This window comes from Neltuma alba, unplaced genomic scaffold (assembly GCF_004799145.2).
Source record: "Neltuma alba isolate B1F8T4 unplaced genomic scaffold, ASM479914v2 tig00011245_pilon, whole genome shotgun sequence".
In the NCBI taxonomy this organism is placed as follows: domain Eukaryota; kingdom Viridiplantae; phylum Streptophyta; class Magnoliopsida; order Fabales; family Fabaceae; genus Neltuma; species Neltuma alba.
In genome coordinates this window covers 290,616-344,970 of record NW_021635962.1, presented here as the reverse complement: position 1 = coordinate 344,970, position 54,355 = coordinate 290,616, and the positions used below count along the sequence as shown (strand labels likewise).

Sequence of the window (54,355 nt, the reverse complement as noted above, 5' to 3'; positions counted from 1 at the left end):
TTTCATTTTTTCAGCAGCATATTTACTTTACTTCATAAAAGCTAAAGCTCCTTTTCACTCGATTTTGGATCTCATCTGCTGTGCAATGTAAGGCAATGCTACGTAATAGAATTTTAATCATTATGGATCTTAATGAGTATGTTTGGTAATGAAGATTGATACGGTGGGGGACAGAATCACAGGGTGCAGGATTTTGAATGGGGGCAATCGATGGCCAGCCACTGGGGGTGGGAGCTTCTAGGCATAACCCCAAAAGATATCAAGAGATGGAAATGGCGAGTCGTTTAAATAGAAAATGTCTTAACCAAGGATTCGTTCGGAATTCGGATTAACAATGATTCTGAAAACAATAAGAATTTATAATTTGAAAGATCAAATTAATTTTGATAAATTTAAATTTAATATATTGAATCAGCTGATTTTTAATTGAATAATCAGGCTAGAAATTAAATTATTAGTTTTTTAACTCTAAAATTTTTTTCCAAAAATGATAATATTAAAATCTTAAATGTTGATAAAATATTCTTAAATACTAACATATTAAGTTTAATTTTCAAAACATCCATGATTGTTACCAAAAATCATCATTAAAACCTAATGATTTTAGGGTTAAAGGACTAAATATATGTTTTTTAAAGTTAATGGATCAAATTGAAACATTGTACAAAGTTAAAGGACCAGATGTATACTTTAGCTAATAGTATTAAATATCTCGTCAGTTATAAATTTGCATTTATGTAAATAGTAAATACTCCTAATTCAACTAATAAATTTGTGTCATATGTAGATATGATGTAAATTTGATGAGGTTCATAATAATGACAGAAAAAAAGAGTGGTTCTTGGATCCAATCCCGGAAAATATATAATGTAATCCTAAGTCTATTGATCGCACAACATTTACATGGAAATGCTTATTGCTAATCGAAGACTAAGCACACTTGTTGCATATGTTAGATAGAATGACTAGTTAATAAAATGATCACACCGTTTTCACACAACAAAGAAAAAAAAATATATATAATGACATGGTAAGAAGCACTGAGAAGGAAAATTTAAAATATTCAGATTTGCTTCGTCTTTTTGGCTAGAAAGCGGCACTGTCCCGTGATCCCAAGATATTTGTACGCATTCCCTCTAGTACTAAGCATAAAATTTAACATACCTTTTCTTTTAAGTTTATAATTTTTTTTCTTGAACTATCCTTATTATGACACATATTAAAGGAAAATTTTTGTCAATAAGATATTTTTCAATCCAATAGCTATTGACCATATCACAACCCCCCCATTAGTTGCTCTTTTTACCAATAGGTTTAAAATTTTATTACAAGTTCATCAAAATCTAAAAAATTATTTAAACTAGTTATCTATAAAAAAATTTGCGTTATTTTTTTAAAAATGTCTTTTTAATAATTTTATTGAAAATATCTTATTGGCAAAAATTTCCTTAACGATTATTTTGGTCAGAAATATAAGATCTTAATCTACTTTATCTCTAATATTTATACATTTTTCTAAAGTAATCCTTTTAATAATGACAGTTCTAGCCAATATACTGGATTAGCAAGGATATTTGAGAAAAGATAACACCTATTTATTACAAATAACTAACTTAACTTATTTTCTTAATTTTCTCAAATTAATCAACTAACTTTTATAATTATAGTAATTAATAGTGTTAATAACTTAATATGTTATGCTCAGTAGCTATTATATTGTGCTTCATACCTAACCTATGGTTATGGTCAAAGTTTGCAATTATCTTTTATACTATTTTGTGCTATTTTATTGAAAAATTTTAGCGACTTAATAGTTTTATACTCCTCTGGTCTTAAATATAAGACCATTATACTAAAGGTCTTATATTTAAGACCGGAGGAGTATATATTTTGGTGAGGTTATATATTTTTTAGAAACTAAAATGATGGGATCAAAGCCTGCATTTATTGACCTCTGTCGCAAATTGCCTAGCCGCCATTGGTGGCAGCCCTGCTGATGGGCGAGGCTGTTTTTTTTTTCTTGCCCTCAAAGAGAGGCAATATGGTCATTTTATTCAATTTATGAAATGAGATTTTAATGATTGAAATTTTCTGAAAATTTGTCCTTTTTTTTGGGTTGTGACTGTTTTAATTTTTAAGTGTATTTTATTGCCCCCCAGTATAACCTTAAGCTATCCATTCATTAATCAAAGTTGAAGTATGTCAATAATGATATTGTTTAGAGGAAGAGGTAGGAAGACCACAGTTTTCTAAATTAGTAGACTGAACAATTTCTTTGACATGAGGTCTTTGGGTGGAGATCAGACTTCTAACGTTTTTAGTGACACGATTAGTATGGTGGTAAGGACTATTCAACAATTTTTAGGGATTATTAATTATCTTAGGGATTTTATCCCTCATATGTCTAATCACACCAGCAAGCTATCCAAACTTCTCAGTGGGGGACAGAGCAGATCTCAGCTGTCAAAACTCTCAAAAGAATTGCACAGCAACCACTTTCTTTAAAGATCCCTGACAAAGGACTACGGATCCTCCAAACTAATGCCAGTGATGACTCTCAAGATTTGTATCATACCTAGCAAGCTGCAAGTCAATCCATGCGTCAAATTTATGAAGTCTGTCTCTCTATTGTTCTGGAGGAAGGTCATCAAAAGTGAACCATAGACCCATAGTAGGTTTGTAGTCTGTCCTTCTAGGCTTAGACGTATGAAGGACAAATGGTTCTTCATCAAAAAGATTTTCAACTGTAGAATCTGGTTAGCAAGGATCTCCTTGTAGTTAGCATGATAATGCTTTTCTAGCTCCTTGAATTGTCTGCTTGCATATCCACAGTAGAATCTCTTTCCATTTATTTCTTCAATAAGGATAGCTCCCCAAAACTGTGGTTTTCCTGCCTCTTCCTCTGAACATTATGTCACTATTGACATACTTCAACCTTTGATTAATGAATGGATAGCTCAAGGTTATACCCATCTCTATATAGGTGCTGTATACCTTATTATTACACTCCATGGGAGAAAAGGATTTCCACCCACTGCTAAAGTTGCTCTAGTTGATATTACCTATACTTTCTATAGTAATGCTTTGTGGGTTGATCTTCTGAGTGGATACCCAATTGCCAAAAACCAGCTTTAAGATCAAACTGGAAAAGATTTTTGCATGTCTAAGATGAACTGTAAGTGAACTCGGCTTTGGTAAAAGGAATTTGTCGTCTTGGAGGAAAATATTGAGAGGTTTATAGTCAATGACTAACCTTTTCTAACACTTCCAGATTGTTTTAATGATCAATGGAGATGAAAATATTGAATCTGTCATCGAAGAACAAGATACTCAGGATAAAAAAACACAATATGTTCTTCCTTTCTTTAAAGATAAAGAAACTGATTTTGAATCTTTATTCCAAGAAGATGATGATCCTCAAGGGACAACGAGCCACGTTATGACTCTTAACTTTGAATATCAGATCTAGGATCACTGAAAAGATTGTCACTAAAACACTCATTCATGGATCGTGGTCAGATTCTATTTTGATACACCGGATCCTCTAAAACAGCCAAGTGTTAATGATTTGGAAATCACCAATGAATTCCTTGTGAATGAGTCCCAGAAAAGTTCTTGTATTATCAACTCTGGCTGCTATTATCTTCTGTTAATCACTAAGACTTTGAAACCTTCTCTTAATGTTACAGTTACTGCTGATTCAAAAACATTCAAGATGGAATGGATTACTCAAAAGAGGATTGATATTCAATTCTTTTTATTCTATGGATGAAAGCTTTATTTTCCTTATTATCTGTCTTTTTCTCCGGGCAATAGCACATTGTAATCGCCTGAGTATTATCTTTGAATACTTAAATACATTTGTCTGCTTTTTTATTGATAAAGACGCGTGACAGAAAGTTGACGAAGGAATAAAATATTCCAATGTCTATAAAATAAAATGGTACAATTAAAAATATACCACCACAATTTACCTCAAATTTCGCAAACAGTAAACCTCTTTTATGCCTTATCATGTAACCAAATTCCGACCCGGAATTAGATACCGAAGCGTCTTCCAGACTTCCCCATTTTAACTTGAAATTTGGCAAATTTCACTACTCTGATTTCTGTCTACTCTCCATTAGTGAGCTGCGAGTATACCCATTTGGGCATACGACAATTGTAAGATTTGCGAAACCATTGCAGAATAAGATTCAATGGAAGACGTCCAACTGTATGAAAAGATTTGGCTGAAACGCAGGTTTCAGAGAGTTATGGATAGCTTCATCTTCCTTCTCCTTCTCTTGCTTCTTGCTCACAGGCTTATCGCCTTCTCCACCTACTTCACTCTCCCCTTGCTTTCTCGCCTTCCTATGCGAATCATGGTTCACCTTCACCTGGTTTATTATCCTGAGCACCAAATGGACTCCTGCACGCGTCAATACGTTCCTCCACTCCCTCTCTCAACGGTATACATGGATTAGCTCGCTCACTTCATTTAGCTGATTCTTGTTTTCTATTTGTCAAGTTCTTCTCCTGTGAATAGCGTACCCAGGGAGGATCTGCCGGCGGTGGACCTGTTGGCGACAACGGCGGACCCAGTGCTGGAGCCACCCATCATCACGGCGAACACAGTGTGTGTCTCTGTTGGCACTTGATTACCCATCTCACAAGCTAGCTTGTTACGTTTCCGATGATGGGTGTTCCACTGTTACATTCTTTGCACTTGCCGAAGCCGCCCGATTTGCTAAGCTGTGGGTACCTTTCTGTAAGAAATACAATGTCCAACTCAGGGCTCCTCTTAAGTTCTTTTCTGATGAGCCCACTGGTGCCAATAGCCAGCAACACTCTCCAGAATTCACACAAGATTTTTTACAAATGAAGGTAGGGTGCTAAAATGATGTTAAACAGAAACACAGGGCGGTGAACATCAGGTCTCTATCACTCTCTCTGTATGATTGCACAGAATTGCTTACTGATGATCGATCGTACTTGAACAATCCCATAATTTGAGTCAATTAAGTGTTGGAAAAGTATTGAATAATGGTTTCTTGTGTTCGGTTTTGCAGAAAGAGTATGAAAAACTACCCGTAAAATTGAAGATGTGAGCAGGAAACCAGAGCAGATTAAGTTTGAGGGAGAGTATGCAGCTTTCATGAACGCAGAGCGGAGAAATCACGGAGCCATAATTAAAGTATCTAAACTTGTATCATCGAGTAAAGCATCTAATATACATGAATCATTTTCTCTGCTCTTTCCATTTTATTTATGAATCGATCGGTAGGTTATATGGGAGAGAAGGGAAGGCCAATCTGATGGATTGCCCAGCTTAATCTACGTATCAAGAGAGAAGAGACCACAGCATCCTCATCATCACAAAGCTGGTGCCTTGAATGTTTTGGTAACATCTTTTCTTTGGTCTTTTAATACCTCGGCCTTTTTGTTTTGTCTTATAAAACATCCTCAAACTTGGGTTTCTCCTGATGATAAACTATTATAATGTGTAGACGAGAGTGTCAGGGTTGATAAGCAATGCTCCCTACATGCTGAACGTAGACTGTGACATGATGGTGAACAATCCACAGATTGTTCAGCACGCCATGTGCATATTCTTGGATCCCAAGGGCCACAAAGAAGTCGCATTTGTCCAATGTTTTCAGCAATTTGATGATGGCTTAAAAGATGATCCTTTTGGAAACCAGTGGGCTGCCGCTTCTTCGGTGAGTTTAAATTCAACTGCACTCTTTCATTAAAGAAACAAACCCCCCTTAATTTCTGTCTTTTTAGAGGCATGCACTATTGCCGGTTAAAATGAGCAAGTTTAAGAACTGAAGAGGCTTATAGAAAGCTTAGGGCTCCTTTGGGTTGGCAATTATATGAGCACGTTTCATATAAGCATGTAAGCCAAGATAAAACTTATCTCACATATTTATCCTATATTTCATAAATCATAATTGAAAAACTGCTTATAAGTTATTTTAAGTGGACCTGTATTGTTTCTTGTTTTGTGAAGTGCAGTACATATTAGTTGGATATGCAGGCCTTCAGGGACCCTTTTACTGCGGAAGCGGATGCTTCCATAGAAGAAAAGTTATTTACGGGCGTTACCCTGATCACACTCCGCATGAAAATCAAGGTCTGATTTGAACTCTTGTACACACACACACACACACACACCACTTACAGATTCACTATATATCTTCATCAGGTTTGCAGAAGATCGTAATTATTTGTTCCCTACAGGCTTCTAACCAAGAAACTTCATAATGCTTATCATTTGGCATCTTTTGTAGAGGAATTGTCAGACGAGGAACTGGAACCAAAATTTGGAACTTCGACTGAATTTATTAAACTAGCAGCTCAAGCCTGGAAAGACAAGACACATTTTAGTAGCAGTAATATTATTTCTCCTTCTACGTGCTTGGAGGCTGCTATTTATGTTTCTAGTTGTGAATATGAATATGGCGCAGCCTGGGGGGAACAGGTCAGCATCAATTCAATCAATTTCACATCAAAGCTAGCCTACTTAAGAAGCTTTCCATCTCGGCATAATCATATACGCTATCTTGGTTTATTACTATTTTTATTAAATTATTATATGGAAGTTTAGGTTGGATGGCTATATGGATCAGTGGCCGAGGATCAACAACTTGGATTGAGCATTCATAGTAGAGGTTGGAGGTCAGAGTGTTGCACGCCCGACCCAATTGCTTTCATAGGCCGGGCCCCTGGAGGTTTTACATCCGCAATGATCCAACAAAAGAGATGGGCTTCTGGCCTGCTTAGAGTCTTGTTGGGTCCCCAAAGCCCCTATTTGGGCTTCCTCTTCGGTGAGCTGCATTTCAGACAGTGTCTGGCCTATCTATGGCTCATCCACTGGGGCTTATATGCCTTCCCTGAAACAACCTATGCTGCTTTGCCTGCATATTGCCTGATAACCAACTCCACTTTCTTACCCAAGGTCAGTTTTTCAACACTAACTACCAAACATTTCAGTATCCCTCAATTTCAAGGAATAATTAAGGAGATTCATATGGAATTTTCAGGAACCTTGGCTATGGATTTTTGTGTCAGTTTTCGTGATATACAACATCTACAGTCTAATAGAATACTTGGCAATCGGGTTATCAGTCCGAGCATGGTGGAACAATCAGAGAATGAGAAGAATAATGGCCTTGGGTCCTTGGTTTGTGGGTTCTCTAAGTGCTATAGTTGAGATGTTGAGGGCTTCTGAAACAGTGTTTGATATAACACAGAAGGAGGCACCAGCTTGTTCTGGTTCTGATACAAACGCTGGAAGATTCATCTTTGACGAGTCTGCAATGTTTGTTCCAGGAACCACTATGTTAGTGGTTCAACTCAGTGGTCTGGTGATGAAATTATGGAGGCTGGGTCCAGCAGCAGAGAAGAGCGGGAGCGGGGGTGGGAGTGGGAGTGGGGTTGGGGAGGCGTTATGCAGTGTGTACTTGGTGGTTTGCTTGTGGCCTTTCTTGAAAGGGCTGTTTGGGAGGGCACAATATGGGATTCCCATGTCGACGATTTTCAAGTCAGCAGTTCTGGCTTTTCTCTTCGTGCACTGTTCTAGAACTAGCATTGCCACCATCACTTGATGTCCTGCTCCATTAACGTTCTCTTCTATCCTGCTTCCTCATTGCATATCAAGTGTTTTGAAATCACTATACCCGAACGTGTCCCGGGGGGATGGGGAGACAATTCTTAATGTATTATAAATAACTCGGGAAAATTCATGCAATATTTGCCCAATGCGTATTTTTGTTTTTCAAAGTTTGCGTCAACGAGTGTGTGTGTGTGATTCAGCATCCAGTTAGAAAAAGGTAAAAAATCATAACATTATGTCCCAAAATCAAAACTAACACAAATGACATTGTCTCTCGGTCAGCAATATGTTGCATCTTTTAATTCAAATCAATAGATATATACTACCTGGTAATTAAAAATTAGTTGACTAATTTGAATAGATTAAAAAGATTAATTAAGTTAGTTACTTATAATAAATAGATGTTATCTTTATTAAAATATTTTTATTAATAAAGTGTATTAATTAAAACTATTATTATTATAAGGATTACTATAAAAAAAATAGAAAATATAAGAGACAAAATAGATTGAGATTTTATATTTAGAATAAAAATAAAATTCAAACTAGCTTAGCAGTATATTTTCTATGGAAGTGTGATCTTTTCCTGTGATCTCTCTCCTACCGTCACTATGCTTGATATGCTTAGCTCATGAAACTAATGTGGGTCTTGTGAGTTCGATAAATAAGAATAATAAGACCTGTTTAAAAAGATGACATTTTCCTGCTATTACTCTCTCATTGTCTTGAATCATTTGTCGCTACTAAAGAAACTCATGAGAGCGCATATTTTTAACCTATACCAAAGCTTAATATTCAAATGCTCATAGATATGGGTAGAATTTGGAAAAAAGGTTCCAATGCAAAGTATTTATTAAAAAAACCGCTACGTCAACAGCGAATTCAAGATTAGTTGTCTTTATTTTTTTTTCTTTTTAAAGTATTACAATTGTTTCCTTCATTGTTGATTTACGCAAATTTTTTTTTATCATGAATTGTTGATAAATCTCAGGAAATTATAGAATAAAATTTACGGATAATTACCTATCAATTAGTTTAGTCAACGAAGTCATGATGAACTATGACGTACGAGATAAATATAAAAGTCACCGTATTAATTGCATTTGTAACAGAGATTGAAATTGTTGGCTGGAAAGTGAGACCCAAGTCGGAGACGGGGTCAATTCCACTGCGTGTCTCTCTTCGTATAAATAAATAATAGATTAACTAGTGGGCTAGAGTCAGAGATGGACATAAATTGAGGGAGATCGTGGGGGAAGCAAACGAAGGGGAGGCAAGTAGCTTCTGGGGTGGTGAAAACTGCACGCGGCTCCCTGCAATAGCATCGATTTCAGTTCAATTTTCACACTCCGAACTATTATTTTCTTCTTTGTATTTTTTTCCCATCTCAAAGAGGAGGGGAGTGTGTGAATCAGATAGATGGCTATGAATCAATCACGGGTATCTTGTAGTCCAGTTCTGTTGAAGATGGGTTTAGGGGTGGTGGCGCTTTGCATCGCCGGCTACATTCTGGGTCCTCCTCTGTACTGGCATTTCATGGAAGGTGTTGCTGCACTGAAGCACTCCTCTTCCACTTGTGCGCCCTGCGTCTGCGATTGCTCCTCTGAACCCGCCCTCTCCATACCCCAAGGTAATTTTATTCCATGGTATATTATCCTTGCTTTCTTGGTTCTGGATCTGGTCAGATCTCTTGTCGATATGGGGTTCTGTGTCTTGCTGGAGTTAATTTTGAATCCTAGCCTTGTTAACTATCTCTCGACAGTTTGAGTTTACATAAAGTTACGTTTCCTGATTATGTATATGCTCTCGTAACTTTCTTGTCTGCTGGATAAACCATCATGGGGCAGATTGAAGATCTCAGTCATACATTAGGGCACACATTGGTAATTCAATTCTGTGCTGTTTTGATCGAATTCAGGAGTGTTAAAAAATAAAATTTATGAGATCTAGCGTTAAGGGACTTCTATATAATTATGGGCATAAAGTCTCCTTATTTGGATGCGTGCTTCAATTGATCGAGATTCCTTTGACTTGGGCAGATCTAGTTGCACGACCAGTTTAAACTTTCACTTTGGGACTACAATTGAAATAATCATTTTTGGGTCTTCCGAACTATCGTGCCTCTCTTTAGCTTAAACTTATGCTGTCTAATGCCGTCTGTCTCACTTCTTTAAGTGATAACCTAATGCTCATCCCCACTGCGCCACGGGTCCCGTCATGTAATCCTTGACAGAGTATGAGTAATCGTGGGGGAAAATCTGTTATATGTACCCTTGTCTTCTGCAAGCTTAGTCATGCATAATCGGCAATGTAGCCACTGTAATTTAACATCCCCGTTTGAATATGCAATATCCAGCACTTAAAGAATTTATGAGTTAAGCGAAAAGCTGTCAAGTGCGCAACGGTTTCAATCATGTGTCATCATGCAAGAGTGTAAGGCTGGTGTCTTTTTTTTTTTTGGGCCAAAAAGTAAGGCTGTATCCAGAAGAATCTATTTAGTATTTGAAGAGTATGCTGATGACTTTGCTAACTGCTCGCTTCTCTATGTTATACGGATCAGAAAAATACGGCCTTTTTCAGTGAGATTTGATCTGTTCAAAGTTTCATACTTCACGCGAATAGTTTGAGGAGACTGGTTGGCATAGCTTAGAACTATGATATTAATGAAAGAGAAAATACTTAATGAAGTGCCGAGAAACATTTTTGTGTCCAAAACGATTACCAACCAGTTACTTTCCCAATTGTGATTACTTTGAAATATTAACCTAAAATCCCTGACCTATCAATTTTCATTTCTGATTCGTTGCTTCTCAATAATTATAATTGCAAATCAATGACACCTTAAATTATAGCTTCCTTTTTTTTTTTTGGCTATTAATGCAAGTTGTGGTATGCTGTAATGCTGCTAATTGAACTTGTACTTATTTCTTTCTCGTTGTCTGTTAATTGTGCAGGGCTTAGCAATGCTTCATTTGGAGGTTGGTTTCTTTTTCCTTTATAAACTCCACTTAAGTTTCTCAAACTGATACAGTGTACAATGTGCATAAACAACTCAATCGGTACTGTTGAAACTTTTCTGTTTGACTCACCCATGCATGATGGAAGGAGCACAAGTAACATAGTTCCTCTAACTTTATGGTGTAAGATGGTGTGCTAGTTCTTCTCCAGCTGGGCTTGGACCATCTTTTAGGATCATAAATCTCCCATTTTTACTGATGGTTTTCCTTTTAAAACATAGCTACAAATAATCATGCTTCATTTGTTGATCACACAGTGCCTGTAGCCCAGTAGCTCTGTCTGTCAATCAGGTACTCATGTAACAAGCTAAACAATATTTTGGTGCTAAACGACTGACCCAAAAGTTTCTCTGTGAGACGTAAATCATCTAATGTGGGGGGGGGGGGAATGAAGGTATCAGACCAGCAAGGATTTCTGTATCATTTAGAAGTTGAATTAGACTTGCTCAGATTACACATTGCTTCACAGTGAGTTTGTCCTAATGCACATAATATACAGAAATTTTAGACTTTAGAAATTTACTGATTACAGTCTCCTGAAATTTGACACAAAAGATCGAGCATTTCTCATTTTGGCTTTATTGGTATTCTCTTGATCCAACTCCCTTTACCAAGTACTGTTTCCTGTTTTTGCGTGATTGGAAATGTTCAGATTGTGCAAAGCATGATCCAGAGGTGAGTGGAGACACGGAAAAGAACTTTGCGGAGTTATTGTCAGAAGAGCTAAAATTACGAGAAACTGAAGCTCTGGAAAGTCACCGACGTGCTGACATGGCTCTGCTTGAGGCTAAGAAAATTACATCTCAATATCAAAAAGAAGCAGACAAGTGTAATTCAGGGATGGAGACATGCGAGGATGCCAGGGAGAAAGCTGAGGCAGCATTAGCGGCACAAAAGAAGTTGACAGTGTTGTGGGAACTGAGGGCTCGTCAGAAGGGATGGAAAGAAGGGATCTCCAAGTCTAACGACCAGTCTCAGGGAAAAGTACAGACTGCTTAGAAACATTACATGGTCTTCAATGGAATGATTGTTGCATACTAGCTTTTCCGCTACGAGATTAGTTACAAGTCTTGATAGATTCCATATACAAGCAAGCTCCTCGTAAATGTCAAGTGTGAGAAGCTTGTGCTGATGTTTTTCGGTTACTTCTGCTCCTCTGGATGTTGTGAGCTGGAAATTGTTAAAAGGTGGGATGAAAGGGTACTACGTCGTAAGTATACTTATAAGTTATTATAACTTCTTTTTTATTTCTGAAGTCCCCTTTATTGGCTACTGGTTCAAATAAGTAAATAACCGTGTACTCATTCATTCAAGAATAGGAAATTGAAGCTGGTTTTGAAACTGCAATATTATTTTGTCTTCCAAGCCTCAAATCTCTCGTTCGTATTAATCACTCAATCCCTTGTCAAATATGTACTCTTCCTGTCCTTAATATAAGATCCATTTAACTAATTTGATTAGATTAAGGAAGTTAGGTAAGTTAGTTAATTATAAGAAAAGTAATATATTTTTCCTAAAATACCATAGTTATCTTTCTTAATACCCTTCCTTTCTCTTATACTTAATTATGGTTGAAGGAGTATCCATAGGGGTAATTTAGAAAAAATTGATAGATATGAGGAATGAATCTTATATTTAGGATCAAAACTAACTCAAGATTGGACCTTATATTAAAGACCGGAGGAGTATTACATTATACTCGTCCATTTTTAGAGGGAAAAGAAATACTCAGAAACTTTATTTCTTATTAAGCGGGTAATATACAGGGCTGGAGCTCGAGCAACCGTCTTTCCATAAAAGGATGCCTTCTATCAAAGGCCTTTAATGATATTTCACCTCATTTATAATAATCTGATATTGCAAGTATAGCCAATGCAACCATTATAAAGAATACATATGCTTGTAAAATTCGCAGTAACCGCTATAATTGAGAACAAGCAGCCAGCGCCTGATCTCTTGACCATCAGCATCTCGGACGTCATCACACTAACCCCAAACCAACAAATCCTGACCCTTCATCATTTGGCCTTCTGGACGGCCGTGATTGAAGTTGCATTCCCCTTTATGGAATCGTATCTGCGAAACATGTGGGCCACAATGAAGGACGCAGTGAGGGTGACCACATCTTTACCGGCACACTGTTTGTTGGACTCGCTGGGCGACCCGGATTGAGGCCCGTTCGACCAATACAAGTAGTCTAACAACTGCACGCCCCCTCCTGTGAACCGGTCCGGTCTGAAGCTCTCCGGGTCATCGAACACAACCGGGTCCCGCATAACCAGCTTCTGGTACCCACAGAGCAGCTCGCCCTTCTTGATCTCAAACGCCGAGTCATGCGAGCACAGCCGGAAATCCTTCCTGGCTCGGCCGTATTGAAGCGGAACGGGCGGGTTTAGCCGGAGAGTTTCGTACACTACGGATTGAATGAGATGCATCTCTTTGACCGAGTCGAGGCTCAGGGTGGGCCCGCCCTTCTCCCTCGCTTCGGTCCTCAGCTTCTCCTCTAACCCGGTTTCGTCACTTGCTATTGTGTCTATCAAACCGGGTAGGAAAACCGAAAACCCACCAAACGCATTGAAACCCAGCACGAACAGCAAGTTGTGAATCACTTCGTCTTGACTCAACCCGAACTCAGTCTCACCCCTTGTGATCACTTCTTTACCTGTTTCTCGTGTTCCATAAACACACCATCAGCATAGGACAATCAATCAAAGCATGCTTTCGTTTGGCTCAGAAATCAAGTTGAAAATGGTGTTCTGGATATTTGATGCGAAGTTACCTTCTTTTTTGATGAATTGGTAGAGTTTATTGTAGTCCCCGCTAACAAGGAAGAAAGGATAGGCAAAAGAGTGGAGGAAAATCTCTTCTAAAGGTTGAAGAACGCCGATAGGGACGGTGGGGAGGATCTGGAGGGCGAGCCACCGGTCGAGCATTGCGTGACCGGACTTGGCGATATCGGGGTCGCATGAAGCATCGGCGCCGGCGAGCACTTTGCAGAGGAAAGCGAAGAGGCACCGCTGAAGTGGGAAGATGTAACCGGCGGAGCTGGATTTGGAGACCGTTGATTCAATGTCATCCCACATCACGTCAAGATTGGATGCCAGTTCGGTTGCCCATATGCCGGAGCTCCGTTTCAGGACATCCATGATGAACTTCTTCACCTGCACGAATTCACCTCAGACACAGATCACACGTGGCACCATATCATTGGCTGGCTGCGGAGTAAAACTTAGTCCGTAAATACTACTCCTCCGATCTTTAATATAACACCCATTTAATTAATTTGATTAGATTAAGAAAGTTAAATAAGTTAGTTAATTATAAGAAAAGTGACACATTTTTCCTAAAAACCATAATCATCTTTCTTAATACCTCCTCTCTTCTTCTACTTGATTATAGTTGAGGAGTATCCATAGAGGTAATTTGGAGAAAATTAATAAATATGAAAAATGAGTCTTATATTTAAAACCAAGACCAATCCAAAAATTAGGTCCTATATTAAAAACCGGAGGAGTAATTACCTTACTTAACCGCGTAGGATCAATTTTTCAAGGAGGTCAACAGTTCATTTACCCATCACACGACAACCCCAGATTTCTCTGAATTTTGATCACCGTCAAATATTTATCAACTTCTCCACTTCCCAGAAGTTACGAGCACGTCATTCCGCTAATGGGAAATGTCGAGCTCCCACAAGAGTGGACCGTAAGACACACGCTAAACTGATGTTCATTTATTAAAAATTTTAAATCATTGGCCTTTTTTCAAAAAAATAATTTTATTTGTTGTGAAAATAAAATCTAGGCTAGACTGGGAGATGATAATTTTGTATCATTGTTTTCGTGGTCCTCATCAAGCAAACACGATGGTCCAGACCTGACACGTGACTACTTTCCATTTCATATTATTGTCAGTTGTCACCCATCACAGCAGTGTCTTTACTAGAACTCACCCTCTGCAGTACCAAGTTTAGCTTCCTGCGTCCATTAAATATCCATTAATTACATTGGATTTACGGAAACGACTACTGTTCTGTTCTTAGGGCCAAAGTGTTATGCCTATTTTGCCCTTTTCTGCATTCTAAGCTCCACATCATGATAATTCCTTTGATTCCCCTGATCCTTGCCAGCACTACACGCTCTGTACTGTGATGGATTTACTCTTCAGTAATCATGCCTACTAAACTAGAAAATTTTACATCGTTGGAATTTAAGCCTTTATGATCAGTTAATGGATTGAACTCTGAAGTAAATTCTGCGAGTTGCATGCCAAAAAGGGAAAATTGTAGTTTGGAACGAAAAATTGGGACAGTGGAGTAAGAAAGATGATGCGAACCTTGGGGTGTTGAGGCTCAGAAGTGTCCTGATAAACGCCGACCCTCATGTTGCCGGTGAAAGCGACGCTGGGCATGAAATCTCCGATGAGGACGTTCTTCTTGTCAATCAGGTCCACGTCGAAGAGATGAGCGAAGGATTTGCAGTCGAGCAAAGCGACGACGCTTGGGTTGACGTTGGTAAAGAAAGGGAAGGAGGGAGGGACATTGGTACGGAACACGGTGCTCTTGTACTTTTCGATCCGCTTCCTGAAGAAGGCTTCCGGCTTCTGGAACCAGAAGTAGTCTAAACGGTCGCTGAAAGGGCCGAGCAGCGGCCAGCCATAACTTCCGGGAACGGGCCGCACCGGCAAGTCGATGGATGAGGGCGGCGACGGAGCAACCACCGACGGCGATGACGGGGGTAGTGACATGGCTGGGGACATACCCATGCGGAAGGAAGGCATGTTATTGGGTCGGAAGTAGAGTCTGGGAATTTGGGAGAATGAGATTGTTGAATGCGATATGGGGAATCAGGAGTTCTATCCAGAAAAAACAATTTAACAGGGAAAAAAAAAAGATTGAATTTTGTAAATCTAAATTTCGATGATGTTCGAAAATGGAACGAGGTTGTGGGGCAGTCTCTTGTATAATTTCGAACTGATTCTAAAAGTAAATGTGACAGTGTTCAGACGGAAATTCAAGATGCTACGTGCTCATGTGATTTGGAAGCGCCGAAAGTAGGGCTGTGAAGGAGCCAACAACCCGAATAGTAACTCGACTGGACCCATCGGTAAATGATTTGATCCAACTCCAGAAAAAGCCCAAGAAAATAAAACACGGCCATCTCTCTCTCTTGACAAATGGTTCAAAATTTATCCAATAACTGATATGTTGCATTCCCGTGTCCTACTTATATTTATACAATTCAGATTTTTCTGACTAATTAAAATTTTAAATAGAGATTTTTTTACCAATTTTTTATAATTTTATGGCATGTACGATATAAGTATGTGGAAAAAAAAAAGTTATCTCAATTTATATAAAATTATTTTTTAAAATGCTTTTTAAGGTTCAAAGGAAAAGAACAACGTTGCGTCTTGTGTAATGAACAGTATCCACTACAGTTAGTCCTTATTTTATCTTTCATTTTGTAATCTACATTCTTGATTGTTTTTAATTAGAAATATGTATTATTACTTTTGGTCTTTAATACTAGTATAAAAGTTAGTTGACTAATTTGATTAGATTAAAAAAATTAGTTTAACTAGTTATTTGTAATAAATAGATTTTGTCTTGTCTAAAATACTTTCACTAATCATATGTAGTAGATATAACTAACATTTAATATATGTAACTACTGCACTGATTGTTTTATCGAAAATATGAACAAATATGAGGGACAAAATATATTAAATTCTTATATTTAGAACTAATTTAAATGTCAAACTAGTCATTATATTAAAAACTGGATGTAGTACTAACCTAATCTCAAATTATAAAAAAATGAAAACGTACGGAAAATTCATAAAAGTGTAATTGCTATGTTCATACTTCTTCCCCAGATTTGTAGTTATATTTTTCTTGGAGGAAGCAATTGATTTTTTTTTGAAGGGACTAAATGAAGTTTTCACTTTTCAAACCGCTATGTGTAATTTCATTTTGTCTTGTGGGCAATTGCCCCATAAGTCATTCAAATACAAAAAGAACAGTTTTTCACTTCAATGTTCCATTTTTTTAATTAAATTCTATCACCTCTTTTTTATTTTTTTCATTTTGTTTCTGTCCCTACTTTCCAAACGCTAATGACATAAAACAGAACAATCATTGACATAAAATAGTAGAATGGAGTGACGCAATAGAGTCTGGTAAAAAAAAAATAACTATAAAATTTTTTTAATAACAAGTAAAATTGTTATTATAAAATTTATTATTATAAGCTGTTGCTATTGAGATTTTATACTACCTCCGGTCCTTATTATAAGATCCCGTTTGACTTTTTATTTGGTCCTAATTATAAGACCCCAATCCATTTTGTCTCTTATATTTATGCATTTTTTCCAAGATAATCCTTCTAATAATGATAGTTTTACCCAATATATTTAATTAGCAAGGATATTTTAGGAATGACAACACTTATTTATTACAAATAACCAACTTAACTTACTTTCTTAATCTCCTCAAATAAATCAATTGGGTGTTATAATTAGAATCGGAAGTAGTAATAATTAGTCTTTTTTAAAAGAAATTTATTGCAATTCTCTTTAAAAAAATTGTAAGTGGGACCAACACGAGAGGACTCGGGAGGAAGCTGGGCCTCATGTATGTCAGTAAATATCTGTACGTTCTAAGGCTCATACGTAATATGTAAAACGTTCCTCGCACGTTTCTCATGCCATTCAATAATGTCCCAAGTTCCCCAAAAAACGAAATGTCTCAAGGGGCCCACCCCCAGAGATTCCTCTCATGGGATACACAAGATTAAAATGGGCTGGACTGTGACGGGTCTAAAGACTTACAGTTTGGTCTTTTTTGGATCGTCTTTTGGTAGGTTGAGATTTTTTCAACCCACCCGGTAGGCTAACCCACCAACCCACTAATTTTTATTTAATTTTTTCTTTTATTAAAATTTACTCAAATTCTGAAATATCTAAAATAAAACATGCAAATATAGAAATTATAAGAAATAAGGCATAAAATACAAAGTTTAAACTTTCAAATATCTCAAAATATTAAACATGATTACATAATCCATCCATCCAAAATGATTTAATAAACATCCAAATTAAAACATAAATCCAAATTAAAAACGGTACAATACTACAAAGTCATAAACATAATGTATCAAGTGCTCAATCATGACTCATAACTCCTGCATGGTGCGTTCCATTCAAAAGGAAAATAAAAAAAAAAAAAAAAGTAAAACGGGTTGACCTGCTAACCTTACGGGTTAACTCGTCGCGGTTACGAGCTCAAAAAATCTGTTTTAAAACGGTCCCAATTTTTATCAAACCAACCCGCCATATTATTGGCTCAACACAAGATGAGTGCCTTTTAAAAACATTTTTACATGAATCGAAATAAATATTTTTTATATAAATATTTTTATATTATAAAATTATTTTTTAAATCATAATTTTATTTTTATCAAGCAATCCCAAAATCACACTCAAGTGAGTTTATTATTTTTATGTTTCCAACTTATAAAACCGAATTGATTCACTCTTAAATTTTAAACTAGCTGTAAACTAGTAAAATTTATAAGTTTACTATCCAAATTTGTCAATTTTTGTTTTAACTTACAAATTTGTATCACCAACTTCATTTGTTATGAAAGTTGATTAATTTAATTTCAATTATTTAGATTTGAAATATATTTAAATCAAATTATTGTATTTTTTTTAATTAGACAATCGAGAACCCTCTCTCTAGGGGAGGGGACCTACACGCCACTTTGGCTTTGGTCGGTGCAAAACACAACTTCTTTCTTAAGAGGAGATATGGAGCGCCCTTAAACCAAATGGTCCTTGACTCTATTTTAATTATTCAAGGATATGATTAGGTCCAGTGTTTTAGGTCCATTAGATCCAGTAAACCAATAAGATGTTGCCAGCTAGATTATTTTTGCATATCAGCACTTAACCCCCAAAGACCACTGTTAGCCTAATTAAACTCCTTTTCTGATGGCCAAAGAAAAAAAAAAAGAAGAGAAACTCTTTTTCTCCTCATCTTCTTCTACCGCCGTGGAAAAGAAATTCCTAGAGTTCATCCATGGCGGCATGCCTCTTCCTCACCGTCGGAATGCCACCAACACTCTTCTCCCTTGGATTATTCTCTAACCTGCTACCTTTCAGACTGGATGCTCTTCAGAAACTCTTGGCTGCCGAAGACGGCGTCATAATTGCGGGCTTCCAGTTGTCCTCCGTAATGACGTCGCTCAGAAATTTGGCACGGTCTGACTGTCCGAGCAAGAACAGAGTACCCTCTCCGCCCACCATTTGAACGGCTTGTACTATTCCTTTAGGTTCCAACCTAGACAAAAATACTCTTCCACAACGCCTTCACATCCGGCTAGGCGTCTACTACACCGATATGTGAGTTCACATCCTGCTCCTGCATCAGAGCCTCCATCAACTGTTTCAAAGACTCTGCAATAAATGGCGGTTTTGTGATCCATGATGACTTCACAGCGATGGCCTCAATGCAAACTAATTGAACAACGGAGTTGGAATCGTGGAGCCTTTTGATGACAATAGAGATCATCTTAGAGAGGTGAGGAGAGAGAGCATCACTATGGAAGAGGAGAGAACTGTCAGCAGACGCACTCATGGTCGCTGTTGTGAATGTAGCTGAGGAAGAGAGAGAATGAGTCATGAACTATCACAAGTTTATCATATAGTCAATAGTAAAACTGTAAAAGTAAACTTTTATCAATTTATATATTTGAGTTGGTAATTCAAGTACTATCACAAGTTTCCTTAAACCTGAATTTGACAATATTGATTTGTGTGTGTGTGAGTTCGTTCTTACTTCTCAGGCAGGATGTTGAAGAACTGTCCCCCAACTCCCTTTTTTTGTTTCATTTTTTCCCCCGCGGGGGTTACAGCTTACCGAATAGGCTTAAACCTCAAAAAAAAAAAAACATTTACTCGTATTAAGTAAATACATATATTCATTTATGGAAACTAGTGTATAATGTGGGATGTAACATCCTTAGTCACGGATTACTATATAATTCCTTGAAATAAAAAAAATATAATAAAATATATCGATGTTCGCATATAAACCATCTAGGCACTATGTATGATAAATATATCAACGTCCACAGTCAATGGCATCCATATACGCAGGACTCTTCATTACATTCCGCTCCGGGTTCCCGAAATCAACATTCCCATCACCCTGCCAAAGCTTTGGTAGAATATCTTAAATATACCACATTAAACTATAATAAATAACTACTTTGTATGAATGCCAATATTATGATGTATATTTCTCAAATTCAATGAATTTTGATATATAATCCTTTGGTTTTAAATATAAAACTTATTTTATAGTGTAATTTATACTATAATAAAATAAATTTTATATTTAAGACTAGAAAAATATATATATTATTTGTGAATGTTCCTGCATTAATTTGTCTGGCAAGAAAAAAATAAATAAGTTGACTTGATTCATGAATGGGATAGGATTTAAAATGAATGATTCATGAAAGTAATTATGAGTTTGTATTTATGACATCAATAATTAGGTTGTTTGAATATATGTCTTCTATATATCAACGCACACACTTACCACCATATATGGCCTCGTTCGTTCTATCTCATTTTGACCAGCACCCTCCTTCGTTCAAACCTCCACCAATTCTTAATTACCGTCACCTTCCCCGCTTCCAAACACAGCAATGGCTGCGCAGAACATAGAGATTCCTCGAGTCAAGCTTGGAAGCCAGGGCCTCGAGGTATAATTCCCATAATTCTCACAACAATGATTGCTTCACTTGCGAATCAATCACTCTTCATTTTCTTATCTCTTCATTCCAATAGTTCAATCTCGTCCCTATGTTATCAACGCTGCTTTGTGAGTATGATGATTGAACACGACCCTTCTCTGTTCAGGTTTCCAAGTTAGGATTTGGTTGTATGGGACTCACTGGAATCTATAATGCTCCTGTCCCTGATGAGGTTGGAGTATCAATTATCAAGGATGCTTTCAGCAACGGTATCACATTCTTTGATACATCAGATGTTTATGGACCCCACACTAATGAAGTTTTGTTAGGAAAGGTAAGTCAAGATTTTTCTTTATAATTGTGTCCTGTTCCATTACAATCTTTACATTGTGGAATGACTGTCAAAAAAGGCTATCATCACCGTTTCAATTAAACTATACAATATTCCCCCCTTCTTTTTGCCAAAGTTACCTCAACTGTAGGTAAGTTTCAACTTGGGAAGGAAACTGTACCATTTAGAACAAATGAACTTCATATTACAGAAGAATAAATAAAAATACTTCTCAATTGATTTTGATGAATTGTTGTTTCATGAAATGATGACTTCAATGCCTGAAACTCTCAGGCACTAAAGGAACTACCCAGAGAAAAAGTTCAGGTTGCAACAAAATTTGGGATTGTCAAATTTGAAGCTGGCAATGCCATAATAAAGGGGACGCCAGAATATGTTCGTTCCTGTTGTGAGAGTAGCCTCCGGCGCCTCGGTGTGGAATACATAGATCTCTATTATCAGCACCGTGTTGACACAACAGTTCCTATTGAAGTCACAGTAAGCGGCATATAAGATTTGAATCTTTCTTCTTTGTCCTTTGATAAGGCTTAGTGCATTATGAAGAATCTTTCTGTTTGTGTTTATTTTGAATGGCCAGATGGGAGAATTGAAGAAGTTGGTGGAAGAGGGAAAAATAAAGTACATTGGATTATCTGAGGCTAGCCCGGACACTATTAGAAGGGCTCATGCGATTCATCCAATCACTGCAGTACAATTTGAGTGGTCCATCTGGACTCGTTACATTGAAGAAGAAATTGTTCCACTTTGCAGGTAAATTCTGTTGTTAACAACAATCATCAATAAACCCGTTTCTGTTTGAGAAACTTATGTCTAGGCCGAAGTTCTTCTATTTAAAATATCCTGGCTTGTTCATCTTTTTTATGTAGTTGTAGTAACAACTATTATAAGTGAGCCTATTTTTTATGACCCTTCAATTTACCAAAAACGATTTCCTCAAATACCAACGAACTTAGCTCCTTTTACATCACTTGCTTGAACACTAGGCAAACCTTTGTATTTCAATATGAGAATTGTAGTTATGAAACCAGGTTAATTGTTTTGCTGACTTACTGTCTTCTGCACCACTGGTGAATCTTTCTTATGGGGTGACAACACCTTCAGGGAACTTGGAATTGGAATAGTATCATACTGCCCCCTTGGCCGTGGATTTTTTGGTGGCAAGACAGTGATAGAAACCGTACCTGCTGAAAGTGCCCTGGTAAGGCTTAATAATTTGGCCATGAGCTTCATTTCTCTTCTGTTTTCATCAGACCAGTGATCCAAAAAAGGCACAATTATCTGTGATGTGACATGCCTTTCCAATGGTCTGTGTTTTCTTCTGTCAGTCAAAAGACCTCAGGTTTAAAGGAGAAAACTTTGAGAAGAACAAGAACATATACTTTAAGATAGAGAGATTGGCTCAGAAGCATGCATGTACAGTATCACAAATTGCTCTTGCATGGATTCTTCATCAAGGAGATGACGTGGTGCCAATCCCTGGTCAGTGATTATTTTCTATTTTGTCACCTTCATGACTTAACTGTGTTTTTATGGCTTAATCTATAAAATGGTCCTAAAGAAGGGTGTTTCATGTCCTAGTCAGAGTCTCTTCTGACAAAGTAAAATGTGAAACTGCCCAGGAAACTAGCACTTGTACAAAGATCTTCTTGCTACATGACATGGTTTTGAATAAATGATTCTGGGCCAGGAAATTGCATTCTTATTGAATCTCTCATGTATTGTAGGAACGACCAAAACAAAAAATATGAACACCAATATTGGTTCGTTTAAAGTGAAGTTGAACGAGGATGATTTGAAGGAGATTTCAGATGCGGTCCCAGATAGTGAGGTAGCAGGGGATAGAACAATTCACTGTTCATGGAAGTTTGCTAATACCCCGCCCAGGACAAAAAATTAGCTTATTTATTATGCACAAGACTTTTCTTATTTTCCTCCCCCCAGGAAAAAAATAATAATATCACATCATCTGACTTATGTTTCATTCTTATTTGTTATGTGAGTTAATTTTGAAATCATTAAAAAGGTTATCTGGTGAGCCTTATTTTGCTTCTGCAATACATACTAGGCTTTCAAAAAAGAATGGTGAAGTAATACAACCAAATTTGTCTTTGCCTTTAACAATATATAAATATGTATTTATAGCTACATGTTCACTAAATTAAATGTTATCTTAGCAAAGTTTTTTCCCCACTTTGACGATGGTATTCAACATGTATTCTTATTTATTTTTCACACTGTAGATGAAATCAATCAAAGTCAATTAATTTGACTGAAAAATTGGTAAGTCTGCAACGAACTCAATTTATTTATTTTGTAAAACCAACCAAAATTTTTTTAAAAAATTATTATGACGCGAATTGTCACCAACAAGCCAAATTTTGCCGGCAAAGAATAATTATCCTTACTTGAAAATGTTATGTTTTTCAATAAGATGGAATGATTAATAAGACCTTTTTTTTGGGGTTTTTTCCTTAACTGATTGAGACCATTATTAACCTCCGACATCCTTGGCCTCTGAACTATTGGGTTATTTTTCAGGATTGATTGAGACCACTATTAATTTTAAGAATAAAATTGCACTCAACTATCAAGGTAAAATTGCATTAAAAAAAGATTATAGGTCAAATTACATCTGAAACAGAGAAAAAATTACACCATTAATAGATTATGAACAAAATTGCACTTAAAAAAATTAAAATCAGGCAACTTTGACCAAAAAAAAAAAAAGAAGATGGAGTCTGCATGCACACTTTTAGGAAAGTTGGGGTATGTAAATCAAACGCGTGGCTGCTACATCACTGCTTTTCAATCTTTTTTCTGTTTTAATTTCTTTGGTTATTCACCTTTTTTCTTTTTCTTTTTATTTTAGCTCATATTTAGAATAAAAAACAATCTTTTTACTATAAAACTAATAGAAATATAAATAATTTGACAAGAGCGAGAGAATATTTAGGAAACCATACGTTAGGTAGGTGGTGAGGCATTGAACCATCGTTTTTGGCTCTGTTCAACGGTCTAGATCATGCGTTTCCACTGTCAACGCACCCACCTACCCCATAGCCTCGTTCGCTGATTCTTTCTCATTTAGACTCGCAGCCTCCTCTTTCAAACCTCCACCGATTCTTAATTACCATCATCTTCCCCAGTTCATCCTTTAGCTCGGCCGAAGATACGGGAAGAGTTTTTCCGGAAAGAGGTGTGAAAATTGAATACTCACACAAACACAGCAATGGCTGTACAGGGCGTAGAGATTCCTCGAGTCAAACTGGAAGCCAGGGTCTGGAGGTATAATTCTTCAACAATAATTGCTTTACTTGCGAATCAATCACTATTTAATTCCTGCATTTTTTATCTCCTCATTCCAATAGTTCAATCTTGTTCCTCTGTTGGCAACCTTGCGTCGAGTGTATGATGATTGAGCCCGACCCTTCCCTGATCAGGTTTCCAAGTTAGGATTTGGCTGTATGGGACTAACTGGAGTCTATAACGCTCCTGTCCCTGATGAGGTTGGAGTATCAATTATCAAGGATGCTTTCAGCAAAGGGATCACATTCTTTGATACATCAGATGTTTATGGACCCCACACTAATGAAGTTTTGGTAGGAAAGGTATATAAAGATCTATCTTTATGATGTGTCCTGTTGCATTGCCCATCTTTACAATGCGAAATGACCGTTAAACAAGGCTATCATCACCATTTCAATTAAATTGTACAATATTCCCTTCTTCTTCTTGCTAAAGTTACCTCAACAAGTAAGTTTCAACTCGGGAAAGAAACTGTACCACCTGGAACAAATGACCTTCATATTACAGTAGAGTTAATGAAAATACTTCTCAGTTGATTTCGATGATTTGTTGTTTCATGGAATAATGACTTCATTCCCTGAAACTCATAGGCGCTAAAGGAACTGCCCAGAGAAAAAGTTCAGGTTGCAACAAAATTTGGGATTGTCAAAATTGAAGCTGGCAATGTCATAGTAAAAGGGACGCCAGAATATGTTCGGTCCTGTTGTGAGAGTAGCCTTCAGCGCCTTGGTGTGGAATACATCGATCTCTATTATCAGCACCGTGTTGATACAACAGTTCCTATTGAAGTCACAGTAAGTGGCATATAAGATTTGAATCTTTCTTCTTTGTCTTTCATAGAATTTAATGCATTATGAAGAACCTTTTTGCTTGGGTTTATTTTGAATGACTAGATGGGAGAACTGAAGAAGTTGGTGGAAGAGGGGAAAATAAAGTACGTAGGATTATCTGAAGCTAGCCCTGACACCATTAGAAGGGCTCATGCGATTCATCCAATCACAGCAGTGCAGTTGGAGTGGTCCCTCTGGACTCGTGAAATTGAAGAAGAAATTGTTCCACTTTGCAAGTAAATTCTTGTGTTAATAAGAATCATCAATAAACACATTTCTGTTCATCCTTTTACTTAAAAATATCTTATGCCCATATCAAATGTCTTCGACTTACAAATGTCTTGGCCTGTTCATCCTTTTATATAGTCGTAGTAACAACTATTATAAGTGAAACCTAATTTTTGATGAACCTTTAATTTATCCGAGAACTATGGTTGCTTCCCTCAAATACCGACGAAATTAGCTCCTTTTAGATCACTTGTTTGAACAGCTCCCTTTCAATTTGAATTTGAGAATTGTAGTCATGAAATTGGATTGATTGTTTTGTTGACTTACTGTTTTTCTGCATCACTCATCAAATCTTTCGTATGGGGTGACAACACCTACAGGGAACTGGGAATTGGAATAGTACCATACAGCCCCCTTGGCCGTGGATTCTTTGGTGGCAAGGCAGTGATAGAAAGCATACCTGCACAAAGTTTTCTGGTATGGCTTAACAATTTGGCTATGAGCTTCAATTTCTCTTATGTTTTCTTCAAACCAAGGATCACGAAAACCTTGCTTATCTAGGATTGTTACGAATTTGTGTTTTCTCCGTTTTTTGTTATGTGGCATGCCCTTTCCAATGGTCTGTGTTTTCTTCTGTCAGTCAATGCAGCCCAGGTTGAAAGGAGAAAACTTTGAGAAAAACAAGAACATATATTTTAAGATAGAGAAATTGGCTCAAAAGCATGGATGTACTCCATCACAAGTTGCTCTTGCATGGATTCTTCATCAAGGAGATGATGTGATTCCAATCCCTGGTCAGTGATTCTTTTCCACTCTGACACTTGCATGACTTAATTGTGTTTTTATGGCTTATCTATAAATGGGTCCTTAAGAAGGGTATTTCATTTCCTAGTCAGAGTCTCTTCTGACAAAGTAAAATGGGAAACTTCCCTGGAAACTAGTATTTGTGCAAAGACTTTCTTGCTACATGACATGCTTTTGAACAAATGGTCCTGTGCCAGGAAATAGCATTCTTACTGAGTCTCTCATGTATTGTAGGAACGACCAAAACCAAAAATCTGGACACAAATATTGGTTCGTTAAAAGTGAAGTTGAGCAAGGATGACTTGAAGGAGATTTCAGATGCGGTGCCGGATAGTGAGGTAGCAGGGGACAGAACAACCGATGCTTTTGTTCGCTGTTCATGGAAGTTCGCTAATACCCCACCCATGACACAACATTAACTTATTTATTATGCACAAGACTCGTCTTGTTTTCCTTACTCTCTCTGTGTCTCCCCATAACATCAAATCGTTTTTCACTTGTGTTTTATTCTTATTTGTTATGCCACGGGTGCTTTAATTTTTAAATCATAAAAAGGTTGTCTGGGGAGCTCCATGTTCAATAAATTGACTGTTATCTTGCCAATGTTTTCCCCCCTTTGATTATAATATTTAACATATATTTCTATTACTTATTTTACACATTGTAGATGAAATCAATTAAATCCAATTAATTTGGCTGAAAAAGGGATAAATTGGCAAAGAACTTAATTTATTTCCTTTGTAAAACCAGCCAAAGAAAAGTTATTATAAGGTGAATCAACAATAATACACGTCTTTTTATAAAAGTTAATACTGACTCGCATAAAGCAAAAATATGTGACATAAAAGCTAAATTAAGATAATCATACTTTTACACATGACATATTATTTTTGCAAAAGCTGAAGGCACATGACGCAGTAGGACAGACATACTTTTCATATAGGCAACTGAGTAAAATTCAAAGTGTCAGCAATCTAGAGTATCAGCAACTAGCCCTTGCTAGTTTAATTTATAGATGGGTTCTTAGTCATAGGATATGTTGGAGCACCTCTTTGTGTTTTCCATATAAGAGGGAATGATTAATTAGACCAATTTTTTAGGTATTTTTCTGGGTTGAATGATACCATTTATTAACTGTTCCCGTCCTTAATCTTTAAACTAATGTTGAGTCGCTTACTTCCTTATTACAGCCCCAAACACCACAGAAAAAGTACAAGTACAGAACATTTAGTCAATAGAATATAATACATCGGTAGTTAATGTGTATTTCCTTCACTCATTGACGGCCTTTTTCCCTTTTTCGGGCAAACCACTCTGCGATGGTTAAATTCCATGCATCTATCTCTTTTTTCGTTGGCAAAAGAATCTCATCCATTTTCAAGTGTCAAATATGCATCCAACAACTCTTGACACTGCGAATTCACAAGACTTGCGATTGTCAGACTTGATGCTTCCTTGGACTTTGTTTCATCATTTAGTGAAATCCACAATCATAAGTCTCAATTTGCAAATTTTATTCCTAGAACTCAAATGCGTGATCAAGTCCCTAGACTATCCCACTTCTAGCTGCGGCCACACGAGGAAGGCATATGCCAAGATCATCCAAATTCGGGCTGCTCTGAATGCTTAGCCCATTCTCATTTGCCAAATGCAATAGACATATGAAACACAAATGAGGAGAGATCTCATTAATAGTCGCAGCAGCTTTGCAATCGTCAGGAAAATTTGCCAGTATTTCCCTGAAAGATACCACTTCCTTCTGATCCTTTGGAGGGAAGAAGGGGACCAAAAACAAATAAAAGGCTAAAATTAGGATTCATCCTCGAAGGAAAAAAATGTTGATTATCTAGTAAGAGTCAGAACAGAACTATTAAGGCCGACAAAATAGAGCACTAGGCTACAGATTCGCATAGGATACGTGTACAGAAAATGAACAAGAATGTTGAAATAAGCACGACATTTCGTGAACAAAACGTAATGCAGGGAGCATTTCATGCTGGTATGTAGGAGGGGAAAGTGGAAAGAGACACAGACGAAGAGCGCGTCGACGGTAACAAAAATGGAAAAGCAATCTTAGCATACCTGAAGAGGCAGCTGACCATTTTCTTGAATATGTTCCCAAAGAGTGTTTTTCAGAGCCTGGACATCAACTTGTTTCGAAGTTTTGTCATACTCAACTTCGATTTTATTGACCTGCATATTTGGAATTAAGCAGACTAAAGCTTAAACGATAATTTCCAACGCAACTGTCAGTTGAATAGAAATTTAATGATACAGATTATCAGTGAAAATAGTATATTTCTTCACCATGACCTATGCCTAAGTACTCACGTGTCAAGCGCAGTGTGCGTGAATAATGGGATAAAAACTAAACCAAACCTGACGAGGCTGAGAAACAAGTGTGGTGGAGTCCTCAAGGTCGCTATGAACATCCCCGTAGTCACCGCCACAAATACTTCCATCCTCATATGAAGGGAACGGCTCGTACCCATTGCATTCTTCATCAGCTCCCGCTGCAAACGTACCTGAGTTTGAAATGCACATGGCAGGACTATGAAATGTTCTATATAGTAACTTGCCAAAAGAATCAGGAGAAACTGTACTGAAGATAAATATATATTTGAATCAGTGGCACAATAATTTACCTGAGAATTTTCTCGCTCTTCTCCCAAGGCACTACAAGACGGGAAAACATCATTAAAGAAACAAATATCATTCCAGAGAGAACTTAGTAAAATTTTGTACACTAAAAAATTACCTTTACATTAGGTAGAATAAACAACTTGACAAGATTCTCTGGCTGATAGTGGCAGTCCTCCGGAAGTTTGTATTACAAAGCGGTCTATTTTCAGGGAGTAATAATGATTTGAGATTCTTGGGAGGAGAAAAGATATCCGCCATTTCTTTATCAAGAAAATTTGCGAAATCTAAATCAACTTCTGCCTGTTTCTTACTTCTTGACAGCTTAGGTTTTAGTGTTGACCCATCCTTTGACTGAGGATTAACCTCGGCACCTGCAAAAAAGGATTCTACACTAACAACCATTTTGAACGCCCATAAACATAATTATTATGTCTAACTTGTCCCCTGAATTCTACCTTTGGCTTTTCTGTACTTCCAATGATCAGGGCCTGCCCATGCATTGTGCTTTGAATTAAAACCTAGACTTAAGAATAAGTAGCCATCGACATTTTCAAATTTGTCCTCAATAGCTGGATCTTGGGGAGGAAATGATTCATTTTCCTGCAAAAATAAACATTTTATCAGAACAACTCATCAATCATGTTAGCAAACCTTTTTTTTTTATTAAAGATCATTGACGACGAGCATACATTTCCTATAAAATTAGCACGCAAACAAACCTGAGCATAACTAGGGAAACTTGCATTAGCATCATTCGAGCCTAGATCATCAATTGTTTGGTCATCATGGTCATCAATCCAAGACGTGCAGTTTCCATATTCTTCTCTGTCAATCTCAATTTCACAGTCATTGGCTTCACCAAACTCTGCTGGTGCTTTCTGACAAGAAAATTCAAAATCTGATGGCCTTCTATTATTTTCATCAAATTGATTTACTATAGTCCTGAGAGTTGGAGAAATTTCATCCTTTATGCGCATGTTCAATACCATCTGTTCGACACATTCTATATAATGACAAGTAAAACACAATTATCAAAATTGAATTGAACGATTCTATTATTAAAAGACAACAATATGGCCAAAACAAAAGCAACACACCTTTGGCAAAAGAAAGATCAATTGTATCTGAAATATCATCTTGATTCTCACTTGTCATGCACTTTCCTGGAACTTCCTGTGAATCAAAGAGGACCCTACATTTACCATAGACACTAAGATTATTCATCAAAAGACCCTTCGCTCCACCTTCATCAAACTGTGCTGATGTCTGATGATAGAGAGGATCCACGGCAAATGCAGCTGAAAAAACATGTAAATTTTCAGAACATTAGTACTTCCAAAACTCAAACAAGTAACAAGAGATAGAATGAGACTTGATATCACCATCAAACTTCTTCACATTAAGAACCTCAAAAGACGATTCCAGTGTTGACAGAGGTGACAACTGCATGAATAAACTACGTTAGAACTTACAACTAAGCATATAGTTTGTTAAGCAGGTGTGCCCAGAGATTCAAAGACGAATGACCTTTGTGTCCATCTCTTTTTTGCTTCCTTCTTGACCTTTTTCAACATTACCATTCTCCAAGAAGCATCTGAGATTTATGACAAGCATTAGAATTAGTAACCAACAAATAATTGTATAGCCAAAAGTTATATGTGAAACAGATATTTAAGACATTCACAGGATGCCATATCCACAATATGACCAATGGTGCATTATTAAAGACGTTATGTAGGATTTCTGTCGCAGAGAATAGACATTCTAAAGATGTTTGCGTGAAAATTTTGGAAATAGAAAATTTAACGCGATAAACCATCATTGTAGTCTTGGCGCGTACCTCTGGTGATAGGAGCATGTCAATGCTTTTTATTCTCGTTTGAACTTATTAAATTCAATGAAAATTAGTCATCATTATCTTATCAAGTTGCTCGTAGTACTATAGGCATTAATTCTTTTGAGGAAATGATTTTGAAGATTGAGTTGTTTAAAAGTATAATGTAGATGTTAAAGTTGGGTCTATATTAGAACAGAAATTATTAGGCTCGACATGGTAACGATGGTAACCTTGTTCAGTTTCTTGGCCTGCTCTATTCATTCCGCCAAGGACTTTATAAGCTTCGGAATGCACTGAATCTACCCTTAATGCATAAATCTTGACTCCCGCTTCAAGTGTGCAACTTGCCTGCCGAAAATAAAACGTTAATAGAATATCTTGATCACAGATACATAATTTTGCTAATCTTTCACGCCTGAGGGTCCCTGTTTGTTCAATCATAAATGAGGAATTCAATTCCACATAATCTGGTGGAGTATGCAGTGGCATGCGTATAATTATTGTCTATTGCTAATGACATCAACACTGTAGAAATGCTTCATAACAAATTACAAAAATCATAAAAAATAATTAAACTTTCCAATCGAAAATCTCTCAGTGATTGGAATGATCAGTCTCTGAGAATGGGAATAAACATTTAATATTTTGATGTACTTCTGGACCAAAATTGTGCCCAAATCAAGTGATAAGAATCGCACTTCGTGACATCCTTCATCAACGTAACGTACCTTTTGGAAATTCGTCTCTACATCATTTTCTTCTTCAACTTTAATGATATCAGTAAGGTGATCAATCAAATTCAGCTCCCATGTATTTTTCTGATTAATTTTCTGCACCAAAAAAATCCAATATTAAAAAATCTCAACATGATTGGAGTGGAATCAAAAGCTCAAGGACAGAACTATAACTCCAGCTTTATTTCGGCTGCAACAATGGCTGAAAACTATCAGCGTGCATGTAGATTACCAAGAGCATGGTAAGAGAGCACTCAATATCATATATCAAAATAAATTCCACGTCTCTATTGATTTCTCAACCAAAAGCTTCAGGACAAGGATAAAACGATTAAGTTTTATTTTACACGTCTGGTGAATACAGACTGGCGGAAGAAAATGCAAGTTCTTGGTAAGAACAAGAGAGTTCAAATCATTGTGAAAGTAATTACTACAAAATTACATTTTCACTGGCAAGCTTGATGCAGTTCTGGAGCAAATCAAGAATCTGCTGCTTGTTGAGACAGGGATCAGAATTGTCATCCAAAGGTTGCGACTGCAATTTTGCAGCAACGGCCTTACGTCGGACCGCAGCAGCGCGGGCAGCGCGGGCCTGAGCGCGTTCGAGCTGGTCGTCGTTGGAGCCCAGGAAAAAAGGACTTGTAGGAGACTGGATGCGAGCAGACATAGGGAGCCTCTGCTTCTGACCAACCGTAGGATTAGGGCTTAGGGTTTCCGCCATGGAAGATGGAATCGACAAATCGACAACAATTCAAGTAAAAGCTGTTTCGGGGAGTTGAATTCTGAGCAGAAGTTCTGTGTTGGGGCTCTCCCGTTCAATTTGGTTCTGGGAGTTCGATTTAAGATTCACAAGGCAATCGCGGAGTTTCCCTCCATATTCGTAATTTGAATTGGCGGAGCAAGACTACTCGCCCAAAAAAATGAAAATAAAAACAAATGGCACAAGAAGACCTTAGCGCGAGGTGGGCTGCATAAATACGTAAATAGCCCAATATCTGAGTAGAAAATGGCGATGATGAATAACATAAAAATCACATGTATGGGTCTAGCGGAAGATCTTCCACAATGTAACAAATCAAATATAAGACTCCAATTTACTTTATCTCTCATATTTATCTACTTTTTTTCATGATAATTCTTCTAATAATAGTAGTTCTAGATAACAAACTTGATTAGCAATGATATTTTAAGAAAAACAACATCTATTCATTACAAATAACTAACTTAACTAAGTTCTTTAATCTCTCCAAATTAGTCAACTGGGTTTTATAATTAGGACCGGAGGTAGTATCTGATAGTGTCTTGAATAGGATTACTTCCAATACGAGGATACCTGTACCTAACAAGATTGAAAAAAAGAAAAACATTTGTAACCAACAAGTTCAATCTAATAAAGAGGACTAATTCCTTTCCATGTGACGAATCAATATCAGATCCCCACTGAAAAAAGTGCCATGCCAAAAAAAAGTAGAAATCACATGAATTAAAATAATGATTCGGTTAAAAAAACCAATGATTTTTTTTGTTGGCAATAAAAAAACAATGGTTTATTTATATGGATAACCTCAAATTCTGTGCAAACATGAAATCCACAGCTTGAAAGAAAAGGTACTTCCCATGCTGAAAAATAATACTAGTATAAGCATAATCATTTAATTGTAAAATAACTAGGTTGCCAAAAAGTTGTAAAATGAATAGGAATATCCATGGGCAACATGCGAGTTAATTTTTATCTTATAATTATGCATGTAAATCAGCCTGTAAGAGTATGTGGTGGCGTTGTCAATATATGTTTGCGCATTAATTCTATTGTCACATTCACGTGTATACGATAGGATATTATTCTTACAGTTGAGGACACTCCAACTTGAATGCAAAGTAGCATTTTGAAGCAGATAAAACAAAAAAAGCCGTGCAAGAATCATATGGCAGGTAATGAGTGTTTAGATAAAAATCAAATTATGATTTTAAAAGTAATTTTACAGTATATAAAATAATTATGTGGAGAATTTTGCTTTAATTTATAAAAAAATACTTTTTAAAAGTACTTTTATGTAATACCAAACACCTAGTGAACTTATTTAATTACAACTTCTTACCATTCAATTGTGTTTTAAAAGTGTATCATTTTCTTAATAAAAAGATCAATTATATATTAAAACCAAAAGACATAGAAGGTTAGCAACAAGCAAGGAACAAAAAAATCGGATTAGTAGTTGAACCAATTGAGATATTGAGTCAAGGGTTAATGGGTCAGATCGGGGTCAACTTGTAGTCAAATCGGTAATAATTAAAATGCTATGTTTTAAATTATATATTAGCTATTTTAAACAGAAATTAAAATAAAGATATGAAGAAAATGTCAAACAATAATAAATACCCAATATATAGCATATAAAATAAATAATTATCTGACCAAAAGTAACTGCGATAATATATATAAAATAAAAGATATATTTAAGAAATTATATATATAGTAAATAATATGATCAAAGTACTCATTAGTCAAACCCATTTATTCCTGCGAGATGATTTCGCGTGGGAAACTTGAATTGTATGGGAAATCTAATTTTTTATTCACCTCTTTCAATTTTAAATGTTCACATTTTTCAAGACCTGCTTGTCCGTTTTTTTTTTTTTTTGACCAAGAAGACCTGCTTGTCCGTTTGAACCACTTCACAGTTTTTTTATCATTTCCTTTCGTTATTCAGTCTTTTCATATCTTGTGAGGAAATGAGTCAAGCATTCATGTGTTTTGGTAGTTTTCTTTCTTATTCTCATTCTTCCCTCTATTTCAGTATTTCTTTCTTCTGCATCCAGACGTTTCTCTCTTCTTTCTTTCATTTTCATACCTCCATGCTCTCTTACCTTCGTTCAGATGTACTCGCAGAGCCGGAAAGATGAGAATAAATTTTAGTTTTATTTACAGAGCGATCTTACAGAAACAAAAAACTGAAGAAAACGGTTATCTTTCTTTTATTTCTGTTTTTCTTCTTCTTCAGTCAATATTTGTTGTTTGTGCGTGTGAAACAGTCTCAGGCTCTTCTTTTAAACAACCCCGCTAAACCACCTAAACCAACTAGTTAGCCAGTTGTGACCAATTTGCACCGATTTAATCCAGCTCTTTTCAGTTCGATTTTCCTCCAGTTTTGTTGATAAACCAGACATGACTACTAACCAGTTCATAGGTTTTCAATCTGAACCGCCCAACTCAGTCTAGTTCTTTGTTCATTAGCAACAAGTATACACAAACATAGAATGACAAGAACACGCCATAGATTGAGACTCAATCCCTTCGGGGAGCAAAATAGAATGACAAGAACACGCCATAGATTGAGACTCAATCCTTTCGGGGAGCATAAGTGTATAATTATATCAAGAAACAATGCAAACTTACTTTTTCTTTTCTTTTTCCTCCCCAAGAGAGTATTAGAAAGCCTAAAATCTGTTATGAACTGCGTATGTGCCAAAGATGACGTGAACCAATAAATGAGAAGCATTCAACAGTTTCAAAGATGAAAATCGATTATCCACAATGATAATTTTCATGCACGGTTGAAGTAATTAGTAAATGAAGTAACTTGGCTTGTTTCATACCAATGATTCCTTCAATCTCAGGATGAAGAGATTTCAATCCCTTAAAGAATGACTACACGCAGTCATATTAAGCTATAGTGGAAAAAAAAAAACTTATCGATTGATGTGTACAAGTGGCACTATTCAGCAAAGAAGAAGCAGTATCCCCCAAACCAAGGTTAAAGTTAAACCATCCATCCTCTTTGCAGGCGTGCAACAACAGTGGACCCGTTTTGCTCTTTCGATGACATTCTCTTTTCGTAACGCTATGCAGCGACACTTTCTGGCATGGTAGAAGTATTGTTCAAATAGCATCCTAATTGGAGGTCCTCATTAAGATCGCTATGAAGCAGCCTAATAAAGCACCAGCAGCAACCTGTACGCCAAAATAATTGCCACAAACCAGACTACCGACTTAACCATCTATTTAGACGCAGCCAAACATGAATATAGAACTTTATTGCTTCTCTCTAACATAATGGAATTTGAATCTTCTGAAATTTATGTGTCTCTTAGCAAGATAATAAAAACGACATAAATCATGAAAGTGCATATAAAGTCCACTGTCTCTCTTAATAAGCTTCAAATTTTAGAAAATCTAAATACTACAATCCTGGTCCATACACTATCAACAGTTTCAGGACAACCCGATGTTCACGGAAATTTATTCTAGATGAAAGATATTAATCTTTGATAACAAGAAATAAGAAATTTGCTGGTCTGCACACAGTATACTTATTTATGTATTTTCCATATTACCTCCCTCCCTCTCCCCGTTACCATCAACACCAGTTCCTAATAAATCAAAACTTGCAGGAAACACGCTCTTCAACTTATGGAATGTGTAAAATGATAATCACCAGATTCCCATTACCAGTTCGCCATCACCCACCATAAAACTCGCCAAATTAGCATTTCTTGTTACAAAATCATCCTCTAATACAAATAAACCAAAAACAAGTAGTTGCCTGGATTCAGGTAAACAAATAACCAATTACGACTTCACATGGCAGGCAGAGCAAAAGTAAATGATAATTTTTTTTAATAACAAGATATTAAAAATTTATGTTAATTTAAGGATATAAGGAAGCCATGTGCAAATAGAATTTAAAAAATGAACTAATAAATTTCAGAGAAACAAGAAACTAATTGTAATTTGTAAAGATATGAAAAATTTCATTCAATAAATGAATTCCGATTGTGTTCAATAAATGAGTTCAGATGATAAGCAGCTGAAATGCTTGCTCTCTCTGATCATACCACTCATATTGCCATGTTAACTGTCAAATGACTCCACGTCACATAAATTCCCCGGCATTTAATCAGAACTGATCGTAAATCTAAGAAAAGCGATCAGAGCAAGAAATCTCAGCAACAACACCGAATATCCATAAAAAAACACAACAAACCTGAAGAGGAGTATGACCGAGTGAATCACGAAGTGGTCTGACACTGGACAAAGGATGTTCAGGTGGTAGCTCACATACAATTTGATTCAGCAACTGTCATGAAGACAAACATTAAAATGTCACAAAACATATGAAATAAGCATTCATTATATAAGGTGTGTTGGAAGAAGATGAATAACAAAGTCAGATATTAAACTAAAGCAAATCAACAAAATTAACATTAAATAAGAATCTTACTTCTGCCTGCCGACCTGCATGAAGTCTAACTCCTGTTGCATCATACATTACCTGTAAAGTTCTCAAAAAAATTAATCATCCCCACTTCACTGGAAGAAGCACATAGTAATCCAACCAGAAAACATGAAAGCGAGATCATCAAGAGACAAAGATACTTTCGCAGCGGTTAAATCAGTCGTGCCCAGAAGATATATTAGTTTGTTAGGCATTAGTTGGGAGCAAGTAGGAGAGATTACCATTAATAGTTAGGGGCTATACGTAGGTGGCTTAGGACTAATTGTAAACAAGCTTATGTGAGTAATTAAGAAACTGATTCCTTCGTTCTCTCTCCCTTCTCTCTTCTTCCTTTTCTCTCCCCTTTCCTCCGTTCCTCTGTCTTTCCTAGCTTTCTTACTCATCAGGTTACTTATGTATTTTCATCAAAACTACAACCAAGGTGAAGGAAATAATCAGCATGATTTTGTATATTCCAGTGTTTACTGCATAAAATCACAATAGAAAACTTTTTATTATTAAAATAACAGACTCAAACTTTCAGAGTTTGCAAACTATGTATAGGAGAAGCATAGTAAGTTAATCTCAAACTCAGATACATTCTATTCTTTATTAGTCACCATTAGATCTATCATGAAGATCATAAATACGGTAAGGTTTCACAAATATCTCATGATTCATCAGAGACTTTGAGGTTCCAAAAAGAGATCAATTGCACACCAAATAATAGGGTGTAATTATAATTTTCTCTATTTATTCCCCACTGAAATGCAAAACAGCTTAAATAACTAAAATATAGAAATGAAGGCAAAAATGTAAGAAGCTGATTAGTCAGGATAATTGCAGGAAAGGGCCGTATATTTGATCACAAATGAAGAACATACCACACATGCCAAGACTACAGCAACTGCAAAAGCAGGTGACCCTGTTCCCTCTTGGAGACCTATAGCCACTGCTAGAGCTGACACTGTAGCAGAATGTGATGAAGGCATTCCACCTGAATCAAGCATCCTTTTAGAATCCCATCTCCTTTCCTTATACCTGAGTATCTAGGAGGAAAATCTGGAAAACTTGAGCTCATCTTACTTAGGATTGTAGAAACAAAAATGTTTCAAGAGCCTAATGTGCAGGTGCATTATTAGGCATGAAGAACCTCAAGTTTTATAACAGTTGAGAAGTCCAACTTTAACATATCAACAAACACATGCATAAGTCATACGGAATATGAAACTAAAGAGTTAGCTTCACATATAAAACAAGGAAAAGCTTAAATCATGAAACCAATAGATAATATTTTATCTAAACCCCAAGATTATGTGAAATGGTTCTAACTAAAGCAAGTACCTAAATTCTTTGAAGGAGGAAACACAAAAGTTGGTTCAAATTTCAGATAACATTTAATAAAGAAGAAGAAAAAAGCTGCAGCTCCATGGTCTTCCGTTAATAAGAAAATTAAGAGGCGTATAGGTATTAAGGTCTCCCTTTCTTGCTCTCTTTTCTTAATAAAAAATATTACATAATACGGTCAATGCAAACAACACATCCTAGGTATTTTGAATACTAAATTTAATCATCAATCCTTCCTCGAAGGAAAACACAAAACCACTCGTACTTGAAGTAGTAACGTAAAAACTCTAAAAGCATGCCCTGAATTTGCCTGGAAAATTTCCATTTCATTATTCCTTGTATCAGTAGAAATTAGAAAGTATAGAAGAATATCTTCGTTTTCACTGGACCAAGTGACCAACAATAGACACTACATTTAAAACCTCTAGATCTAATATAAAATACCAGCAGCAGCACTGCTCTTCGAATACAAACTTATAGACCTAAAACCGCCACATTCTATGACAATGATGCCTGTCAAAGTTAAATAGAGCTCGAGGAGTTACAAACCCCACTCCATAACAAGGCTTCTGTGTAATAATTGAGACAGTAAACAATTTTCTGTGGCAGCAGGAAAAATACTGAGCTACAAATCAGCAAATAGAAAGCTGGTTGCGGTAAAGATCAAAAACCAAATCTACCGGTCAGCAAAACAATGAAACAAACCAAACATCAATAAAATGAAAGCATCCCAAAAAAGTAAGATCTACATAAACCTTAAAAAGTTAAAAAAAGCGTAAGCACGGACCAGGTGGTGAAGATCTTCAGCAATTGGGCGAGCGCAAATGAGAGAAAAGCTGAGAGAAGGGGAATATTAGATGGAAGCAGGGATGTAGGAGTTGAGGTAGATGACGTCGACTGAGTGGCCGCATTGACATCCGCCATTGTCATCACTTCGTCCATGGAACAAAGGAATAACTGCGAAAAACACAAATTCGATACCAAAATCGCAAGCTCCTTGTCCCCCGGCAACAAGTGGCTTGAGAGAGATGGCTCAGAGTTCGATAAGCGGATGGGATGGGTTTCAGCAAGTGCACGTAGATTGGCCGGTGAATTGACTATCGGGCGATCCAGAGGGAGGAAGTAGCCGATCAATCTCGACGGTGCTCCTACGGACGCTATCTCCGATTGGCCCAGTGAAGCATAAAACTACAATTATTCTGATTCTAGAAGAGGGCGAAAAATAAAAACAAAAACATTTCGCGGATTTTTTTTTTGGCCGAAAAACATTTCGCGGATTAAAGTTTGCAAGTTGAGACAAAATTTAGAGTATTGATTTTATTGTTACCAGTAAAAGTATTAATTTTTTAAAATATAAATTAATGATTGATGGATGGATCACAGTGAGCAATCACTAAAAAATGGCTATGCAATTTTTTTTATAATTTTTTGTAACCAACGTGCTGTATTTTAGCTCGAGAAAAATGACAAATCTTAGGAAGATTTTTCTATGAAACCGTATATAATGAAGATTGGCTGGTAAAAAATATATATACTGAAGATTGAAACTAGTTTTCATAAAAACAAAGCAAATAATAATATTTTCTAATAAGGATTGAACGCTAAAATGTCAACGTGCCTGATTCTCCCAGTATAAGCTAAGTCCTTAGCCGTGATCACAAGCATGTAAAGAGGTTTCAAAAACTTCCAAGAAGTTGCAATTCGGAAAACTTTAAGCAGACAAAGACAACATAATTCTCCCTCCTTTTTGTATGATTGATACAGGAGAAAGGTATCTATTTCTAGGGGGGGGAAATAAGAAAAAGGCATCTAAGCGAATAAGATCCTTAGCCAAATCATAAAACGACATTGAAAATTTTATTGGTGATAGTGAATTAGATCATAATATTAATATTCTGTGTATACAAAATTTGTAGAATATTTCCTGTCACGTCTCACCAATAAGATTTTTAATAAAATTCTAATTTTTGGATTATAAAACCCCATCCCCACCTATTTAAGTATCTGTTTGGGATAGCGGTAGAAATCTTATATAAGTATGTTTCACATAAGTCAAGACAAAACTCTTTTCATATACTTATTTTGTATTCCATAAATTATTATTAAAAAACTACTTATAAGCTTTTTTAAACGGGCCGAAAATGCGAGACAAACTTAACGTGTCTGCACAAGAAACCACCCACTTCACTTTCAATTTTGCCTTCGACATCTTTTTAATCTATATTTTCATTTTTGTAATACAGTTGAATCGAAGCGAAGAGTCAAGAGAATCATATTATTAATTGGATATACATGCAGCTAGTTATAGAAAAACCTTAGAAATGTGTTGAAGATCAGGATGTCATGTTATCTTCAGGTTGAATTATTAGTTTCTCCACCAGCTAGCTTCTTGAAATTGGTGGCATTTTATTGGCCCAAAAAAAAATGGTGGTATTTTCGTCAGCCTCGGAAGAATCTGTATGAATCATTAGTAACCGCCCAAATACCTGCGGATGTCTCATTAAAAATACAGAAGACAACCTCGACGAAGTTAAGCATCTAGGGCGAAGACGTACAAGAAAGACTCCCAAGAGAAAAGGTAGAAAACCTGAATTGGATTTGGTTTTTTTTTTGGGGGGGGGGGGGGTTAGAGCTTTTTTTTTTTTTTTGATAAAACAAGGTTACAATCAGAAACTAACTAACAGAAACAATATCATGCAAATGAAACGCTGCATCCATCTTCAGCAAGGCAATCACTCTGTCAGGAGGAGAGGAAAGAACATGGAAATCAGTCAACATAGTCCAAGCTTCCGCGGCCAAGGCAAACCTAGGGCCTTTGAGGTTTGCTACCGTGCAAGAAAAGAAAGAGAACCTGTATAAACGCAAACTTCATGTGATCAAGAAGAATCTTATTTAATTACGTCCATTTGAATTACTACTCAATGAAAACTCTTTTAGTCTCTACAGTAAATATAAATACTACTCCCGATCCTTAGTATAAGAGTTTATTTAACTTTTATTTTGATCTTAAATATATGATCCCAATTCATTTTATCTCTCATATTTATCCATCATTTTTCAAAGTAGTCCTTGAAAGAATGGTAGTTTTAGTTAATATACTTGATTAGCAAGGATATTTTAAGAAAAACAATACCTATTTATTACAAATAATTAATTTAAGTAAATTTCTTAATATGCTCGAATTAGTTATCTAATTCTTATATTAAGAATCGGAGATAATAGTTTAGAAAACATTTATAAATATTAAGAATAAAGCAAAATAAAATTTTATATTTAAAATAAATCCAACTATCTCAAAGATGGGAATGAGTAGCTTGAGGTAGAGCATGCTTTTAACTCTCTCTTTTGTTCTTTTTGTTAATAAGAACGAGTAGCCAAACAAAAACTGACGAAGTAGCCCGTCCTGGGCCAAGAACAAGAGCACAACGCGACGACGCACAAGTGCTCATTTTGGGACTTGCTTGAGTTTCTCGGTATAAAAATTAGTTTAATATTAAACTTAAAATATAAAACTTTAATTGATTTTATTTTTTATATTTATTTATTTTTTTAAGGTAGTTCTCGTAGTAACTGTATATGTTAAATATTTTATCAGTTCTAACTAATATATATTATTAATAAGAGTATTTTAGGAAAAACAACACATATTTATTACAAATAATTAACTTAATTAATTTTTAATCTACTCAATTTAGCCAACTAATAGCTTTTATATTAATGACTAAGATAGTGCTACCATTAAGCACTTCTATGTAAGTCAAATTACTTTTGAAAGCTAGAAATAAAAATGACGGAAATATACCAGAATAAGAACCCACTGTCGAAACACCTTTGGCCATACATCAGGCTTAAAAAATAGAATAATACTCTTCTGGTTTTAAATAAAAAACTAATATTATATTATATTATATTATAAAATGAATATTATATTTAGAATTAAATGACTAAGTGTTTGCAGCAAAAACCAATCATAATTGCTCTTATTAGGTAATAATAATATAATAATATACCATAAGTGACAAAACTGGAAAGTTAATTGGACCAAGCTTGTTGCCTTTTTCTGGACTTTACAAAGATGAACAATTTTTCTGTGAGACAGATCACGCGTGCGTCGTCAGCGCCTGGGAACCAAAGTGAAAATCTGTAATAAGTAATAACTACGTTGAAGAGAGGCTATAGAGGATCAAATTCAAAATTACTCTATTCACAAGAAATGAAAATAATATTTCATTCATGAAATGATCAAGGGATTAGGTTTAGCTTGATCTATTAATGATTTTTTCCCCAAAATATGTTAGTTGCAGAAAAAATTAATAGAAGATGCCATTATAAAGGCCAATGAAAAAGCCTGCTTACTCACCACCAGGTAGGCTCCTTTGTTCTGTTCGACAAACACGTCTGCAAGTGCAAGGCTTATCAGAAGACAACATTCACGTGACTACACCCGTAGATTAGAGTTTCCTAGTTTAGATAATAAATTATAAATCATGTTTAATTATATTACATAATTACCCATTCAATACCTTATTTTTCATCAAGACATTTTTTTTTTGGCAAGAATTTTCCTTTGAGATGGAACCTGACAATTCACAACTATAAACTATTATTAAAATATTTTATCGAATAATTTTTTTACCATAGTTATTAAAATCATGATAATTTTATAAAATACTACCTCCAGTCCTTAATACCACCTCCGGTTCTATTTATAAGAGCTAGTTGACTAATTTAAAGAGATTAAGGAAAGGAGTTAAGTTAGTTATTTGTAATAAATAGCTATTATCTTTCCTAAAATATCCTTACTAATCAAGTGTATTAGTTAGAGCTATTATTGTTAGAAGGACTATCTTGGAAAAAAATACATAAATATGAGAGATAAAATGGATTGGGGTCTTATAGTTATGACGAAAATAAAAGTCAAACAAGGTCTTATATTAAGGACTAGAGGTAGCATAAGACATAGTTTGACTTTTATTTTAGTCCTAAATATAAAACTTCAATCTATTTTGTCTCTTATATTTATCTATTTTTTCTAAGATAGTTTTTCTAATAATGATAGTTCTAACCAATAAACTTGATTGGTAAAGGCATTTAAAGAAAGATAACATATATTTATTATAAATAATTAACTTAATTTATTTTTATAATCCATTCAAATTAATAAATTAGTTTTTATATTTAGGACAAGAGCTAAAGCTAGTATTAGACTTAGGGGGTGTTTGGCTAACCCCAGAAGTGCTTCTTAGAAGCACATTTTCATAAATCGAGACAAATTCCTTCACATATTTACTTCGTATACCATAAAAATACTTCTAAAACTATGATTTTATTCTTACTCAAACACCTTAGAGCATTAAAATTTTAATTTGGTGGTAAAACCGTAGAAGGCAAAAGAGAACTCCTCTCCCACCACGTCCGGTGTCTTTTTGTCTGGCTTCTATCTTCACTCTCTTATCCGCACTCATCTTTCTCCTCTATACTGTTGTCCTTTATATTCAGATTTCTGATCATACGCCGCCGTCAATCACAACAAAAAAGGAGAAAAACTAAAAGCATGTCCTCCCCATCTTCAGATCATTCTTCCACTGTTCACCCTCCTCCATATGTAGTGGACGACTGTCGCGGCGTCCTTCAAGTTTACAGCGACGGTTCCATCGTGCGCTCTTCAAAGCCAAGCTTCAACGTTCCCGTACACGACGACGGCTCTGTTCTGTGGAAAGATGTCGTTTTCGAACCCACCCATAACCTTCAGCTTCGTCTCTATAAACCCGCTGATTCCTCTTCCTCCTCCAAGCTTCCGATTTTCTACTATATCCACGGTGGTGGCTTCTGCATCGGCTCCTTTACCTGGCCCAACTTTCACAACTACTGCCTCCGTCTCTCTTCGGAGCTCAGAGCCGTCGTCATCGCGCCGGACTATCGGCTGGCTCCGGAGAACCGACTGCCGGCCGCTATGGATGACGCATTCGCGGCGGTCAAGTGGCTCCAGGCTCAAGCCACCAGCAATGACCCGGATCCGTGGCTGACCGAAGTGGCCGATTTCGATCGGGTGTTCATTTCAGGCGACTCCGCGGGCGGAAACCTTGCTCACTATCTGGCGGTTCGGCTGGGTCGCGGGTCGCCCGAGATGGCGCCGCTTCGGGTCAGAGGCTACCTCCTCTTGGCACCCTTCTTTAGCGGCAACGCAAGAACCCAATTGGAGGCTGAAGGTCCAAAAGACGCTTTCCTCAATTTAGAACTCATGGACAGGTTCGTGGATTATGAATTTCTCGTGTTAACTTGTTTGATATATCACACTTTCGTTCAAAAACTTTACATAGAAGACGTTCAAATCTCCAATTGCTCAGTTTCTGTGTGTCTGTTTTTTGTGTAATGAATCAGATTTTGGAGGCTTTCTGTGCCGATTGGAGCTGACAGGGATCATCCCCTTGTGAATCCATTTGGGCCATCGAGCAAGAGCCTTGAAGGCATTGATCTGGATCCAATACTAGTGATTGTTGGAACAAGTGATTTGCTGAGAGATAGGTGCAAGGATTACGCAGATAGGCTTAAGAACTGGAGGAAGAACATAGAATATGCAGAATTTGAAGGAATGCAACATGGATTCTTCACTGTCGATCCTAATTCAGAAGATGCAAATAGGTTGATGGTAATCATCAAACAATTCGTAGAGAAACATTCATTCTGAATCTGAATTATTCAGCCAGTCTCGCAGCTCCTGATTATCCCTGCCAAAGCTTGTGGGGCTTTCACTATCAGTATTTTCCAATAAGGTTCTTGTCACAAGTGAACCAGTGAACCAGAACCGTGCTATATTACTTACATGGTTAATGCGTGTGTTCTCTAAGTATTGCTGGGACAAGTCGCCCGACGAGTGAATTCATGGAATGTTTTCTACTTTCTAGTTTGCAGATGCTCGGGGGTACCTCGGAGTCATTTATAATCGAAGGGGAGTTTGACAAACCCAAAAGCACTTCAAAAATCGTTTCAAGCCAGAATTTTTCTTACATAACTAATTTTGTACAATCATTTTTAAAAAAACTAATCTAAATATGCCTAAGTACATCCAAAATACGTTCAAAAGACTAAGGTCACGTTTGGTATGAAGTATTAAAAATGAAGGATAAGAATTAAGATTTGAGTTGAAAAAATCTATTATAGAAGTGTTTAGTATTAGAGATTGTTTGTTATATGGTAGTAGACAAACTCATGTTTGTGGGATTAAAAAATATTATAGGAGAAGATGGTATTCACCAATCCTATCTCCACGAATTTATCTAATCTCATATAAAAAACAACTATTCATATTAAATACTATTTTAATAATTTTTTTAATTTTAATCTCAGTCATTATCCCTTATTTTTAATGTCTCGTACCAAACGAGACCTAAAAGTTTGGTGGAATATGCATTGTTATTAACATAAAGACAATGTCCACATCAAGTTACTTATATTTATTGTGTCAAATTTTTCAATCACACATAATCATATATCTTATTTTTAAAATATTATCACTTGATAATATTTAATTATAAATCCACACAAAATTAAAAAAAAGACACATGGTGATATGTGATTAAAAAATTTGATGTAATGGACATAAAGAATTTGATTTGATTGGCACGTTATTTGCTATTTAATCCGCGATGGTCAAATATTTTTTTTCTTTTTTTGTTGAGCCAGCGATCAAATATCAAGCTGAGAATTAGACATTTGGATTTATTTTATGGTCTGGACAGAATCATTTTCCGAGCATCAAAGGTTATTTATACCTTCTAACTGTGTCCAATTGTCAATATCATTGACGAGATACTACTGTGTTCATAAACTTGTTTTATGTTTGTGTTAGGTCACCGTGATTCAAGAATTCATCTTTTTCGTGGTAGGAAAATCAAGATTTTATCTTTGTATTGTTCATTGTCACTTGTTTTGGGTGAAACTATTTCTTTTTTTAATATTCCACGGTTCCACCGAGCATAAATTAGGATTGGATGGCGGGGGGGAAAAGGCATAAACGAGAGTCGAAGAGAAAGCAAATCAAGCAATCTCCCCGGATTTTGTTCGAATTGATTCTTCATGTATAGGTTCGTTCACAGTGGAAACATTATTACGAGGATCAACGGGCAACGGCCAACCAGAACAAGTATAAGTTTTTTTTTTTTTAAATAACTAGGAGAATTTCAAATTATTTTAGACTTGAGATTAATCTGTCAGACTTAAAATGTTAAGATTAAAACCTTTCTGACAAACATCTTTGTCAGAATTCCAATTTGTATGCTTCTTTTTATTGTGTGACGCCACTTAAACTTTTATTTCTTCCCCATTTAAAAGAACAAGCAAAAGCTTGTTTTACACTCCAGTATTCTTCCTTTTTCTTTTTTTCTTTTTACTGAACCATAATTTTAAATTATTTTCAAAATATGAAATTATAAAGTAAATAAATAATCAAATTCTAATTCCTAAAATTTGATCTAAACAATTTAAAAACTGCGATTAAAAAAATAATCTATAAAACATCAAATCTAAAACTTTTGGGAACATATTCAAAGACAGACTCCTCAAATATGCTTCGTACACTGCATCCAAAAAAAAAATATGCTTCGTACACAAGCAAAAAATTCCTTATTCAATCCGCTTCCTCTCCAAAATGATTCCTGTTTTGGTGAAAAAAATCACTTCCGCTCCATCTCTTGCTCAAAGTTACACATGTCCTTGAGTGTTCATAGCTCATAAGACCTCTGATTAGATGTTGGTGAAACCTTTAAAATGGCCCCATTTTATCCCCACAACAATAAAAGTGATTAGTTAAATATTGACAACGGATTCAAACATTTTATGATCCACAACCAATTTTCTGCATGTCCAACATAATTGTGGCAAGCTTTCCCTTTCCAAGTTCCAATGATTTTTGAAGCCATTGGAAAAACTACCTTCAGTTTTCAATGTTTTTCCTTTTGTGTGTATATTATAGAGTCGGGAAAACGGATCGAGCCCGTCGGGCCAGCCCGTTTAGGCCTTGAAATAACGAGGGCCGGATTTGATATTTTTCTCTTAAAATGAGAAATAAACCCTGGAGGGTCGAGGGCTTAAAAGGGCCGGCCCTTTTAAGCATTTTATAATTTTTTTAATTTTTAAATTTTTTTATATAATATTAATGTTATTAATTTTTTACATTGTTAATAATATTTCAAATATTTAGTTATTATTATCATTTTAAAATTAAATTTAGTTTTAGACAATAATTTATCCAGTTAAATTTTTAAAAAATGGGTTAATTTGGACTTTAATAATGATTTGATTTATATTATATGCGTTGATATTTTTAAACTATATATATTTGATAATAGAATATTTTTATACTTATATGACTTGTGATTCTATAATTTGAATTAGAAATTCATGAGTTTCAACAACAATGTTTCTCACATTAAAGTAAAATAATAGTTAGATTGCAAAATTTAAAAATAAAATTCTTATAAAGAAGAAAAACTTGATATTTTTGTTATGAAAGAAAAACATACTTATGAAGAAAAGTAATTAATTATAGTGATGATGAAGTTTAAAAAGATTAATGATAGTGTTTATTTATTGCACAATTGCATTATAGATAAAACTTTTAGATGTTGTTATCTTGTTAATGAATGTTTTAGATATTCTTACATGTTGATGAATATTTATATATGATGATATTTTATATTTGTGACTTAATTTTATTCATATTTATATCTTTTATTAATAATTTTATTGGTTTATTTTTATATTTTTATAAAAATATGATAAATATAAAAAATAGTATTTTTTCTTAAACGGGTTAAAAGCCCGCGGGTCGGCTCTAGCCCTGTAGCTTAAGAATCGAGCCTAGCAAATTAGAATATTTTTAAAATTTCAGCTTTAGAGGGCCGGCCTGATTTCCAGCTCTAGTGGACAATGGAGGCCAAATGCTTTGAGATACAGGAAACTGCCAACGTCATATACTTTCATGGTAAGATTGCCTTTTTAACTCTAAATCTTAACATCCACAAACTGAAAAAGCATTAGGAATCGTAACCCAAGTCCCCAACCATAGAGAAATGTATTAGCAGAGCGAACAGGAAAAGGGCAAGATGGTAACTTCCGGGCGGCACGCGGCATATTCGACTTTTCCTTGGTAAATGGCAATCTCCTTCGGAGTCCAACCTCTTTCAGGTTTGGTGGGCGGGCGGTATTTGTGAATCCGACCTCAACTTGTTCTCGTCTCCTTGCTTTTAAATTCAAGATTGTTCTGTTTTAATTTCATCATCCAAACAACCCCTTCAATTCTCTCCCATCTTCTATCTTTCCATATCCAGAATAACGGGAAAAAAATTGGCCATAACTGTTCTGCTCTTGATCTGTTAAGTTGTTTGTTTATATTGGCTGGATTGGGTAGCCAAAATGTACAACTCTATGATGGATCCTGAGATGATCAGAATCGCTCAGGAGCAGATGAGTCGCATGTCACCCGCCGAGTTTGCTCGGATCCAACAGCAGGTCATCTTCTTTCCTTCGTTGATTTCGTGTTTTTAGTACCTATCTTTCTGAAACTGTCATAACTGTAAATGTAATTTCCTTCACCCCGTTTCGTTGGATTCGTGGATTCAAAGTGAGACCGATCCATTGTGAACTTGATGCTGTTGGATGGGGAATCGATGTATCTCAGTAATATGTCCTTTTGGTAAAAGGGAAAAGGCGCAAGTTTAGGTATTGGTGACGTAGCAGAAGTGCTGTTCCTAAGGAGGATTTCTTATAAATTCATAGATGTAAAGATGCGTATGGTATATGGCTAAAGAATGATGATAAAAGTTTTGTTTTTTGTTTTTTTGTTTTAAATCTTTAGCCTGTGTGAAGTGATCATGTCTCCTCTACTCTGAATTTCGAAATCCTTATTTGGAATTTGACTTGATGGCACATTATATCTCGAGACGGAAAACGAAGTGCGCAAGTTTAATTTAACCCAAATGTCAAAATGAGAGAAGGCATTTGATACCAACAAACTGTTTCCCTAGTCTTTCAAGAGGTTGTTGCCATGAATTAAATCATGCATGGTAAGTAAAACTCATCCTCTGTTGTTTTATGTTCATCGTGTGAAAATGGAATTTCAGATGATGTCTAATCCAGAGTTAATGAGGATGGCCTCAGAAAGCATGAAGAACATGAGGCCTGAAGATTTCAAACTTGCTGCAGAGCAGTTAAAACATACTCGCCCTGAACAGATGGCTGAGATTGGTGAAAAGATGGCAAATGCAACACCTGAAGAAATTGCAGCTATGCGTGCCCATGCTGATGCGCAGATTAAATATCAAATAAGTGCCGCTGAGATGTTGAAGAAGCAGGTGCGTAGCATTAGTCTTTAGGAATAAATAATCAATATTATCTTCTCAAGTATTAATCGGCAGTCAGAGGCTTTTAAAGCGATGAAGTATGTGCCACTTGAGAATTGAGATTAATCCAAGTTGAAAGAGAAAACCAAGACTGAGGGCTAGGACGAAGTCCCAAAAATTACAATCTGTTCTTCTCATTTGAAGAATATTATGATCATAAGTTAGCCCCTGAAGGCCAAAATTCAGATTCATAACCTCTTTCAACTCAAAGAAAGTTTCTTATATCCTAGCTTAGTTCCAAAGTAGCGTCTGGTCAGATAATTCAATTGCATCATTACATTATAGGGTAGGAAATGACACTCCATCTGTTGAACTAGGTGCCTTTGTGGACTAAAATTAAAATTTGCAGGGCAATGAACTTCACAGTCAGGGAAAATTCCATGAAGCTATGCAGAAGTATTGTCTTGTAAGTGGTCTTTTGCGACTTTTAATTGTTTCGTAATCTCTCCCCTTTTTTTCTCTCTGCCTCTGTTTCTGTATGAGATCCTTCACGCCAGTCATCTATTAATCAGTTTTAGAGGAGTGATTTCTTGCGTTCAATTTATCTTCTAGGCCAAGCAAAACAGTAGAGAAATTCCATCCTCTCAAAGTAGAAAGCTTCTTTTAGCATGCTCACTGAACTTGATGTCTTGCTACGTGAAGACAGGGCAGTATGATGAATGTGTAAAAGAAGGTTCTGAGGTAACTATACATTCTTTTATCGATGTTACTTGTTAACTATAACTACAATAATCAGGTATAATATTTAAGTAGCAGTGATATGGGGATAATAGTCTGCAAGATGATAGAAAATGGTAGGAAAAAAACTAACAGTGTGATTATAACATGTAAGAAAATTTCTCCCTTTTTGTTGCATATGTAACAAGACAAAGGGTGTATTGTATTATATTATCATCTTTATTGTATTATAATCATAATTATTGTAATTAGGCTTTTATAATTGGAAATTTTACAATAATGCATTATTGTGCTTAACTGCTCTCAACTGTAGGTTTTGGCTTATGATGCAAAAAATCTTAAAGCTCTTTACCGGAGAGGTCAAGCATATAAGGAACTTGGTCTACTAAAGGTGTGCTTCTGCTCTTTATATTAGGATTTTGTTGTTCTAATATGCTTATTTTATTTGCTGATATCCTTAATTCTTTTAGGATGCCGTTAATGATTTGAGCATGGCATATGAAGTTTGCCCAGATGATGATACAGTTGCAAAGCTTTTGAGGTTCAATGCTGCTCTCTTCCACTGCATGCATCTTTCTTCTAATGAAATGTTCTTTGATCTCATATATGATATGCGCCACTATCTATATGTTTATAGCCTTTTGTGATTGATGAACCTGTGAATATTTTCATTAGATATTACTATAATTACAATGTAAGCAACGGATGGTCTGCCAGTTCAAGTATACGTGTGATGTGTTTTCAATTTTCTTTTCTGTCATCGAGCATCTTGCAGTTGGTTTTATAGCCTATTAAATAAAGGAATGTTTATGGGAAAAAAGTTGGTGTCTGTTTTCCATTCACCCTCCAAAATAATAAGAAGATGGATGTATGAGATTTAAAGTTTGGAAGTTTGAACACTATTTTTCTATTTGGTAGAAAAGGGATTGACCTGTTGTTTTTTTGCATTGAATGTTCACATCAGGGAGACCAAGGAAATGTTGGCAGAGGATGATGGCGAGCATGCACCTAGAGGTAAGTTCCTTTCCTCCCAGCCCACCCCCCTCAAACAAAAAACAAAAGTACAAGAAACTTATTTTTTTCCATTTACTCTGTCCCAATCCCCTTAACTTTAAAGTTTCAAGGGATGAGAGATTTATTTCCTATGTTTTAGGATTAGTAATTGAAGAAATAATTGAAGAAGATCAGAATGTTCCGGCACAAAACTTTGGAAGCTCATCTGTGGAACAACCAGTGGTTCAGCCAAAAACTTCCAATGAGTCTTCTAAGACTTCCAGTGCATTCATCAATGAAAAGTTAAAATCAAATATGGAGGGCTTAAATGCATTGAAAAATGATCCTCAAGCTATCAGGTAAGTTAGCATTTCTGAGAGATAGTGAGCCCCGTTTGTTTTAAATATTCACTCGCCTTTTGGGTTGACAGAGCTATAAGTATTTCATTAGCTATTGTCAAACTAATCTATGATGAAACCTAATATCTCGATATGTATTCTTTACAACCTATGACGTAGCCCCAATTTACATGGAGGTAATAATAAGTTATTTGCCGCCTTTTGTTGGCAATTTTTTAGGCAGAGGGGGTGGGCTAGTTGAACTACTTGTTCGAAGTTTGCTGCTTTGTGAACGTCTGGTTAGATTTTGAAGTGACATTTATCTTTCCAAAACACTTTATTGATGTGCATGTTGGGAATTCCTGAAACCTCACCTTTCATGGCTCCTTCTAATAGATTGCCTGTTGGACCTGCGTTGGTCCCTTTCTCTTCTGGCAGTTATTTCTGGGCCCAATGTTAGGTTCATGATTGTGCTTGTTTATCATATTTTGGTAGTTGATCCTTTCTAATTATGCAAGATTTCATGCCATACTGACATGAAATATTCATCAATTCCCTTGTTCCGTCATCCTATACTTATATTTACTGCTAATTGGTGTCTGTGAAATAATTTGACTCCCCCCCCCCCCCAACAGGTCATTCCAAAATTTCATTTCAAATGCTGACCCTGCCACTCTTGCTTCTCTGAATGCGGGACAATCCAAAGATGTTTCTCCTGATATGATTAGAACTGCCTCAGACATGATTAGCAAGATATCGCCACAGGAACTTCAAAAAATGCTTGACATGGCTTCCTCGTATCAGGGGGACAGCCCATTTTTAAGAGGTTCCCCTGGTTCTACTGTCAACTCTGGATCAATTCCTCCAAATGTGACTCCTGACATGTTTAAAACAGCTTCTGATATGATAAGTAAAATGCCACCGGCGGATCTTCAGAAGATGTTTGAAATGGCTTCCTCATTATCCGGGAAAGCATCTAGCTCATCATCTGCAGCTGTAGACAAGAATGTGAGAAATGCTTATCAGCCAAACATCCCCTCCTCGAATGCTAATGGAAGTAATGCTTTTGCTGAATCAAGTTCTTCGCATGATTCGTTTTTAAATATGAGAAATGCTGCTCAGTTGAACGTCCCATCCTCAAGTACTGATTTGCAAGAACAGATGAAAAACCAGATGAAAGATCCAGCAATGCGACAGGTATGAACGTCCTTTTCTTATTCACATCACATGGGATAGGTAGGATGCAGTTGAACTGTTGTCCTTGAGTTCTTCAATTCTCACGTGTAATAATAAGACAATTTGATTAATTGTGCCTGCACTTTATTGCTTTAATGTGCCTTGCTCTTATCTTCGTGGTCCTTAGCTCAAGGCTTATTATTTATACATTATTTACGTCTTTTGCTGTCAAATAATGCAATGGGGATAGATTTTGTATTTGATTCCATTTCTTCATTAAATGTTTACTTGCTTTATATATGTATTCCTATTAATTTGTAGTTGCCATATTGTCTTGGCAGATGTTTACATCAATGATAAAAAATATGAGCCCAGAAATGATGGCGAACATGGGGGAACAATTTGGTGTTAAGCTTTCAAAAGAAGATGCAGCAAAAGCTCAGCAAGCCATGTCATCCTTGTCACCAGAGGACTTGGATAGAATGGTACTTTCTTTTCCGGAGTTTACTTTAGCGTCCTTATATTTCGTCCATTTATAAAATTATGTTGTCGAGATGAATAAGCTTAGATGGATGCCACAATACAAAGACAACACCAAAACAAACGAACCAAAAAAAAACGAAAATACCTGTCATTCTATAATGAGATGAGCAGTAATTATCTAAAAATTATTTGAGCTTGTAAAATATAGTTGGCTAATTTATTTATTTGGTAATTTCACAGTCAAGGCTGCTCTGTTTCTTGAAATAGAAAATTACAAGGTAGCATAAATGATCTGACCAAGCTGAGAGCGGGTGTCTAAACTGTTTGTAGCTTAACTGCCTCAGTGCAGCTTCATTAGTCATTAGACTTTTTGGTTGTTTCATGCAATTTAAAATGTCGCTTTGTTAGTCTGACACGTGTCAGGCATTAACACGTAAGTCCGCATCCTTCTCAGCATTAGCACGTGTCAGGCATTAAAATGTCGCTTTGTTTCATGCAATTTAAACTATTTGGTTGCAGATGCGATGGGCTGATCGGGTTCAAAGAGGAGTTGAAGGTGCAAAGAATACAAAGAATTGGCTACTAGGAAAAGGTGGTTTGATAATGGCAGTAGTCATGCTCATTTTAGCAGCAATTTTTCATCGGCTAGGCTTCATTGGTGGCTAGAATAAGAGACATGTACATTCTAGGACGTCCTGATTTGGGTGTTCGAGAGGATTCCAAGGGCTGCCTTCGAGGGCAGTGGATATGAGTTTATCAGTTTTTTTGGGAGGAGAAAAGGAGGGTTCAAAAGGGGAAGATCGCGTAGTTAATGATTAATGTGTTTACTCCATGTTTTTGGTGGAAATCTTTTGATTTGATTTTGATCCGTTGTATCTTTTGGTGGCTCTGACTAGATGGGGTAGGCGATGAAATTGACAAAAATGTCATCTCATCGGGGGATTGACTCTGGTTTTTTAACCTCTCTCTTTTGTAAAATATTAGCGGAGCTGCACTAGCATTGTGACCCCTACTATTAAATCAATTTGATGGCAATAAACTGATTAGGCATCCGGATCATCTGCCGTGCATTGTTTTATCTAATCTAGTGTGTGAGATTCAATCGTATGTTTTATCGCATGCCCCGACCCCATTTTATCTAATCTAACAAGTTAATCCAATCTCACGACTCACTTATGAATGTATAGTTCATTAGTCATCCTGTGACTTCACTGACTTGTGACGATGCTCTGAGGTGCGTCACTAAGAAAGATTTTAGAGCCGGAGGAGTATTATCTATATAGAATATAAGAAAAAAATTTGTACTGCTTGTATGAGAAATTTGAAAAACACATGATATTTCTGTGTTGTTAGACAGAAAAAGTATATGAAATTGTATTTTTCAGCTCATCTTGAACCCGTTTCTAATTAATAAAAATATCACAAGCAGGCAGGCTAGTCTGGTGGATGCATGAAGCTTGGCCCGAAAAGAAAGAGGATGCATCAAGGAACAGATTGATACGTGTCGAATAGTGAACAAATGACATGGGCGAGTGACGTGGAATAGATAAACATGCCAGTTTGGCATATTCCAGGGATTCTGACAACTCGTCCTGGCTCAAAAAAAA

General features: G+C 36.1%; 9 protein-coding genes across 9 annotated transcripts; 6 read left to right on the top strand and 3 right to left on the bottom strand.

The window, feature by feature from the left end:
• Window positions 1-5,079: 5,079 nt before the first annotated feature.
• On the top strand, window positions 5,080-7,735 carry LOC114762897 (cellulose synthase-like protein H1). The gene is made up of 7 exons (XM_028952500.1): window positions 5,080-5,176; window positions 5,267-5,383; window positions 5,490-5,702; window positions 6,001-6,118; window positions 6,276-6,466; window positions 6,593-6,943; window positions 7,029-7,735. Exons 1-7 carry the CDS (start codon window positions 5,138-5,140, stop codon window positions 7,590-7,592), a joined length of 1,593 nt encoding a protein of 530 aa, XP_028808333.1. The 5' UTR covers window positions 5,080-5,137; the 3' UTR covers window positions 7,593-7,735.
• Window positions 7,736-8,706: 971 nt separating this feature from the next.
• On the top strand, window positions 8,707-11,964 carry LOC114762898 (uncharacterized). Its single transcript, XM_028952501.1, has 3 exons — window positions 8,707-9,230; window positions 10,555-10,578; window positions 11,270-11,964. Exons 1-3 carry the CDS (start codon window positions 9,020-9,022, stop codon window positions 11,614-11,616), a joined length of 582 nt encoding a protein of 193 aa, XP_028808334.1. The 5' UTR covers window positions 8,707-9,019; the 3' UTR covers window positions 11,617-11,964.
• A 376-nt stretch (window positions 11,965-12,340) lies between these two features.
• LOC114762906 (fatty acid hydroperoxide lyase, chloroplastic-like) lies at window positions 12,341-15,575 on the bottom strand. Its single transcript, XM_028952511.1, has 3 exons — window positions 14,953-15,575; window positions 13,397-13,778; window positions 12,341-13,279 (listed from the first exon to the last, which is right to left on the bottom strand). The coding sequence occupies exons 1-3, from the start codon at window positions 15,394-15,396 to the stop codon at window positions 12,636-12,638; spliced, it is 1,470 nt and encodes a 489-aa protein (XP_028808344.1). The 5' UTR covers window positions 15,397-15,575; the 3' UTR covers window positions 12,341-12,635.
• Window positions 15,576-20,336: 4,761 nt separating this feature from the next.
• LOC114762890 (perakine reductase-like) lies at window positions 20,337-22,633 on the top strand. The gene is made up of 7 exons (XM_028952488.1): window positions 20,337-20,393; window positions 20,551-20,718; window positions 21,010-21,213; window positions 21,314-21,486; window positions 21,838-21,934; window positions 22,062-22,215; window positions 22,461-22,633. The coding sequence occupies exons 1-7, from the start codon at window positions 20,337-20,339 to the stop codon at window positions 22,631-22,633; spliced, it is 1,026 nt and encodes a 341-aa protein (XP_028808321.1).
• A 1,317-nt stretch (window positions 22,634-23,950) lies between these two features.
• LOC114762888 (perakine reductase-like) lies at window positions 23,951-26,507 on the top strand. The gene is given in 8 exon segments (XM_028952486.1): window positions 23,951-23,999; window positions 24,002-24,021; window positions 24,177-24,344; window positions 24,633-24,836; window positions 24,936-25,108; window positions 25,481-25,577; window positions 25,741-25,894; window positions 26,139-26,507. Coding segments are annotated over 8 exon segments (1,035 nt in total). The 5' UTR covers window positions 23,951-23,965; the 3' UTR covers window positions 26,324-26,507.
• Window positions 26,508-27,013: 506 nt separating this feature from the next.
• Window positions 27,014-31,986, bottom strand: LOC114762892 (condensin complex subunit 2-like). The gene is given in 15 exon segments (XM_028952490.1): window positions 27,014-27,669; window positions 27,987-28,097; window positions 28,284-28,429; window positions 28,550-28,580; window positions 28,663-28,736; window positions 28,739-28,918; window positions 29,003-29,147; window positions 29,267-29,550; window positions 29,645-29,845; window positions 29,930-29,990; window positions 30,075-30,123; window positions 30,548-30,566; window positions 30,615-30,732; window positions 31,113-31,214; window positions 31,561-31,986. Coding segments are annotated over 15 exon segments (2,019 nt in total). The 5' UTR covers window positions 31,840-31,986; the 3' UTR covers window positions 27,014-27,450.
• A 2,873-nt stretch (window positions 31,987-34,859) lies between these two features.
• Window positions 34,860-38,793, bottom strand: LOC114762891 (uncharacterized membrane protein YuiD-like). The gene is made up of 5 exons (XM_028952489.1): window positions 38,469-38,793; window positions 37,219-37,375; window positions 36,341-36,391; window positions 36,104-36,196; window positions 34,860-35,070 (listed from the first exon to the last, which is right to left on the bottom strand). The coding sequence occupies exons 1-5, from the start codon at window positions 38,621-38,623 to the stop codon at window positions 35,011-35,013; spliced, it is 516 nt and encodes a 171-aa protein (XP_028808322.1). The 5' UTR covers window positions 38,624-38,793; the 3' UTR covers window positions 34,860-35,010.
• A 4,352-nt stretch (window positions 38,794-43,145) lies between these two features.
• LOC114762889 (probable carboxylesterase 15) lies at window positions 43,146-44,588 on the top strand. The gene is made up of 2 exons (XM_028952487.1): window positions 43,146-43,930; window positions 44,063-44,588. The coding sequence occupies exons 1-2, from the start codon at window positions 43,236-43,238 to the stop codon at window positions 44,367-44,369; spliced, it is 1,002 nt and encodes a 333-aa protein (XP_028808320.1). The 5' UTR covers window positions 43,146-43,235; the 3' UTR covers window positions 44,370-44,588.
• Window positions 44,589-47,887: 3,299 nt separating this feature from the next.
• Window positions 47,888-53,831, top strand: LOC114762887 (outer envelope protein 61). The gene is made up of 11 exons (XM_028952484.1): window positions 47,888-48,190; window positions 48,802-49,032; window positions 49,430-49,486; window positions 49,633-49,761; window positions 50,072-50,149; window positions 50,229-50,299; window positions 50,723-50,772; window positions 50,912-51,110; window positions 51,725-52,286; window positions 52,607-52,750; window positions 53,268-53,831. Exons 1-11 carry the CDS (start codon window positions 48,095-48,097, stop codon window positions 53,412-53,414), a joined length of 1,764 nt encoding a protein of 587 aa, XP_028808317.1. The 5' UTR covers window positions 47,888-48,094; the 3' UTR covers window positions 53,415-53,831.
• The last annotated feature ends 524 nt before the right edge of the window (window positions 53,832-54,355 follow it).

Coding starts and splice junctions, on each gene's coding strand:
- LOC114762887 (XM_028952484.1), top strand. CDS start 48,095: ATGTACAACTCTATGATGGATCCTGAGATGATCAGAATCGCTCAGGAG. Junction 51,111..51,724: donor AATGATCCTCAAGCTATCAG/GTAAGTTAGCAT, acceptor CCCCCCCAACAG/GTCATTCCAAAATTTCATTT. Junction 52,751..53,267: donor CAGAGGACTTGGATAGAATG/GTACTTTCTTTT, acceptor ATTTGGTTGCAG/ATGCGATGGGCTGATCGGGT.
- LOC114762890 (XM_028952488.1), top strand. CDS start 20,337: ATGGCTGCGCAGAACATAGAGATTCCTCGAGTCAAGCTTGGAAGCCAG. Junction 20,719..21,009: donor ATGAAGTTTTGTTAGGAAAG/GTAAGTCAAGAT, acceptor TGAAACTCTCAG/GCACTAAAGGAACTACCCAG. Junction 22,216..22,460: donor TGACGTGGTGCCAATCCCTG/GTCAGTGATTAT, acceptor CATGTATTGTAG/GAACGACCAAAACAAAAAAT.
- LOC114762898 (XM_028952501.1), top strand. CDS start 9,020: ATGGCTATGAATCAATCACGGGTATCTTGTAGTCCAGTTCTGTTGAAG. Junction 9,231..10,554: donor CGCCCTCTCCATACCCCAAG/GTAATTTTATTC, acceptor TTAATTGTGCAG/GGCTTAGCAATGCTTCATTT. Junction 10,579..11,269: donor TAGCAATGCTTCATTTGGAG/GTTGGTTTCTTT, acceptor GGAAATGTTCAG/ATTGTGCAAAGCATGATCCA.
- LOC114762889 (XM_028952487.1), top strand. CDS start 43,236: ATGTCCTCCCCATCTTCAGATCATTCTTCCACTGTTCACCCTCCTCCA. Junction 43,931..44,062: donor AATTTAGAACTCATGGACAG/GTTCGTGGATTA, acceptor GTAATGAATCAG/ATTTTGGAGGCTTTCTGTGC.
- LOC114762891 (XM_028952489.1), bottom strand. CDS start 38,623: ATGGACGAAGTGATGACAATGGCGGATGTCAATGCGGCCACTCAGTCG. Junction 37,376..38,468: donor CTGAAGATCTTCACCACCTG/GTCCGTGCTTAC, acceptor CTAGATACTCAG/GTATAAGGAAAGGAGATGGG. Junction 36,197..36,340: donor ATGCAGGTCGGCAGGCAGAA/GTAAGATTCTTA, acceptor TCTTCATGACAG/TTGCTGAATCAAATTGTATG.
- LOC114762906 (XM_028952511.1), bottom strand. CDS start 15,396: ATGCCTTCCTTCCGCATGGGTATGTCCCCAGCCATGTCACTACCCCCG. Junction 13,779..14,952: donor CTGAGCCTCAACACCCCAAG/GTTCGCATCATC, acceptor GAATTCGTGCAG/GTGAAGAAGTTCATCATGGA. Junction 13,280..13,396: donor CCAATTCATCAAAAAAGAAG/GTAACTTCGCAT, acceptor CACGAGAAACAG/GTAAAGAAGTGATCACAAGG.
- LOC114762897 (XM_028952500.1), top strand. CDS start 5,138: ATGAACGCAGAGCGGAGAAATCACGGAGCCATAATTAAA. Junction 5,384..5,489: donor CTGGTGCCTTGAATGTTTTG/GTAACATCTTTT, acceptor TATAATGTGTAG/ACGAGAGTGTCAGGGTTGAT. Junction 5,703..6,000: donor AGTGGGCTGCCGCTTCTTCG/GTGAGTTTAAAT, acceptor TGTGAAGTGCAG/TACATATTAGTTGGATATGC.